This window comes from Condylura cristata, unplaced genomic scaffold, assembly GCF_000260355.1.
Source record: "Condylura cristata isolate star-nosed mole 26May11 unplaced genomic scaffold, ConCri1.0 scaffold00007, whole genome shotgun sequence".
In the NCBI taxonomy this organism is placed as follows: domain Eukaryota; kingdom Metazoa; phylum Chordata; class Mammalia; order Eulipotyphla; family Talpidae; genus Condylura; species Condylura cristata.
In genome coordinates, this window is record NW_004567108.1 from 32,009,511 (window position 1) to 32,081,599 (window position 72,089).

The following is a 72,089-nucleotide window of genomic DNA, read 5'->3' on the forward strand; positions in this document are numbered from 1 at the left end:
AAGTACTCCCCACAATAGATGATTTGGTAAAAAAAGATGTAAATATGTAGTTATTTAAAAAGATGAGTTTGCCATTTGCAGCAAAATGGAAGGAGTCTGAGGGGATTATGCAAAGCAAAATAAATCATAAAGAAAAGGAAACCACTATTGGATTATTTTGCCCATATGTGCAATGTAAGGAAAGGAAACAGATGAATGGACCAAATAAAATAATAAAAATAAGTTCATGGACATCAACAACAGAATTAAGGGTACCAGGATGGGGGCAGGGGTGAACGAGGGGGAGGGTGGAGAACGGAGCAAGAGTAGAGGGTATCTAATAAATGGGTGGGTGTTTAGTCAAAAATTAATTTTAAAAAATTTAAAGGGAGATAAATCAAATCAAAGAAAGCCCACTCAGATTTTTATACTTGCATGTAGAGAAATGGGAGTGCTATGGATAGGAAAGGGTATGCTACCCTAAGATAGATACATGAATGGTGAATAGTGATAGATACGTGAATAGTGCTATATATACATTCTTCTCGCCAACATTGCTTGTTATGCAGTGAAAATTGTCTGGCTCCAGACTTACCTCCAGCAAGCTCAGTTAGGTGGATTGATTTACCAGATCTTCAAAAAGAGGGGACACTGTCAGCCCTTTGGGGATTTGTACAGAAGAAGAGGCAGGCCAGAAAGAGTTCTAATTAATCAAAAGAATCAAATGTAGTGAAAACATTCTAAGATGCTCAAGTACAGGTTACAATTAGAATATTTATGCTATGAAATATTATTCAAAATTAATGATACTGTAGAAGAAATTTAATGAAAGGGGAGCATATAAAATTTTTAATGTTTATGTTTAATTTTACCAGTGATTTAAATTTTGTTTACAATATATTATATATGTATATATGTCTGTATATATAGATGTGTATATACAGATGAAACATAGGAGAGAAAGCATTGAAGAGTTAAGAAGATGTACTTTTCTAATCTCATACTGGGGAAATCTGTACATAGGACATAAATATAGATATATTCTGCAGTATTTTTTGCAATGCTAAAACTGGAGGTAATCGAAGTGTAAACAAAAAAAAATGAACATAGGTAAATAATTAATTATTCAGCTATTATTATGGATAGCAAGAATCATTAAGAAAAATGTATTAAGCCTGAATGCACTGACACAGGAAAGATAGGTAAACTTTATGTAAAGGTAAAAGTTTTGGCTATATAATATACACACCTAATATCCAATAAGTATCTACTAAAAAAGAAATTAGAAAGATGACAGATCAATTACTAGCAATTAACCTTTAAACTTTATTAACCAAGCTAAATTTTAGATGGAAAAAAATAAATTATGGGTATGAGAGAATAGGAAAGGGACTAAAGGGAAATTTTTTAAATTATAAAAAGGAAGACAAGAGACTGGAGTAGATACCAGCTAAAATGACTTGCATGAATTCTCCAAACTATAGTAGAGACTAGCACTAATAGAAATAATAGCCTGGATAAGAACCTCTTCCAAAACTCCTGAAGCCTAATTATCTTTAATGTCTGTGTAATTTCAGAAAAAGGTGTCTATATAATGAAAGCTATTGAATAAATGGACTACTCTAGCCCATTGTAGAAAAAAGAACTTCAATCCAAAAAATTTCACAGGAAGCAAGTTGATGGCCCTTAACACAACACTGAGTCAATGAATAGAGAGCATGAGCTTTCCTCTGTCCTGAGTGTAGGATCAGCTTGGACTTTCTGGGGTGATTGGATTACACTTTTCGAGTGTAAAGACTTACATTCGAAAGCACTGCCCACTGGCTGTCTTTATTTGGCATATTTTCTACGATGGATTTGAGGTGGAATAAATGAAACATATATGTGAAATACAGAAAGATAAAGATAATTTTGAGAATAAGTCTACTACTGAAATGTCACTGTTAGGGACTCAATCTGTTGAATTTATTATGCTCTCGTATACCAAAATACGACGTTTATTTGACAAGCACCAATTTCTTGAGCACCAACCGTAAGACAGACTCTGTAGTAGATATCAGGGACTCAGAAATAAAGTATACATAATCCCTGCCTCAGATTGTCATCAGTTCTGGGGGAGTAGAGTAACATTGGTAACAACGTCATAAGATTTTTTTTAATCTCATTTTTTTCCTAGACAACCAGAAGGACCTGTGACCATTTCCAAGCAGAGATTACTAATGTAAGAAATTAAAGGAGAACCCCAAAAGAGAACAAGAAAGGAAGAAATACAAAGGTAACTTTCCTTCACCACATTGCTCTAAGTCTAGTCCTGACCCTGATGGCAGTAACTGTGGTGGGGAACAAAAGGTTGTTGGTAAAACAGAGATCCACCAGGGACAAGTATTACTTCCCTGAATATTCAGGTTCTTTAATATATTTGCCCTGCATCCTTTCAATGAAAAGAGGTTTCTTCCTCTCTTTTCGATCAATCAGATGAACTCAGAGCATCTGGCATGTGCATCACACAATGTCTCCAATGAAGCAGAGGTAGATGAAAGTAAAGCACTTCCTGTACCTCCTGCCCAGTTAGAAAACAGGCCCAGATTGGGGCCAGATGTGTAAATCATGCCGTATCATATTTTACCCTTCCAGAGCTTTGCTCCTTTGGCACACTTCGAACAGGAGCAGGTAGATGCTAATTGTTAAGGCACTTTTCCCTCGGAAGCAAGGAATTTAGACTCAAGGAGAAAAACCTGAATTTACTGGGGCTGGACATTAGGTCTACCCTTGGCAAAGCATTAAAGAACTGCTTGGAAATAGTCAAAAGGCTTGTTAGACATCAAAAACTCCGAACAATCTTTAATAATTTAAGTGTAAATGAATCTTTGACACATATGGATTAAATTTCCCTTACAAGGCCCATGCCAAAAAAAATGGAGAAAAATGTTTCTGACAAGTCACATGTTCTGTTCACCAAACAAGTAAAAACTATGTGATAGATTATCTTTGAGGCCCAGCACACATGCAGCCCAGAGGTGAATGAATGTCAGGCTGTCACCTCACAAATGGTGTTGGGGAAACTGGGCAGCCACGTGCAAAGGAATGAACCTGGACCTCTACCTTCCCTATACACAAATATACAAAGATCAAACAGAAATGGGTTAAAATTTTTAATGTAAAATTTAACCATACACGTTCTAGAGAGGGCATAGGGGAAATTTCCTTTAACATTGTTCTTGGCAATGATGTTTTGGATTTGACATGGAAAGCACAAACACCAAAGGGAAAAATAAATAAGCAGGACTACATCAAACTTGAACCTGCACAGAAAAAAACAATCTACAAAATGAAGGTACAATCAATGCAGTGAGAAAATATTTGCAGCCACCAATCTGATAAGGAAGAAATGAAACGACTTATTAGCAAAAAGAAAACAGACCAAAAATATATATATATATGGTTAAAGGACCTAAGGAGAGATTTTCCAAAGGAAATATACAAATGGACAAGGTACCCATGGTCGCTAGCCAACAGGAAAATGTAAGTCAAAACCAACAGGAGATTATCAGCTCCCACTTGTCAGGAAGTCTACTATCAAAAAGTTAAAAGATAGCAGGTCTGACAAAGATATGGAGAAAAGGGAATCTTCTACACTCTACACTGTTGGTAGGAATGTAAATTCTTATAAAAATGATACAGTGATTCTTCACAAAACTAAAATAGAGACAAATAATTCAGCAATCTTACTTCTAGGTTTATTCAAAGGGAATAAAGTCACTATCTCTAAGAGAAATCTGCACTTCTATGTTCACTGCAATAGCCAAAAAGTGGAAACAACCTAAACGTCTGTCAACAAGTAAGTGGGTAAAGAAAACGTGATAGATATGGATTAAAAAAGAAATTCTGTTATTAATACAGATGAACTGGAACACATTGTGCTAAGAGAAATAAGATATCCCTTTTCTCTGGAAACAGAAAGACAAATATTGTATGGTTTCACTTAAATGTGAAAGCTAAAAAAGTTAAACTCAACAGAAACAGTAAAATGATAGTTATCACGGGTTGGGGTGAGGGAAATGGGAGACACTGGTCAAAGGGTGTAGGTTTGGTTATAAGATGAATTTGGCTTGGGGACCTCATATACAGCAACATAACTATAGTTTATAATAGTGTATTATGTCCTTGAAATTTGCTAATAGATCCTGGGTTTTCCCACAATCAAAACAATGTAACAATGAGAAGAGATGAGTGTATTAGCATGAATGTGGTAATACATCTTGCAATGTATATCAAATCATAACACTACAATTTAAATATATTCAATTTTATTTGTCAGTTATACCTTAATAAAGTTAAAAAAAGTAAAATAGGCCCTCCCTTTTGGTGCAGCGGGTTAAAGTGCAGCACTAAGAATCGAAAGCCACTTCCCCATGAGTTCGATCCCTGCCTGCCCCGGAGGTGACCACATAGCGCAGCAGACCTCTCCTGACCCGCCCGCTGCTCCCCTCAGCAGTGTACTTCCTCGATCTGCCTTTTCTGCCCCGCCCCCACTCTGTCTCTGGTGAATCCTCTCACTGCCCCTGCAACTCTGGTCTGTACCCCAGTTCTGTATGAATAAATAAATAAATCTTAAAAAAAAAAAAGAAAAGAAAAGAAAACTATAGTATATGACTTGCTAATCCTGCTTTTGGTTCAGTGGGTCCTGACATGATATCCTTGGCATGAGAAAACTCAACATTTTGAAAGCTCATCTGTATAGGTTCAACTTGGGACAAAAACTGAGACTGTCCTATTGAAAAAACATAGATCATCCTAAGCACTGCTACATAAGCTAAAAATTCAAAACTTTTTTTGAGATTGTAATTTGTATAGACAAGAGAACTGTCAGAATTATCTGTACCCAAAAGATCAATGTGGAGCAAAATTATTCTGAGGAAAAATAACTTTTAGGATTGTATTAATCCACCATAATCCATGGTGGAAATGGCAGTCAACCATTTTAGAACATAAGAAACAAAGGATTCCTTTGAAAGTCATAATGAGACTGATACATTCCAACTAAATGCGTGGCTAAATTCTTTAATCTAAATCTAAATCTAAAGCTGAATTAGGTGCAAAAAATGATACAGTAAGGATTATAGGTTATTAAGTAGCTAGAAAAGTTGCAGAATTGTACTGTTAATCTTCAGATTTAAAATCCATGACTCTTCTTAAACCACATATAAAATATGTGATATACAATTCAGCAATGATTACATATTATTTTATTGTCTCATCTTTGGATTCCATCTGGTTGTTAGCTTTGACCTCTTCTATAAAAAGTAACTATGACTAAGCTCTAAGTTTCCTGTAAGAATTTCTATCACAGTTTGTATGAAGGAAAAGGAAGGGGAGAAAGGGTTGGAGGGAGGAAGGGAAAGAAAGGAGAGAGGAAGAAAGAAAGAAGGGATGGAGAGAGGAAGAGAGGGAGTGAAGATGCTACAGGGGAGCCCAGAGTGGACTTGGGCTGCCTGTCTGTGGGGCCTCACCCCCTTGATCAAAATGTAATTTTCTGCAGGCACACACAAAAGGGTGATGGTTTATTTACAAAAAGGGGAAAGGAAAAGAACAACCCAGGGAAAGAGAGATACAAAGTATCTCTGGAATACTTTACCAGATCATCTAACTTGGAGCTCTAGTCACAAACTGTTAGCCCCAGTCACATGGCCTGAGAGCTGTTGCTCCAGAGAGAGAGAACCGTTACCAATCACTGGAATAGTGTCAGGGAGAAGGATGTCCTAAAGGAACTCTGCAGAGTCTTGTGGATCCCACTCCCTACTCCAGCTTTCTGGACTCTATCCCTTACTTCAGTATTAGAAAACTACAACTCCCAGCAGTACCAAGGAGAGAACTGCGAGGACCTAAGGGTGGAGCTAAGCAGGCATTCTGGGACTTAGGGGGATAAATTGTAAGCGGTTTTCCAACTGTCAATTTGGAGAGGTAACCGTTCTCTCTCTCTGGAACAACGGCTTTCAGACTGTGTGACTGGGGCTAGCAGCGTTAGTTTGGGACTAGAGCTCCAAGTTAGCCGGCTGGTAAAGTATTCCAGCTACTTTGTATCCCTCTCTCTTTCCCTGGGTTGCTTCCTTTTCCTTTCTCCTTTTTGTAAATAAACCCATTACCCTTTCTGTGTGTGCCTGCAGAAAATTACATTTTGAACACGGGTGAGGCCCCACAGACAGGCAGCCCAAGTCCACTCTGGGCTATCCTATAACAGAATAGGAGGTAGAATCCAGAAAGCTAGAGTTGGGGTGGAGTCCACCAAACTCTGCAGAGTTCTTTTAGGACATCCTTCCCCTTAACAAAGGAAAGAAGAAAGGAGGGAAGGAAAAGACTGGAAAACATCAGATCTGAGGCACTGGCGTAACTGTTTGCACAGAGTATAGGCCCTAATTGCTAGCCTGTATACTTGAAAATCAAAAGTAAGATGAAACATATAGGGGAAAACTGAGTAAAAGACATATAAAAGGCAAATAATAATGATTTAATTTTGGATATGATTATGCTTATAGAATGAATTGGATGGGAGTTTTAGGTGAAAGAGAGGGTAGGGAGATCCCATCTAATTAATTTTAATTTCACAGTCTCCATGCTAAATTTCAAGCAAATTTTAAACTGCCCACACTTTCCCCAAATTATTTGACTTCATGTTTCACCATCTGGTGAATTTAATCAGTTCCATAAAGGAAGCAATAAATGATAGACAAATGAAAACATAAACTTCCAAATCTTGGGAATCATTAGTGAGGAACTTCTTCCCAGGAAGCCTGCTCAGCTGTGAGCTCTGGTTAGGCTGAAAAACTCTTCTGAACTTACATAACCTTAAGTCAAAGAATGAAAAATGGCTAAGTGGCTAATAGGATAGAGTCAGATTAAAAAGGACAAGCTCTCACTAATTACTCAGCCAAGTTTTAAGTAGGAAACAGCCCTAAGAATTTGTATTTCACACTTGTCCCTGGAATAGGTTTTACCAAATTTTACTAAGACACATGGAAAGATTTCTTTCTGAGCATTAACGTAAATCTCATTCTCAACTCTTATTTTTAGATGCCGAGTCCTGCAGTTGGCATTACAGAAGTGTTTCTGGAGACTGGCCATGTTGCCGATAATTTTTAATGGATGTCAAAGAAGAAAAATCATTCTAACTTGGAAAGAATAATTTGGGCCTGAGAAGAAAGCATAAGGCAGTTACGAATGTTAGACAAATGCAACTACACCAAAACAGTGCTTTAGACTAAAAAAAATATTGTGGTATTGTTAGGCACTACAAGGAATCATATAAGAAGCACTATAGAAACTATACTTTTTTGGTATTAGAGAAAATTAGAGCATTTGCCCCACACACTTTGGCGTGGGTAGTGGCCCATTTCTTGGCCAGAGCATTTTTCTTAGCCTAACTACCATACGTAAGTGAGCAAGATCAGGTATGAGCCGAGGCATTGGATACTTAGCAAGGTGAGCAAGGATGGTGTAAATTAATGGGAATATTACACAAGAAAGTTCATAAACGTGGGATGGGATCAAGTTCCAAGTCTGCCACTTACTAAATATGAACTATAAGGAGGTACCCATTTGATCCTCTTTTGTTTTCATTATGAAAATGGGATGATAATTATTCTCTCAAAGTCCTTAGAAGGGTTGAGTATTATGTCAATTACAAAGTGATAGTAAATTTACATATTAAAAATAAACTCATAAATTGAACCTCTTAAGAAGAACACCTGTTTTCTGGCCTAAAGAGGCAAGATAGAGATTCAGCTTTCCAAGAAACTGTAATGGGAAAAGTGGGAGAAGGAACAGGGAGTACTAGCTAAGATTGAAATTTTAATTTGAATGTTGGTAGAGTTAATGAAGTCTCTCTGTTTCCCAAGGCTGACAGGTAGTGAACTCAGGACCTAGGTACGCTCAGAGACACTTGCAGTCTCTTGTGGACTGACTGTAGGCCATCTTCAGATGATGTAGGAAGTCTTGTTAGATTTTCCCTCAACCTGAGTTTTCTCGGGCTCCATTTTCTTCACTGTCACTTGGTCAAAGCTCTCCAAAAAACTTCAGCTTATCAGACTTCAACAGGGTGTTGAACTTCTTATGTCAGAGCTCTAGAAATACTACACTATTCTTAGCTAGGTTTACTTGAGAAATATTTAGCAGTGGTTGTTAGCTATTCTAGGAATGACACTGATTTTGGATAGGATCAGGTTGTCGCCTCCACTAAAGGAAAGTCTGTCCTAGTGAAGTGTTACATGGGGACTGCAACTTCAGTTTGAATATTTTAAGCTATCATGTGAGTAAACAGAAGTTCCTGAAATCCAATTCCTCAACACAATTCACCCATGGCCTAAATTTTCGCATAAAAGGTGAGAGGGGCTTCCAGTTAGTATAACCCTAATCACGTTAACTGGTTAAATTCACTCCATCTACCATTGGTGAAAGGCAGAAACTTTAGATACAGAAAAGTCACTGAACATCCTCCCAAACTCCCTAAATAGCTTAGCACAATTCCTAGCACCCAAAACTGGTACAGCACATGCCTTTACTTGAACACCACAGGTAGATTAAACCCAATCAAGAAACCAAAACAATCTTGGAAACTAGTTGGTATCTGAAGGCAGAATAACATGGAGACAAGCTACCTACCTGATAAATTTATATAAACTAGCTCTGGACATGAAAAATTATTGATCACATCTATTTTAGGTTTTCATTATGTTCACGATTCATATCCAACCTCTTATATACTCTCTGTTCAGGATGGCAGTGTAAGTCCGTCATATAAGTACTTTCAATCACTAGTCATTATTTTAGATCAACAAGGGAGTAAATGTCTATAAAGCAGTAAATAAAAATCTCTGGCACACAGCTTTATGTGTTTTTTAAATAAAAAAAATGTTTTAATTTAGCAATCCATTTTTAATCTCCTTGGAGTTCTAAAAAAATATAGGTTTTTCAGGTGGTCTGGCAATAGACAAATAACACCACTATATTCATTTTAAATATTTATTGAATATTTAAAATTTAAGTTTACTCAAGATGAATTAAACACTTTAAATTTATTATTCAGTACCTAAGTGTATATGTATATGCAGCAAAACTAATTTGCAAAGAAGTCATCAGTTATGTCTTTATTCATGCAGATGCTCATTATGCCTCCTGCAGGGCACACAGCACACTTCAGTTCCACATCTAACTCAGCACAGACCGGGTGAAGCATCAACTAACTATGGTATTAAGGAGTTGAAGTGGTCAAAAGACAAGCCCACAAAGAAGTTATACCCCACAAAGAGGAAGTTATACAGTGTGCAACCTGCGGACTCAGGGGTCACCACTGCTAAGATCGGTAGGGGCAGAGTTTTATCTCCAGGGTTATCTGCTGGGTGCCTAGAACCCTGGCTGTATTTACTTATTACATGATCTAAAATATCCCTCTTCTTTAAGAATTTTTCTTGAGTCTTGGAAGGTATTACGCTTTTCCACAGCATACTTATCCCATCTAAATTAAAATTCCTCCTGGTAAAGTTGGATATACTATAGGCCAATAACATGTGTGTATGTGTGTGTGTATATGTGTGTATATTTATACACATAACATGTATATACATACATGGTTATATGTATATATTATATACTATATACAAATGCATATTTGTATATTATGTATAAAAAGAGTGCTGCACTAAAATCTAGTCAAATAATCTATCATTACTCTCTTTAGTCCCCTCACATATCTATGGTACCAAGACTAGTATTCATTATGTCCATGAGTTGCTCTGTCAGAAACGCAACTGTGCTTCAGATTTATATTTCCTCTTCATTACTAGGAAACCCAAGAAATGAGAGAGGGGTAGCACATAAATTCTCTTCAGAAATAGGATTTTCTTCATTTCATTGAGCTAAAGGCATCTCTTTTATTCCTCATTCTATGCTGTAAAGACCTTGGAGGAGGCATTTTTTAGACAAGAGAAGGAAGGGCCATAAAACAGGGCTTCAGAGGTGTTTTGCTGAAGTCAGTTTGTATTTCCCAGGCAGGTACTGACTTTCTTTCAGTCACCAGATGAGCCAATTCAAACGTTGCTTTCCCTTATGGAAAATATAGTTCACAGTATCCCTCACACATTCACACAACTACCTCACCCTCACCCCCAACAAAAAAGAAGCCCATTCCTACCAGGCATTTCCCAAGAGCAGTTGCATTCTTTCCCACTAGTATTTCTACCATGTCCCCTATCCCTGTCCTCTTCCCTCAGGCTCAACTACACAAGAAAAGTTCATCATCCTGACTTCCCACTAGGATTGCAGATTCCACAGTATAAATGAACGGATCTTAGATTCATAGAATATCAAACTGTAAAGGTAAATTCACATTAGAAATTCATTAAAAATTATTATTTCAACAGACTGAGCAAGACCTGATCTGATTTTCTCATTAGCACCTACCAGATTATCTGGCATACAGTAGATGTTCAAAATCTTTTTGTTGAATGAATGAAACAAATGAATGAGAGATTACTTGTTCTAAATGTTTACCTTAAGAAGGACAAATAATACAAAGCCTTAACAGTTCATATGTACTTTGTCTTATAGCATTAGCAGTCTTAAATAATATAAACTTAAAGTTTTGCCCAATTTCTTCTGCTTCTAACGCCACTGTTTTAGTATTGCTAACCACTGAAAAATGTGGTGATTAGGAAATCAATTCCAGCAAGAAGTTATTAAATACACTAATAGGACCATGTGAATCTATATGAGCATATAGGCACAAAATTTGAAATCAAAAGTATGTGTACTATGCTAATAAATATGAGTTTTAATGAACAATTACTATAATTTAGCTTACCATACATATTATATAATTTAGATACCATACATATTATAATTATGCTACTCAGGCATTTGCTAATCCCTGACTGCATAATTAATACCACCTTGACAATAATAAGAGAATTTCAAGCTGATGACAGCATTGCTGGTTGTTCAGTGTTTACATATTGATCATTTGCTTCAAATTAACTATGAAAGTGAATGTCTTCTGGGAAAATATATAAGTTATGGGGTTATTAAAAACAGAAAAAAGAAGGCTACCTTGATCTTGGGTGTGGTATGAATGATACATCTGAATAGGTGGAATCCTACCTCTAAATCACACACAGTATTGTCAACCAACATTACCTCAATGTAATTTTTTAAAAACAAAGAAAATATACATTTAACAACAACAAAACAGAAAGAAGGTATTTTTATATCAGAAGGTTTCAAAAGTGAAGATTTGGGTTCTATGTGCACTAAAGGGAAAATTGGAGAATTTAACAACCATCCAGATGATCAAAAGGGGTAAGATATTTTGCTTATTCGACAATAAAGCTAAGGGAAGGTTTTGTTTCCCATGGTCTGGAAAGTAACCTCACTTTTCACCTAAAAAGTGGGTACTTACACATACTGAGTAATCTTTATTCCATATAAAAACTTAGATTTAGTGTGAGTCACTGTCAAGTATGCATTGCATGTATTACAAAATGGGTTACACTTTATTAAATTACTAATTTAAAATAAAAGAGCATACAAAATGATTGCATTGATTGAGAGCAAAGGAAGACATAGTAATGTTTATTAACCCAAAGACTAAAAATATCATTTCCTTGAACCTAAATACAAATAAATGGATCTAATAGATACAAAATGCTTTGAGTATTCCACCATGCACACCTTGAAAGATAAGGCCTACTTCATTCTCTTCTGAATCAAGGGCCAACTGAGGGAAAAGCAACAAATCATTCATTTAGTTTTCTCTGAGTGAAGAAGAAACAGATTCTGTGTGTTAATCCATCTATTTAAAACAGAAATATTTTGAGGATTTTTAAAAGGAAAGTTGGATTCCAAAACCAAATAAATGCAGATTTGTGGGAATAGTTTATAGGAAAAGACTGGGTGTGTCTGTTTTCCTCATTGATGACTGCAAACAATTAAGTAATTTAACAGGCAAACCTTGTTAGCAGGACAGAACTGGAAACAAGTTTATTTATTCTGATAAGTTTTCTATTAGAGATATCAAGGAACAACTGATGTCTCTTGTAAAGAACTAGAGGCAACACCCTCTGTGGCCGTCAGTTATAAGTTCTATTTGATTTGATCATTCCTGGTTTTCCATGACAAACAGAATTTGCTTTAAGATAACTCTCCCTGGTCTGCCTAGCTATTCTCCATGAATCAGATTACCCTGTTTGGTGATGAGTCAGATTTCCTAAGCAAATGAGGATGACATCCTGAGATTTAGAGGGCCTGTTCCCCTGGGGCAGTGAGCATCCTTAGTAGATGGAACACACATAGTAAGTGGGACAAAAGCAAACACAGAAACTCAAAGGAAAGAGAAAACTTGGGTTCTGAAATGGTAGAGTGAGGTAGTAAAGGTTAGTTTTGAGAACATATGGCCTGCTTATGAAGAATGTATCATAGAGAACATGACCATTTTGTCTCATGAACATCTTATAAGGCTACCCAGCAAGGCACCAATGAAGCTGTGAGAATAAGAAAACAGTGCAGGAGCCTAATTAGTTTCTATTTTGACATTCAAACAAAAACTGTGACTGGGAGAAATCCTGACTACAAAGGAGCCATCTGGGATTAATTATTACTGTCAGCCTTACTTAAAACCATCACTCCCATTTTGTATTTAGAGTTTCTCTAACGTAGTTACTCAAGGTTTCCCCTAACCCTACCATGTCTGTATCTCCATCTATCTATTTACATTGTCCCAAAACATTTGCAGAGGTCTATCAAGATAACTATGAGTAGCAGAGTTACAAAATTCTCCAGGAATTTTTTTTAAAACTGGAAGTTACTTTCTAAGACTTCTTCGACTGATAACAGTAATAGTCCCAGAATAAATTAGTCTCTTACATCATTGGGGCATCACATCTGGACACCATGAGTGCAATGCACTATAGTCTCTGCAAGCATATGAGTTCTTTGAATGAAGAAAACATTACAGATCCAGGATAAGATCCTGCCCCTCAGCTCTATCAAAAATCCCGTGGGCACCAAGAGACTATGAAGAGTTTATATCCCAAAGGGATAGAGAGTGGGCCAGATGGAATAAATCTTTTCTCTTGCAGGCTACTGGCTAGAAGTAGATGATTGGGTGGTGGCATTCTTCCCATACAGTTATATGCAAATCTTCCCTTTGGGGAGAATGATTCTAAGGAGGTGTCAGAATTCTCTGAAATCACTCTACTTCATTTTTCAGTTATTAAGTGAAAATTGAATTTAGAAAGGAAGTAGCATGTGTTTTGGTAGAGGACTATCTCTTAAATCATAAGGAAATATAAGATGTCTCACTAAAAGAGTAGCAAGACTCTCATCCTTTTTTACTACAAAATGGTTATCTTTTCTGACATAAGAGTTACAATGAGCATATTGAGAAAAATCCAATAACTATGAGATTTGTGAATAAGTCTTTGGGTTTGACTCTTCCTTCCTGTTTACCATTTCTCTGCCCCAGAGTCCAACTGAGCCAAGTGAAGGAGAGAGAACAAGTTGACTACCTGCAGATTTCTGACAAAAGGTTTAGTAAAGAACAAGTTTCAACTTAATTTCTAAAATAAATTTTTCAGATATTATTGGTACAAACTCAGTCTGTTCCCCATTACCAAAGATACCGGGGATTAAATGTAATTTTGCTTCTATTTTATTCCCTGTAGGGGCAAAACCATACTTTTAATGCCAACACATGCACATTCTAACATTACAGTAAATGTTTTTCTGACTGACGCATTTACAGATTCACAAAAAGAGAGATAAACTAAAACATTTGGCAAAGGCCTCCTTACTTCATTGAGCATCAATAATATTTCAGAAAGAGGTACAATGTAAAAATTACTAAATCCACTATTTTAAAACCCTCAGGTTAGAGTTTGAATTACTAGAAAAAGAAAGAAATGCAAATTGTTTATTATTTTCACATGTACCGTAAATTCAGAAAAATGTACTTCTTTCGCGAACCATATGGAAGAGAGACTCTTTTCATCAGAAGAGGTTTTGCTTGTTGTGCCAAAAGCTAAAAAGATGTTTTTAATAACCAAAGCCAGTTTGTTATACAATCTGTCTAAATCTGCTTGTACGGGAGATGAAGTTCCCTGAGTAGGAAATAGAGAGTGAGAGAGGAGTTGTCTAATATGATAGAAAGTTGTACAAACACTTCAAACCAAAGGAAAGCATCTTTAACTCATGATAGAATTGGCTTTCATATTTCATTGAAAAATCAATGAAAAGTTACTGGGGCTCCTTTCATAAATGTGGCCATATTCTTTATGAGGGGGGATGTAATGATGAAGTGGATACAACTTTGTGCATCCACAGACAAGGCAGACCTCAGAGGATGTGTGTTCTTTAAATATGACTTTAAGGAGGGGAAGGAGTCTGCCTCAGAAACTAGAGGAAAAAGTGCTCTGAGGAGAGGCAGTTATCCTGAAAGGACCGTGAAGATGTTTCAGGAGACTGGTTTTTTTTTGGGGGGGAGGGTTTGTTTTTTTTGGCTTTAGATTGATGTACAAACTTTATTTTTAATTAATTTTATTGATCTATATATGTTTCACATCATTGTTCATTTTTAAACAATGTTTGCTCCCCCCTCCCTGCATCAACTGTAGTCCCCATAGAATTTCCACCCCTAATTCACCTGTCCTCCATCCCTACAGTCCAGACTGTGTTTTTAAAAATAACATATCAGTCTCCCTCGTGGTACAAGGGGTTAAATCTCAGCACTACGAAGCTATCCACAGCCACTGCAGCTGGAGTTCAATCCCAGCCAGCTAGCCAGAGAGCTGACCCACATGGCACAGCAGACCTCTCCTGTCTCTCACATTGCTCCCCTCAGCAGTTCTGCTCCCCAATCTGCCTCTGGTGAATCCTCTCCCTGCCCTGGCTTGCACTCCAGCTCTGGTGTGCATAAATAAAATGAATCTTTTGGGGGAAAAAAACATATCAAAAACTAGTGTCAGACCATGATGAAGTTTTCATGGTCCACCATGAAATAAGAAAATCAAGGAAACTGCATAGTACATGATGTAGAATTAAATATATTTATTGTAAAGGTCAGTCCTTTATTATATAAGATTATGCCCTTTTCAAGTTAAAATATGCTTTAATATATTACACTGAACTATGGGAAATTGCCAATATTCAACTACAAAATTTTTTTGACCTACAAAAATGGCAATTCTTAGAGTTTGGTCTAACATTAAATAATGATGATTGGAGACGGAACCTTAGAATGGCCATATGTGAAAAAACAGACCTGGTCACCATATGTCAGCACTCATTTATTTTTGAAAAATTTCTAGTCTATAAAATCCATATAACTATAAATTGTCCTTAGAAAGTGTCTCAATCAACATGTTTTGAGATTTTGACTGCTATAAAATACAAAGCAAAAAAAAAATTAAGGTGACAATGACAGGCCAAATGGTGAATAGAAAAATCTGGACACCGGAAGTTAGGTTTTCATTCAGCATAGACTGAAACTTCCTTAGTCATGGTACACAAGGAACACCATTAAGGCATATGAAGAGGCAGGGTATGGGCTGACAAAGACTTTTCAGTGTCTACTAAAAAGATAGAGAGATTTATCCTCTACTGGTAAGTGAAGCTAGAGGACTGTTTGCAATTTGGTAGAAAAAAGTCCCAGAAACTCAGGGATGTGAGGGATTAGACATAAAGAGCACAATAAAGTACTGTGGTTGCTACCAAAAATGCCTGCCAGTGCCAAGAAAAGACTGTATTGGCCTTGTCAATCTCCACTAAACATACTTCATCAAACCACAGTGCATCAGTCAGATTCTCTGATTGGTCATTTAATTTACAGAAGGTGAGCTAGAAGATCTTGAGGACTTGAGGTTATCACTGTTGTTTTTGGAAAAGGCATGATGAGGCTATGTGCAAGCAGAGAACTGTGCATAGAAAACCAAAGCAACCATGCAGAACAAATGAGAGATCGTATAGCAAAGAGAAAGTAACACAACAAGGTAGATAGAGCAAGCAGCTCCCTTGGTTCCAGACTGAATTTCATTTCCAGATTCACACACTCAAGAGAACCTAGCTGAGTCTTGAAATCCATGAACACCCCTGGGACTAACTTTCCTTTCTTTACATGGGTACGCAGGAGTTTCTGAGTCTTGTGAACAAAAGATCTCTGTTGAGCTGTAAGTGAGCTATTTAGTGAGAGAAGAAATAGTAATATATCCAGAATGACCTGAGAAAACTAAAAACTCAGCTATGCATTCCTACTTTAAGGTCTCTTCTCATCCACACGGTCATTCTCTGCTTTCTTCCCCCTTACGTGGCAGACATGGACATAAGTTCTAATTTGGTAATGCCTCCAATTTTGATGGCAACTGAGTAAGCTTTGGCTGCATAACGAATCACTCCAAAATATAGCAGTTATTTTAGCTCACAATCCTGCAGGTGGGCAATTAGGTTGACTTTAGCTGAGTAGTTAAGCTCTCATGTAAGCTCAAACATCTGTGGTCAGCTGCTCAGTTAGCTAGGGTCAGGCTAGAGTAGGGTGGCCTCAGCTCAGATGATTTCTCTCTGCTCCATATGGTATCTCATGTTCTAATTGGCTATGGCCTCAGAATTGTGCATGTAGTAACTGAGCAGTATTGCTTTGGTTCAGAAGCAGTTCAGCATCACTTTTGCTGCATTCTATTGGCCAAAGCAAATCACAAGGCTAGTCCAGATTCAAATCCTGAGAAATATACTCCACCTCTTAAGAGAAAAAAAAACTAGAATTGTTGCATCACAAGAGCTATAGAAAGGGGAATTAAAACGGTCATTTTGCAAACAATCTAACACCAGTGGCCTTCTAGCCTCAGGACAGGGTCTGTTAACAAAAGAGATAAGGAACAGTAACTTAGTCCATCAGCACTCCAAGGCCTGAAAGAAGAACTAATTTCGATTTCTCTATTGGCTTCCTCCTGGCATAGAAAGACTCTTAGGAGACAGAGGACCAAGTCTAGGTCATCAGCTCACAAAGCTGAATTGTGGGCTCAGAAGGTTGTAAGCCTCCAGCCTAGAAACGACAAGAAGAGAGGCAGTTGGTTTTAATAGTCTAAGAAAAGACTTCATCCAAAGAATAGCCTGGCAAATACTATCACTATGAGATGAAGCATTTTAGCCATGGAAATGTTAAAGTATCTCTTTTATGTGCTATTTCAACTACCATTCCTTACTAAGCCAGAGAGATGGAAGTGCACTTTCTTTAAATACCTCTCCCATTCTTGTCTGCACTCAGTATCTTTCTAGAGTCACTAATACAAGCTCTACTCACCAGGCTACCAATAGTCCTGAGAAGACCAGCAACACTGACACAAAGTGTGGAGCAATAGTCTTACTAACAACTGCAGAACCTCCAAGTGAGGCTAGTTACTTCAATAGTTGGTAAATCCTAAATATGATCCCGCACACACCTTGGTACTTGATTAAGACAAATCTCTGAGATTTTTTAGGGTTTGCCAATTATAACAGGAAACATGATGGAGACTCAGGGATAATCAATAAGGAGTCAGGAAATGCCCTGCACATAGACTGTCATTTACCTAATATCATTTAAAAAAACTCCTAACTTTGCAGGATTGGCTTACCACAGTAATGGAAATTTTCATTGTGATGCAATCCCCTTAAAACTACTATAAAAACATAAATAAATGTGTTTTAAATATATTTGAAAATATGTCCCTAGGAACTTATCCATAAGATTTGAGCAAAAGAAGATTTTTTTAAGTTGGTAAATGATTAAATCAGATTTATGTCAATGAACATGATTCCAAAAATAAGTAAATTTTTTAAGTTGATGGGACAAAAGGAGTCAGTAAGGACCTCAAGTAGTCAGGTAGACACAGCACTCAGAAAAAGGGACAGAAAGCACAGCTTTGCAATGTGAAACCCACTCTGCTTCCTTCAGAAGTTTGACAGTCTTATAGAAAAGGATGGTGATTGGGGTGGGGAGGAAGAATGCATGATGAAGTAGAATACTCTGCCCAGACCCTTGTCATGTCCATTGGACCCCATTTCACATTGGGGTTTCCTATTATCATTGCAACATTCATAAAAACTTAGGGGCTTAAAACAACACAAATTTATTGTTTTAACTTCTGGAGGTCAAGAAGTCCTAAAATCATGGGGTTGGGAAGGTTGCATTCCTTCTGGAGGTTCTAGAGAGAATTTTTTTCTTCGCTTTTTCCAACTTCTGGAATCACCTACATTCTGTGGCTCATCAACTCTTCCTCATATCACTGCAATCTGGACTTCTGTTGTCACATCCACCTCTTTCTCTGATTCTAGCTTGCCCATCTCTCTCTTATAAGCACCTTTCTGCTTGCATTGAGTCTACCTGTATTGACCAGGATAAACTCCCCAGCTAAGGACTCACAGGATCCTTTCACCATGAAAACTAAGACTAACATAGTCACAGGTTCTAGGAGTTAGGACAGGGACAACTTGGGGGTGTAGGGAGAGGTAGGCACTATTTGGCTTACTAGAACACTGATATTTAACACAAAACCAAGACTCTGGGTATTAAATACACTTTTCCTAAAACCAAACAATAACAAGGAACAAAGACTGAAATCCGATAAGGTTGTTGCAAGGACAATGGCAGAAGGGGATGTTCTAGAATCTGGCAGGTCCCTACTGGTACATTGTAAAGAGGGTCCCTAGGAATGAAAATACACACACACATATAACTGTTCTTATTTTGAGAATCAGCTTTTGACTATGAGCCATCGAGTTATCATGTGACCTGAAAAGTTGAGACTGACACAGTCACTTAGGAACTTCATGCTGAGACCCAGTAAAGAAAAGGTTATTGCAGTAGTTCTAAATTGGGGAAAGTTTGCCCCCATGGGGACATTTCCAGTGCCTGGAGACTTTTGGTTGCCACAACTGCAGGAGACTACTACTAGCACCTAATGGGTAGAGGTGCAGGATACTTTACCTGTGTCTCTAAACATCCTACAATGCATAGCATGGCCAGTCCCCACCTTATTACAAAGAATTATATAACCTCAAATGCCAGAAGTCTGGAAAACCTGGAGCTTTGCAATGATCCTGGTGATCTGCATCATGGGAAAGCTGAATTGCCACTGACCAGTGAAACACAGAGGAATCCTGAGTTGCCACCAAATATTCCCATGTTCTTTATAACTTATTAAGTCAAGAGAAAACTGCAACAACTTAATTTATACAAAGCTGCCAAATAGTCCACAAACTTTGGAAATAAATGTTTCTCTGAACTCCAACTAGAAGACAATTTTAAAAACCACTTAGTGTGACTAATTGCAGAAATAAAAAAAATTGGTAGTTAAGAGTTCTTCCTATACATAAGAAAAATTTATAAAACCAAATGTTTTTCTTTTCTTCTCATTTCCCTACCATCTAAAATTGGGTGTTTGATAGCTGTTAACCTTATATCTTAGTATATAAAATAAAGTATGTGAAAGGGAAAGATAAGTAATATAAGAATAAACATGATACAATATACAAGGGGTTGTCAATTCAACTTTAAGAGAAAGGTGAACATTTTCCATTCATAGACTAGTTATAGTCGACAGAAATTGACTTTGTAATTGTATTGATTGCCAAGGTTTACGGGTTACAGAAAGGTACTTACGTTGCCAAATTGATACTAGGTAGGCTCCTGTGGTTTTACCATATGTAGGGCAATACAGCTAGGTAGAACAATGTTTTCCAGAATTCACCTCCACTTATGTTTCTGGTTAAGGAGACTGTATTTGAGAGACATATTTTCATGACATTTGGAGGGTGGAAATGAGGCAGTGGCTATATAGTTTTCAACTCTTATAAGGTAAAATCAGGTGTGCTTGCAGCTCAAGCAAATTATTATGTACCTGTTGGCTCACTTTGTGGGCAAAGTGCTACCCCAGGTCTATAGTGGCTCCACTTTCTGCTGGATCCTCCTTCAATATCTTCTATTCCTGGGCGATGTCTTTAACTCTGTGGCAAAGGGCAACACTTCATCAAAGTTAGAGGCAATGAAAATTGACGCACATTTCCATGGTCCCAAATCCTCTTTGTGGATTCTAGTTTGTCCTTGTTCTCCCTGATCTTACATGCATCTTTCCTGCCCAACTGCCTGCAATGCAGAGTTCAAGATTTAGCATAAGATATAGTATCTGACTTGAAGATAACAGGCTCCCAGAGACGATTTAACCATCTTTCACAGTGGTGCATGAGGTCACACCTCCATAAAATTTCATATACACACACACAAACTACAAATATATATACCCACACACCAAAGCTATGGAAAACATCTCACATTGTTCTCGCAATTTTTTTTTGTAAAAACAAGCTATTTCAGACATAGTCAACTTTTTAAGTTTTTAATTACTTATGATTTGTTTTCTCTTTCTAAATAGTCACCTTCATGCTTAATTTATATTTGTAATTTTACATTTGTTTTCCTAAAGAAGGTCCTCTAAATATTAGGTGATTCAAAATCTCCATCTGTCTCTGCAGAGGTCTTCCTGCACATAGGGTCAGTTCAAAACTGACTTCCCTGAAAACATACTGGAAAACCCTTTTGCAGCTGCAGGGTGAAACAGATGCAAACTGCAAACAAATGGAAAAAGGTCAGGAAGTTCTGAATTCTGACCACAAGCATTCAAACATGAAGTGAACTCAGCCAAGTTCATCTTCATGTAGCTTACACACCAGGAAAGTATCACTATAGGAAGGAGGGCTATACTGGGCAATAGGCTCTCCTCAGAATAGCCACATATTCAACAAGAAGAAGGATGAAATCAAGAAGAAAAGGGTTGGAATCAAGGACACAGGAGCTGAGGACAGGAGGACAAGACTAAGATGACAACATTTATTCCAATCTCCATAAATATATTCTCCTTGACCTTTGATCCTGCCAAAGAGCAGAAAAATTCATATATGTTTAGATGTCACTGGAATAATTCATATATGTTTAGATGTCACTGGAATAATTTCTTCATGTAGGAATAATAATATACCTTATTTAAGAAGAAGAACTTGAAACTATTGAATAGGTTTCTAAATCCAATGCCTCAGATAAATATAATAAAACTTTTAAGGCCAAAGATCAGTTTTGTTCAAAATGATGCCACTATAGGATAAAAAAAAAAAATCTTGAGAAATTCTTAATCACTTTAATATAATTGGAAATGAAACTTAGCTTCTTAACCAAAAACTAGCACTCTAAAGCTAAATAGATTGCTCAGAACAAAAACATAATTTATTTTCTCCATATCTTTGTTCTGTGATAAATTATAAAGTTAATATGCACCTTCCAGGGCCAAAACATATGTACTTTTAAACATCATGTAATTTTTCTAACAATTTAAATCCATATTTGTCTTATATATGTAACAGGATGGATGGATGGGTGAGAGAGAGTAAAAGTGTTATTTTATATTTTTAACATCCTGTATTTTTAATTATATTATTTTCAATGAGGTGGAACTGTTTTACAACAAATGGGCAGTCCCCACCTTAATACAAAGAATTATATAACCTCAAATGCCAGAAGTGTGGAAAACCTGGAGTTTTCCAATGATCCTGGTGACCTGCACCATGGGAAAGCTGAATTGCCACTGACCAGTGAAACACAGAGGAATCCTAACAATTGCCTCAGATATATATAATAAAACTTTTAAGGCCAAAGATCAGTTGTGTTCAAAATGATGCCACTATAGAATTAAAAAAAAAAAAAAGAACATCTTGAGAAATACTTTATCACTTAGCTTCTTAACCAAAAACTAGCACTCTAAAGCTAAGTAGATTGCTCAGAACAAAAATATAATTTATTTTCTCCATATCTTTGTTCTTCTGTGATAAATTATAAAGTTAATATGCACCTTCCATGGCCAATTTCTAACAATGCGTTAGAGGTATCGGGTTACACTTTTTCAAATGTATACTACCATACCACATTTATCACCAAAGCACCCATATTCCTCCACCACAGTCCACTGACCTGTCTTTCCTCTTTATTTCCCACCACTTTTTCTCCCTTTCTGTAGCCTCATTTTACATATTTCTAGGGTTTTGGTTTAGTTTTGACTGTTCCATTGTTTGTTTCTTTATACTTCACATGAGTGAAATCATCTATTATTTATCTTTCTCTTTCTGACTTATTTCACTTTGCATAAACTCCTCTAGTTCCATCGTGTTACAAATGGTAAGACTTCATCTTTTTTTAGTTGAATAGTTTTCCATGATGTATGTATATGCACCAAATCTTCTTACTCTACTGCAGAAGAATAGAAAATCTGGTGGAAACAAAGAGAAAGCCCTCAGTATGGTGAAAGTTCAAGGTCAAAATAAGTGGGTGTCAGTGAGAAATTCCCTCAGAGAATGAGCATTAAACCATCATTAACAGAGAACTTGTAAGTATTCCCTGCCTATGTTTTAATTATCACATTTCCCTAACTTACAGTAAAAGTCTGTGATGCGAAGCCACAACTTCTGAAAATGAGAGCAAGGGAAGAAGATGAGGTCACCAGAAAGGTGACTGAAAATCAACAAAGGCCAGAAATCTAAGAGAAATGATGAATGTAATCAAACTGCTACTGCTCATATCACCAGTCCACCTTCTGCTGAACTATTCACTATTTTGGGAAATAGACTTATTTCTGCAGTAAGGAGGAGACTTAAGCCACTTTACTAGGAAAGCAACCTAAAGATTGACTCCAGAGGGCCAGACAATTTGGGAACATCCCGGTGGCCAGTATTAGTGTTAAGGTATTGCAAAATAGTAGCTATCATAAAAACTAAAGCTGATTACCTGAATTTGTCCTATTTTTCTTTATAAAATATCAGAAGGTCCAAACCACATTTTAAATTCCATTTATTTGGAACTATAGGTTTTACTCTAATACAATTTGATTCTTATAAATATTGTCAAGTTCAGTAATTAAAGCCACCATATAGTAAACATTGCAATTTCTATTACACAGAGAGACATCTAATATAAAAGCAGATTGTTTCAGACTCACCAAGAAAAACTGGAGTTGTTCATTTTATTAATTAGCTTTCCTACTTGTGTGCAGTGAATGTTTAGAAAGCGCAAGCAGGGATAAGGCAGAAGGGAGGGATAGCTGTTCTTTATTCTCCCCTATGAGATTGTAGCCCTTCCACGTGTCCCCACTGAAAAAGGGCCAATGACTTCTCCTCACCTCCAACCCTCCAAGATGAGTTTGTAACACTTAGGTTTCTCTGAAGACTTTGTCCCACTAATCTTTTTCCCCTCTTAGTATATATATACATTCACACATACATGTATATACACCTATGTCTATACACACACATACATTTAACCATTCTATGTACTCTGGCTCTTCACTCCTAACCTGGGGCTCCCAGATACAGAGGCCATCAATTTGATGGGCTGCCAGGCATATCATTAGCAATGGCTTTTATACTGTTTACATAAATTAGAAAATATTCAAGGGTTGCCCTATCATATCATTCACACATTCCAACATGCATTTTTGAAAGTTTTAGTTTTTCACTTGGGATTATCTATAGTCTGCCGCTACTTATTTCAGTTACCTATGAACCTCAATGCAGCAGGGATCTCACTCAAGGTTTATCATGCTGTAGAGCCCTGAAAACTGCATGCACTGTATAACATTGCATGAGTGTTTCAATGGTGTGTATTACACACATAAACTTAACTGTTCATAATATTGCAGCAGGCAAAAAACAACACAAGTCATAACCTCTAAAGTAGCTGTTTTTAAATCTTCTGATAAATTGATAAATCTAAAACAAAGCAACAAATAAATTTTAATCTGACTAACCTATATAAGCCTGATCCCCAATAGGAGGCATGAAGCTTCAAAACTGGACATTTCAAGGAAGATTTATTTACAAAGGGCCCTTTTGAAGGTCCCAGTAGGGTATGAAAGAGCCACAAGGGTCAGTACAATATCCTGGAACTAACATCCAGTAATATGTTCCCATCTCTGAGCAAAACACTGAAACCCAAAAGGAAAGAGTCATGTGGAAGAGGGCATCTTGAGAATGCCCTTCAGAGAAGTGATAGTAACTACAGGAATAGGTATCCTGAACTCTCCTTTTTCCACAAAGTGTTATGCTCTTCAGTATCATTATATTAGTCAAGTTCAAGTAATAACCTCTTTCTACTTTTTTTCTTACTTGAAATCTCTCCAGCATTTGACATGATTAACTATTCCTTCCATTGTGAAAGCCTTTTCCCCTCTGATTTCTAAGATACTCTTCTTTCCTTGATTTACCTTCTTCCTTCTCTTATTTACTAGCTTCTTTACAGATTTCTTTTTCTCATCCTACTCCACAAATGATGATGTTTCTCAGGGGTTAGCATAAGCCTATTACTTCTCCTTGGGTAATTTTCACTTATGCATCACTACCACCATCTAGTATTCAAATTCTCCCTGTGCCAATTATTGTTCCTTTTAGCTTGAGTTTCCTGACACTAGGTTGAGAATAAGCAGTTTATTCTGAACATGATGTAATTAGGAGAACAGGAAACTAAGACTTTGAAGAGAAGTTAACAAAGTAAACATTATCAAGGAAAATAGCACAATGGGTAAAGGAGCTTAGTCTTATTGGAGGGCCTCAGGAAGTGGTGTAAAACACACTTTAGAATTACGCAGTCAAGGAATAAATGAGCTGGGGGTCTTTATACTCAACTCCTAAGAGTCATCAGGTAAGGGCTACTCCCAGGGGACATTAGTTCTCAGCACTCTCAGCCTTCCATAAACACAGGGGTAGCAGCCCCTGAAAAGAGTTATAAGTAATGGAAAGATAAGCCAGAGTGTACTGAAATGGTAAGATGCAGAGGAAGATGAATGGGACACTGACAGCATCTACTTCATTTTCAAATTTTAATTTCTAGTCCAGTTCTCTCTACTTCACCCCAGATTCATACATCCAACTGCCTATTTAGAACTCTACTACTGAACCTACCTACAGGAATCTCCCATCTCCCCTCCAACCCTATCATCATCTGTGTCTCCCTGATTGCAGAGACTAGCAACACCATTCACCCAGCACCCCAAATAAATACCTGTCATTTGTGACAGGTAGACTTGGTTGCCAAGTCTAACTGAATCTACCTCCCAAACAAACACCTCTTCTAGCTCCATTTGACTGTGCTAATGTAGGTTCTACTTTTTCCTTTGCTGAACTACTGAAATAACTTCCTAACTGGCACTTCAGTCTCTATTCTACTCATACTTGTCAACAATGTAATCATCTTGCTTAAAATCCTCCAAAACCTTCTCAAGGGCATCTCTATTTTCTCAAGTCAAGATTCTAATCCTTTAATTGAGCACAATTATCTGTTACCTGTCTCCATTTTCATCTTTTTCTCTCTTCATTCCTCTAAATATATTGTGTATATCTGCTCACATACCTGAATTCATAGTTTTTCACACATGACAAAGTCCAGTCTTTGCTTATTTCTACCACGTTTGTCCTTCTCCATTTTTCCTACTTGGTCAACTCTTACTCACACCAAACATCACTCTCTGCTGTACCACTGCAGACCTTCCAGGAAGCCAGACATCTTAGTCTCTGCTCTTGCAGCACTAACAATAGCAGGGCAATAATCATTATCTATTGAGTTAATGATAAAGGAATCCATTGGAATAATGTAATTTCCTTAAATGAAGATCAGAACTTACTAGAATGATGCAAAAAGACAGTTATTTGTGACAGTTTCCTGCAACATGGTAGAAGGTAACTCTACTTGTCAACAGGCATTGAGGAAAATGACACCCAATGGCAAGAGAATTATCTCCGGTGAAATTATCACCAGGTCTCTAAGCAGGTCAGGGGCAGTTTCATCTCACAGGGCTTGCTTTTGCAAGCCAAAAACCCTCATGGAATTTGAGGTTTTGACAACCTTATTGTTTACATACTCGTCAAAGTTACCACCCCCATCTTGGTATTTTGCAATCAATGTTCTCGTGTTCATGTAAGAGATCTAGTAGAAGTGTGAATTCCACCAGCAATATAGTTACCAACTGGCATGTTTGTACCTAAGTCTGTTTTCAACTAAGCTAACCCTCTGACAAAATGTAAAAAATTATTATAAATCTGGTTTAAAGATTCCCTGCATCTCTGATCATGCCTTGAGCTGTGCATTTAAAGTCCTATGCTATTAGGATCGGTGGGTTAAAGAACAGCACTGCAAGCTAGCAGGCACTTCAGTGTGAGTTCAATTCCCAGCCCCGGAGGTGATCCACATGGTACAGCAGACCTCTCTTGTCTCACCCTCTGCCCCCATCAGTAGTGTACTTTGTTGCTCTGCCTGTTCTGCTCCCAACTCTGTCTCTGGTGAATCCTCTCACCACCCTTATACCTCTGGCCTGTACACAAGTTCTGTATGCATAAATAAATAAAAAAATTTTTTTGAAGTGCTGAGCTATTAGTATCTTTCTGTAAGCCTTCCACTACCATTCTTAAGAGTCAGCCAACTCTATATAATACCATCCAATCCAAGGTGACTATATTTCCCAGTTTGCCTGGCACCATCCTATTTATATCTATTATCGTAAATTTGTTAACTATACTCCATTTCACTTTCAAAAGTGTCTCAATTTAAATGATAAATTATGTTTATTCTTCATGTACCACAGCTTATCACAACAATCATTTATATCACCAGTGACCACTTAAGGCAACCACAATGAAAATCTGTCTCATTATGAAATAACATGGGCTATCAATCTCCTATTCTCTAATACCAAACAGAGTCCCCACTAATTGAAAGCCACAGTCAGATAAGTAATCTTAGATTCCCATTTCTCGAGGGTTTGTTCCCTGAAACCATCGTTGGTCCTAGTAAGTACAGACTATAGAATCTACTCCAAGTATAAAACAGAAAGAAATTCACTACAGAATATTAAGAGTTTACAGAATTTTGAAAGGGCCAAACCTACAGTCATAGCCAAAATAATGAATTCAAAAGAAATATCCAACATGACACCATTCTATTGAAACATAGTCACAGTCATTTACTACTTGAGTACCATCTGAGATGAAACTAGACTGCAGCCCCAGCACCAAGCTGCCCACAAAATCCAAACTCTCTGGACATGACCATCCCTCCCCACCCCACCCCCGCCCACTCATGTTCCCATCTGCTATCTAGGTTTTGTGTAAGGGTATCTTCTCAGTAGAACAAGGTCATATAAGGAAACTTGGTTAAAGAAATGCAAAGCACTTTTTACTCATAAGTCTCATTGACAAAGAAGACATACTAGAGAAGCTTTAATGAGGAGCTGCCAAAAAAATGAAAAGGATTATAGGGAAATTCACATGGAAGAAAGGGATGGAAAAATTAGTGGTGTTTACATGGGTGATTTGGTGATGGGAAGCCCACGGGGATTACAACTGAGATGGAAAAAAGGCACAAAATGATGTAAAAATAAACTATATTATTTTTTTTTAAAAAAAGCCTAAATATAAAGTACTTAGTAAAACTCATTTTTAACTGAAAAAAAATTAGTGGTGCTTCTAGAATTTCTACCAAATAGGAGTTTCAGGGACACTATCTCATTGGGAGGGGAATTAGCTTAGCTTACACAGCAAGTACACTGCTCTTATTTAGATTAATTGTTATTTCATGAGGTACCTCAGAGAGCTAATGTCAGTCTAACGCAGATAACTGAGTCTAATTTGGGGGCCACATCTAGAAGGGAGATGTAAGATACTGCCTATCTTCACAGACTGAAATGGGCTGCCTCTGAACAGCAAAGTAACAGAAAATCCTTAACTAAAGAGTTGTATCATATTAATAGGAGTCTTCCATTAACAGTTCTATGAAGAAATAATAAAAGACTATTTTTTAAAAAACAAAGCCCAGGCGACCCTCCCTGGTGGCGCAGAGGGTTAAAGCACAACACTGAGAAGCTATGAGTTCGAACCTCACCCGCCCCAGAGGTGACCACATGGCACAGCAGACCTCTCCTGACCCGCCCACTGCTCCCCTCAGCAGTGTACTTCGTCAATCTGCCTGTTCTGCTCCCCACTCTGTGTCTGATGAATCCTCTCACTACCCCTGCATTTCTGGCCTATACCCAGTTCTGTATGCACAAATAAATAAATCTTTAAAAAAAAAAAAAAAAAAAAAAAAAAAAACAAAGCCCAGACAAAAGTAGATGACTGGATTAAAAAGATATGGTACATATATACAATGGAATATTACTCAGCAATCAAAAAGATAAACTCATGCCTTTTGCAGCAACATGGATGGAGCTGGAAGGGATCACGCTTAGTGAAATAAGCCAGAAAGAAAAAGAAAAATACTGGATGGTTTCACTCATAGCAGAAGCATAAAGGACCGGGGGGGGGGGAGGGTGAATAATAATAATGAACAACTATATACTAGAGACCTTTCATGGGGGTGGAGTAGGGAATGGGATCAAAAATGGGTAGAGGGGGTGTGCACGGGACTATGGTGATGGCACACAGGTGATTTGGTGATAGTAAGTCCACGGGGATTACAACAACTGAGATGGAAAAAGGCACAAAATGATGTAAAAATAAATTGTTATAATAAAAAAAAAAAGCTGGGACATAATTTCTGAAAAATGTAAATTATGTCACAAAATTTTTTCAATTCTGAACTTCCAGATAACCTTGGGTTGTTTTTGTTTGTTTGTTTTGGTTTTTTTTTTTTTTTGACACTTACCAAACTAGCACAGGCAAGGCAAGTGAATTTTCTTTCATTCTCTTATATTATAGTTCTGTGTTTGTTAGGTTTCCCTAACATAAAGCATCCCTTTATGTTAGCATTCCCTAACATAAAGCATCCTAAAGCATCTCAAGGTAGCTTTGGGAAAACAACTGTGATTTATCTCTGTAGAATTATTGAAACATCTTTTTTTATTGCCCCACTTCTGAGTAAGCCAGTGGATGCTTCAAAAGCAATTTATCATGTGGTTCCTTTTTTTGTTTTTTTCAATCAAACCTTTGATTAAAATGGCATTTATCACAAGTCAAATGGCACAGAACAGAAGCAGCTCCTTTCAGGACCCATTAGGGACTTACTGTAGGGAAGGGGCCGGTGCTGTTAAACATAAATTTTGCAGATCTGTTGGTTTCTCAGTTCATAGCATTCAACTCCCTGACTCCTCAGCAGCTCCTTCTCTTCTGCTGCATCCTGAGCTTTCAACTGGGGGAAGTGGGCAGGAGAGCCAATGAAGTCATAGTGCCGGTCCAGATAGCGCAGGTAGATAAGCATGTGCAGGGCGTAGGCAAGCACCAGCAGCAGGATCAGGGACATTGCCAGGCCTATCAGGATGGCTGGTGAGAAGGAAGAGGCACAGTCTCGCACCTTGGCAAATTGTCCTCCCTTGATGGTAAAGCCTTGGATCTGGCAGGAAAAAGAAAGTGCTGAAAGAACTGCAGTGACATCGTCATTCTGCCCTGAGAACTTCCCAGTTGGGTTGGGGGTTCTGCATCTCTACTTAGCCAACTATTTTAAGATATGTGGCCATATTTGAACACATAATTTAAACACATGACCTAGCAAATGTGAGTGTGTTTACTGGGACAGTGAAAGTTAATTTTACGTAAGTTTAGCAACCCAGGGATGTACAGTTGTCATAATTAAGGGGCTCATAAATTCAAGTTTGAAATAAAACTTCTTTGAATCTGATCCTTCAGAATATTCCACTCATCTAAAACTACAACTGCTGTAGTATCTCTAGAAGTTAATTTTGTATTCAGTACTCAATTTTATAAGTGTTAGTATAAATTTTACAAAGAAATGTATGTTTAGTTTCTCTGCTTCTGATTCTGTTGACAGGAATAAGACAGAGAGGAAGATATCATGGTTCCCAACAAAATCAAATATAGATAATAATAGCTAACACTTACTAAAGATATTTTTATGTACCAGATACTCTTATTTAATACTCACAAGTGTCTGTGACTTATTATTTTATCATGATCTTATTGATGAAGAAACAAATGCACAGAAAAGCTAAGAAACTTGCCAATTGTCACACAGTTTTAGATGTAGTAAATCTATTAACAAACCCAATCTGAGTCTGCTTCAGAGTCACTTTTCAGCTGAGGGCTCCATAACTCTTCCTGTTCTCATTACTACCTCTTCATCAGTTATACCCTCCAGACTTGGTACTATTTTGGGGAAAGCTATACTAGTCCCTCCTTGATCTTGCCTAGCATATAAAAGAAAAACTTTCTCTCATCAGTGCAAATGAAGTGATTTAATTTACTTGGAATTAGGAGAGCTTCAAATTAACAACTGACCTCAATATCTGAATATTGTCAAAATGAAAGCAGCAGGTCAAACAGCTATTCAAAAAAGAGAATAATCATTAGTGGGATGCAGCCCCTTATGCTGGCTTTTAGGCATAAACCTAGATAGCATCACCTCTCCAGTCACCTAGTTAGTTTTAATCAGAAAATTGAATCATGAGCATTTTACTGAGAACTCATTTTAATGACTTACGTGAGCATTTAAGCATTTTTCCCTGTGAAAATGATTGTAGCCCCCCACCATAGACAGCCCTTAAGGACCTTGTTCACTCAATTGTCTGTGATTTAGAATGAATTCAAATAGCTTCTAAAGGAGACGCCTGGCCTGGCTTCTTGGATTCTTGACCTGGCCCCTCTGTGAAAGGACAAATCATTCTTCTCTTTGCCAAGTGCCTGAGGAGTCAAGCACCTCTTGAGCAAAGATGGCCTCACATGATGCTGCAACTCCAAGCCAAAGAGAACATCTTCATGTTGTTATAGCTTGTAGTAGGACATGATTGAGGACCATTGGCAGAATGCCTGGAAGACATGCTGTCTGCTCTTCTTCTGATGAGTGGTTATAAACACACTATATCTAAACAACAGGGAAGTTTTGTTTGACCCAGTTTTCGAACATCCTGAAAATTTCCAATAGGAATTCAGATTTCTAGCATCTACTGAAAAGTCAGAAGCTCCTGTATCCCTGGGCTTACATTCCTTCAAAGCGAAAACTAGTTTAATAAAAAAATGCTTGTGATGTGGTCACACTTTGCCACAGCCTCCAGATGACCTACTTGAGGCAGTTGAGCATTACTGAAGGTTTCTGAGTTTGCCATACTTGCCATATTTCTCTATACTTTGGTCCCATAAAGAGCCAGATCAGCAGAATGCAGCCTTTGATATATATCCTTCAACTGCTATGACCACCACCTCCACCTCTTCCCTGGAATGGCATTCTGCTGTCTGCTTACATGCAGGGTGTTTTAACAAAACCCATCTCTGACATCTAGTGCTGCATTTCCTGGTGAGGATGCTGGTGAGGTTTTCGGCACGTATTGTCCAGCACCAGGAATGGATATTGTGCTCCACACAAGCACATGTTCAGTTATCCCGTGGGTGAACACATAACTAAATGATTCTTATGCTGGCTGCTCCACACCTTCACAGCCTGAATGTCACTGTACCCCTCTAGCCAAGGCAGATATGATGGTCTCAGAGCTTGTGTAGTGACTGACCTCATTGATGGCTCTGACTGATCTTGTCTTCCTTTGTTTTTCTTCTCTTCTATGTCTTTGTTATATATATTTCTTATTCTAAAGTAGATATAACGTAAAACTTACCAGCTTAACCATTTTATGTGTTCAGTTCAGTAGCATTAAGTACATAATTATACAACTACCTCCATCTCCAAAACTCTGTTCTTCTTGCAAAACTGATGCTCTGTACAGTAAATTTAATTCAACTGGAATTCACATCTCCCTCTCTTCCAGCCCCTAAATACCTCAATTCTACTTTCTATCTCCAAATTTGACATTCTAGCTACCTCACTAAGTGGAATCATATAAACATTTGTCCTTCAGTGCCTGGCTTATTTCACTCAACTTAATATCCTCAAGATCACTCATGTCATTGCCTGTATTTGAATTTCTTTCTCCTTAGATATTAATTCATTCTTCATGAGACATCTGAGTTGTTTCCACATTTTGGCTATTGTGATGAATGCTGCTATGACCATGGGTATACAATTATTTTAGGCATGTAACCAGAAGCAGAATTGCTGAATTACATGGTAATTCTATGTTTAATTTGTTGAATAATCACTATGCCAAGTAGCTGAAAAGTAAAGTCAGATCTACTGGGCTTCTACATGATACCAAACTGCCTCTCAAAAACATCATACCTTGCCAAATTTGGGGGTGGGCTGGGAGAAGTTTTAAATATATATAGTGTATATGTATGTGTGTGTGTATATGTAATTTATATATATGAACTTCTGTTTATATATAGAAAAGGTTGGCAAGTGCCCACAAAAGGGGCATGCAATACCCTTGGAAATGCAAAAGTTTAGCAATGGTAAATCCACTGCTATTCAGTGAGTCAAAAGAACAAATTAAGCTTCTCTCACAGGTAAACACAACAGAGGTACTTGACAGATGTCTCTCAGCCTAAAATTCTGGTGGTGACAAGTAACCTCTTAGGACCCCATGCCTTTCCCCAAATACTTTCAAGAGGATCTTAGGGATATTTTCCACTCCCTGGCTGACAGTTCTTTTCCTACACTAACTGCCAAAGCTGTCAGTCACACTACAGAGGTACATCTTATCTGCCTCATAGGATCACAGCTCTGTTCCCTGAAGGAAATAAAATAATTGTCCAGCAATTCCTCTTCCTGGAACGGCCTCTCATTCGGGAAGTGTCAGTCACTGGGCTTCATGCCACAGCTTTACCCTGGCTTGCATTGAAGCACTCTTCACTGATAATTATTAATGACTAGAAAGACATGGATGTAAAAGCAAGTCCTTGGGAAGGACGGGCTGGGCCTGTGTGGGGACAGCCTCTTCCATTTCATACCTTAGAAGATAAAAATATAACAATATTACTTTGGAAGTTCTCACTCTGTTTTCCTTAAACAACTTTGTTTCCATCTTAGGTGTTCTCAGAGAAACACAGGTTCTTTAGCACCAAATAGGCAGATGCATAGCGTATATGTTTAGTTTTTTACCTGGAAATCAACAAAAGTGACCTCCCACAGGCTTAACATTTCATCCACGTCGCTGGGCAACAAGAAGGCATCGTAGCGCTGCAGGTTGCTGACCCGATGGCAGTGGTAGGAATAACTTGCAGGAGCATATACGCCAGTTGCATTAAAAGTTGCTTGGATGGAATTATTGAAAATAATCTCAACGTGGTTCAAACTAAACCAGCTCTGGATGGTCAGCTTGTTGTAATTGGTAAGGGTGAATCTGAAAATAATTATAAAACCGTATTACCCCCCGCAAGCACTTTTCCATTTGCTGACACAGGACTTACTCTACGGACCTATGAACGGTACAATTGCGCCCTCTTTTGTTGGGTGGTAGAACTAGTGGCAAGAGAGGTTTTCAGTTTTCTGGTTCCTCACAGGAGCCTCCTGTTGCGAAGCTACAAGGCAAGTGAGAGGGCAGCCCCAAAAATAGAGCAAGACTTCTAAGAAAGGAAAAAACGCAAAAAGTTTGGCCTTGTTTTTGGCATTAACACTTTGATTGTTGCAAAAAAAATGAGAAAGTTTTAATTGGGTATCAATATAGAGTTAACTAAATGGTCAGAATGACTAGCTCTTACTATGTATCAAGCATTGATTTATGAGCCTATGTGGATTTTTCTGTTATCTTTACTACAATATCATGAGAAAGATGAGAAATCTAAAGTACAGTGTGGTTACGTAAACAACAAGTGCAGATTCATGTAAAGAGGAAGTGTAAGAGCTGGGCTTCAAAGCCACTCTGACACTCTTAGCCATTCTGGAATGGAATATTCTCAGTCACAAAATCACTACTATATAAATATATTATTTTTTAAGAAACAGGTATAAGTGCATAGAAAAAATCTGGAAGGCTAATCAAAACGCTAATAGTAAGTGCAAATTATGGATGAGATTTATTTCCTCTTTTTTTTAGACCAACTTTTTCTGATTTCAATGAACATATATTATCTTGTAGTTTGGGCTCTTAGCAGAGAATGAGACAAAGATATAAATATAAGGTACATTTTGGAAAGGTAATCCTAAATGTATTTCAGAATTTTCTCATTTTAAGATATGGAAGGGGGAAAGAAGAGAAATGATAGAGGAGAGAAGGAAGTCAGAAAGGGCAAGTGCCCACTGATTCCACCTTAGTGGGGATTTGCGTCATGAGGAACTCATCCCAACCCATGCCGGGGAAGAAAGCTTAACTCTGAGTTCCCTTACATGAGGGACAGGGTGCTGGGCTAATTAGTTATACACTTCTCTCAGTCCCTGGTGGAGGGCTACTAGGGAAGAGATGGGAGGCACTGGGTCCCTCTGGATGAAGAGCATTTTTAGGCAAAGAAACTCTGGCAGTGGAAAGTTAAATGGATGGATAATAGTTATCTCAAATGAAAGCACCAACAGAACATCATCAGGATACTAACAGGATCTGCCATACCCCTTTATCATCAGAAAACACAAAAGTCATTAAACTATTTTTCTTTGTGGGAACAAGCATTATTTAAATTTTAAAAAAATTCCCATTTCTGTATCAAACAGATATATATGTGTATATATATATATATATACATATACATATACATATACATATACATATACATATACATATACATATACATATACATATACATATACATATACATATATATAAGTGCATATATATATATGTTTGGTTATCTTACAGGATTCTGTTTTCATACTAAAACCTTTCTGCAAAATGATGATATGTATTTGTAGAATTATGACAAACTAGTCTCCCATGATATGCAGGAAAGTGTTTTGGGAGAGAGCTTTCCAAGCATATACACTAGGTTAATCCAAGTTACCAAGTGCAGCAAACTTCCTTAAGAGCATCGTCACGGAAAACCTAATATTCAGGTTTACACTGTGACTGTGTGCAGGAGGGTGACGGGTACAGAACCCCTTTTCTTAGGAATCTTATTAATGTTTTCACAGGGCAGAAGTGTTCCAGGGAACACAGCTTAGGAAAAACTGCTCTAGCACACCCTACTGGTTTTCCAAGTTAAGTCAAAGATGCAGCTACCTATCTTCACTAAAAGGTGGGTCCTCTAGGAAGGAAAACATACTTTTAAAAGAAAAAATAATGCAATGCCTTCACATTCCCCCCGATCACAGTAGCTCTTAACTGGCTTGATAAGTCACCATTGGCAGATGTATCATCCCTCCATAACTAGATGTACAAAATACAGGCTTGTGTTGTTTTTTTGCTAGGGAAGTCAGCTAAAAGATATATATTCTCATTTTTATTAGATGCTTAAGTATGATTCATTTTCAGGAATTACACAGAAAATACCTTTAAGTCAGGAGATGCTTTGATAGAAACTAAAGAAGACATTACTATAGGCTCCCATCATAACACTACTGATTTCTCAGGGTCATTAGGTGCATATGGCATCTCGTGAGGCAGTAATTAGCACATGGCAGGTCCGTGACATATACATGCTGCATGACTAAATGACATGGAGCTTATCCCATCTGCTGCTCCCCTGAGACTCCAAAGTGGTCCCCATACGTACCTTAGAGCTAGACCTTTAGCATTTTCAGCATCACCAAACTTCAGAAACAACCTAAGAAAACAGAAACACCACAGTCCATCAAAATAGAGAGCTCAATTACCATAAACTGGCACTACATGGTAGGGGCCTTCTACTCTCAGTGGCTATCTGATGGAGTCAACTAAAGGCCTCCACACTCTCACTTCCAAGGCCTTCTCTAGTGACATTCGTGTTTATGTTTGCTCTGCTGTAGAGCAATGACAATGAGACCTGATTTCAACAAAGCAAATTTATCCATTCAGTGAGAATATTTTAAGTGCCAGGCCCTGGACCATAGTCCACTCTTCCAAGTGCCCTACCCTCCCGTGTTTAGGACAGATTCTGAATTCTTCAGACTGTAATTGTCTAAATTCAAAATATACACAGATATATCCCAGATGCTAGGATTATGCTCTATTTGTAGGGCTTTTGCTATTTAAAAAGACTTCCGTAGCAAATCTGTCTGCCAACAATTTGCCTTTTCCTGAACATTTTTGTTTCCAAACACTAAAACATGGTCATCTTTTTTTAATCTGTGCTTTTGACCTTAAATGGTTATGTCTCTCGGGTTTGTTCTTTCAGTAACTCCCTTCTGGTTCATGAGAACATAAGATTTCCTTGCCAGTTGAACAAAGGCCTCTCAAATCTATGTGATTCACAGGAACCAGTGACACCGTTTTAGCAGCTGGTATTAAATATTTCACAGCTGGGGAGATGCCTGCTCACCACCCTGGGTGGGCTCTCCAGGACCCCCGAGTAGGGCCCCAGGAGGAGGAGGATGCACGTGCAGGATTTGCCTCAAGTAAAATTCTAGGGTGGTACCAAAAAAAAAAAGAGCCAGATTCCAGTGGGCAGCGACTCTTGAACAACTTGGGGGTGAAGATTTCTGACCTCCTGCACAGTGGAAAGCCCATGTCTAATGCTTGACTCCTCCCCAAACTTAACTACTAATAGTCTGCTGCTGACCAGGTCCAATAACATAAACTGTGACTTAATGCAAATTTCACATGTTATTTGTATTATGTACCATATCCTTACAATAAAGTAAATCAGAAAAAAGATAATCTTAAGTGGGTCATAATAAAGGTCTTCATCCCATCTTCATGATGATTGAAGAAGAAAAAGGGTTGAAAAAAGCCTCCTATGTATGAAGCCTAACATTTCAAATCCATTTGATCAATTTGGCCAATTCTATTGTAAAAACCAAAGCTAAAGACCTCTCCAGCAAGCAACAACACAGCATTTTCTTCTATCACTGGAATGCAAGATTAGTTAGGAAGATAGCACTTGATACGTTCTCAAAGTTTTTTTTTTTTTTATTTTAAAGATTTATTTATTTTATGCATAAAAGCTGGGTGCAGGCCAGAGATGGGGGTGGGCAAGAGGATCCACCAGAAACAGACCAGGGAGCAGAACAGGCAAATCTACTGAAGTACAGTCCTGAGGTGAGAGAGGAGAGGTCTGCCATTCCATGTGGGCCACCTCTCTGGCTCGGCATCAAACTTATGCTGCAGTGGTTTTAGATAGCTTCATAGTGCTGCATTTTAACTGCCTATAGCACCAGGGAAGTCCCAGTTCTCAAATTTTTTTATGCATACATTTACATTTTTCTCTTTGCTTTTCACTATGTTATGAGATTGGGACAAGAGAGAGTGGTAAAAAGACACTGTAGACCCTGGCTCAAATAACACACAAGTTCAATGGCCTTGGCAAGTTTCCGATACTCTAAGTGGTAGCTCTTAGATCTTTCTTTACCTGAAACATAGATGATAACAATATACCTACAACTCAGGGACTTACTATTGTTTTGTGAGGAATGATAGTACTATGCTTGTGAAGTACTCACACACTACCTGGTCTGGTAAATGCTCAAGGCTTATTAGTTAGTTAACAGATAAAGTCATTTTTATCTCACAGGCGATGGTCTTACAGACCATGTTTGTAAAGTCACTGAACTAGAAGCCAAGTGTTTGCTACTCCTGTCCCTAAGTCCTCAGTGATCATTAAAGTTTCTAAAACCCAGCAAAAAGAGGTGATATCCTGATCTTCCACATAAAAACCCTAAAGCAAGTCTAAATGGAATCAAGGAGGGTCAGTCAGCCATTGATATGCCAGATTATCCCCAGGCGACCACAAATAAAGAACCCTGTAGGAAATTAATTAGCATGAGGGCTAAGCCCTCAGCAGTACTGGAGTCTGCTGGTCCTGCTGTAAAAAAATAAACAAGCAAGGGAGGACTCTGGATGCTTATACTTATCATTCCCTAATCCCACAATAAGAGCTAGACATACTGAATGCAAGATACTTAGTTAGACTTGTAACCTTATATTAGCATGACACACCTTTACCTATCATCAAGAATTCTTAAAGGAGAAGTTAAGTTCAGGAATAAAAAAGTGTTTCCGATGTATATAAAATATAAAAAGAATACATACACATAAACACTTAGTATGGTTATGATTTATACAAACATTCTGCCCATCTAAAGCAGGTCAGAATAATGCAGAATATCTTTCCAAAGTCTCCATAACACCAGCAAATGTTGAAAACAAGAAACTTTGGAGAAAGCAAGTGGGACATGCCAGACTTCTTCCCTCTGGACCAAAACAAAAACAAGCAAAAAATGTTTGCTTCGATGACTGAAATAGAGAAAAGCACTGGAAATGGATTTTCTCGACAAAGGGTTATTTGTTTATTTTGCTTATCTCAAATCAAAAGTAATTATATCTAATCATTTTGAAACCTACTAAACAATTCTCTGAAATGTGTCCACTGAAAGCACCCTTACACATTTACAAACAGCCAATGTATCATCACTATAGGCCTTGGAATCAAACATGAGCCATGGCCAGAGTCAGCATGCTCTTGTATTCTGTGAGTTATGGATGAGTCTGTTCAGTGAATCTCCTCTCTGTGGGACAAGGTAGTCTGACACCTCACATTTGAAGTTCATTCCAAGCCTGGGATTCTTTTCTCTCTTTTAGAATGAGTCTGGTAGCCTTCATTTTTCAGAACTCTGATTTTTCCATAAGCATTTTAACAATAATAATATAACAGTTAAAGTATTCAAAATAAAACTGCTGGGAAAAAAACACATATTTTTAAAAATTACTTTCTGACTCATTCTTTCATGTTAGAGATTAAGTATTTCCTCATAGGTGTGTATCAGGGTCATGCTTTTTTTTTCTAAACCCACTGAAAACCAGACCTCCACTACGTTACCTTTCCTCCAGTTGAATAGTCAACTTACGTGGCACTTTCTTCACTGCACTTGGAGTTGCCAGCATCCACTATGGCCTTCTGGCCAAAAGCTTCTTCTGTAAGGTCCAGCTGGGTCTGATTCTTAAATTTAATTGTTATTCTTTTGGCCCAGAAGAGAATGCAGGGAATTCCATCAATGGAGACATTAACTGGGTTTTGATGGCTGAATGTATTCCAAGATTCTTTGTCTAAATGTCTTTGTTTGTTCAGACTATAGTTGAAGACCTAATTAATCAAATAACAGAAATTTACAATATGAATTTGTTTTCATGGTCTAACAGCTTTCTAGCAAGTAAAGGATGTCACTTCAAACCCCACCTACAACTCTTATCTGTCTAGTTCCATAATTCATGCTATTGTGGGACAAAGAAGATGTGTGGACCAGATCGCAACAGGCTTAAAATGACAGGAAGGTACATGACCCAGTTTCACACCAAAAATGAAAAAGATCAAATTATAAAAAAACAAATAAAAATAAAAACTTCAGAAATAACATTAGTAACATAGATTTTTTTAAAAAGCCACCTCTCTGAAAAAAGGGGTATGAATAGGTAGAACATAGCAGATTTTTAGGGACATGAAACTATCATTCTATATGATACTATAATGGTGGGTATATATCATATCATATATATATATTTGTTAAAACCCTTAAAATTTACATCACAAAGAATGAGCCCTAATAAACTCTGGACTTTAGTTATTAGTAAGCAACCAACACTGGCTCATAAATTATAACAAATATATCATTCCTTATGAAAGATTTTAAACAGGGGAAACTAGAAAAAAAGAGGTCTTAAGAAGGTATATGGGAACTTTCTATACTATTTTGCTCAAGTTTTTCTATAAAGTTAAACAAGTCAAGCTAAATAAACAAAACCTATTTTTAAAATTTACTGTACCATGAAACTATTGGCAGTCATCTTTTTAGATGATAATAATATAAGGAACTCAAATAAGGTAGGGTCTTAAATAAAACTAACATAAAACAAAGAAAACATGAAGTTTCTAAAAACCAAGTGCAAATTTTCCAGACCATTAATGTCCAATAGAACATTAATACTGAATATGTTTTGCACTGCCCAATGCAATAGCAATTGACTACATGTGGCTATACACTGGAAGTTCCTCAGAGCCTAGTTTTTAATTTTACTTAACATAATTTCACTAGAATTTAAATGTAAATAGCCACATGTGACTAATGGTTAAGTCACTTAATAAACATAAATTAGCATGGTAGTTTATGTAACATTGCTTTATATCTTATGAGTATTTGCAACATCAAGGAAGCCTAAGACAATGTACTTCAGAATTTGTCTTCTGAAGTCACAAAGACATGGATGTATCTGGAAGATCTACTTAGCTAGATTAAATCATTTTAGTGTAAATTCAGATAAAAGAAAAACCAAATGGTAGCAACAACCCAAGTTCACCAGTAACCGAAGATAAACTACAGTGAACCTGCCTGGAAAGCAACGAGATTAAAAATGAATATGGTAGGAAAAATACCATAAAATTGAATATTTTGACTTTTTCTCAACTATAACCCTAGCACAATATATTTCCCACCCAAAATTCAAGCAAGAATATTAATTATTAGTAAGAATTCTTACTTACATTTTCACAGTGCTTTTGATATGACATATTATATGACATTTCTATTTTCATACATTATTTCTGGTATAGTTTATAGACTCTTTAAAATTTCCTTATATTTAATCTAGTGTTCTTGGAATAAGCACAAGTTTTTTTTTTTTTTTTTTTTTTTTTTTTTAAGATTTATTTATTTATTTGTGCATACAGAACTGGGGTACAGGCCAGAGGCTCAGGGGCGGTGAGAGGCTTCACCAGAGACAGAGTGGGGAGCAGAACAGGCAGATCTACGAAGTACACTGCTGAGGGGAGCAGCGGGCGGGCCAGGAGAGGTCTGGCTCGCCATGTGGTCTCCTCCGGGGCAGGCTGCAGGCGGGAATCGAACTCATGCGGAAGTGGCTTCAGATTCTCAGTACTGTGCTTTAACCCGCTGCGCCACCAGGGAGGGCCGGAATAAGCACAAGTTTTACTCTTAGCCAGTATATATTATCTTTTGCCCCACCTTGCTTAACTGTCATGGCTAAAATAGCAACCTCACATGGAACAGCAGTTAACATCATTTCCTTATTCTAGATCTGTTAAAATTCAGTAGTTGATAATAATTACGATACTTACGGTAGGTACCACAGATACACTTTCCTAGATTACATGAGATCCTTTTTTTAAAAAAAGTTAAAAAAATTTTAGATGAGATCTAGTTTCATTAACAAATCCATACCTGTGTGACCTGTGTGATAGGTATCATCGTAGAATTCTGGGTTGGTTTCATATCACCGTTATTCTCTTGATCTGTAAGGTATATAATTATGTTAATAAATGCTATTGCTTTATTAATATAATTGAATGACAGTGATGGTAAGCAGAGTGAAATATAACAGGCTTGAGCCTCTTTAGATGCATTATCTAGAATACATAGTGTCAGACATTTTCATGCGACATCACCAGTGTAAGTACCAGAGCTCAGGGAAGCCCACGGCTGACAAACTCTTTAAACGCCTGCCCCTTCCCAACCCAAAGGTAGCATGAGGGCAATCATAAGGCTTACCACTGTTTATTACCACTTCTTTATTTGAAGATTTTCGAGAGATAAAACTAGGAGAAAAAATAGAAAGAAAAGTAAAAAAGATGTTGAACATATCTACTATTCAGATTTTATATGAAGTTAAGGAGGATATTTCAATATATTACATGTTAGTAGAGGAGCAGAAGCTTAGTTTTTAAAGACTATATGTTTTTATAGTGAATTTCTGATATTAAAAGTAATATGTTTTCTTCAAGAAATTAAGGAATGCAAAATTTAATCAACCCTAATCTTTATTCATTGAATAATATTATTGAAAGTCCATGTGCAAATCAGTTGCTAGACACTGAGGTTTAATAACAAAAAATTATTTCTGGTAATTAAAAGACTAAATTATGATATATTTTTCAAGTATTTCATGTTATACACATACACAAACACATACGCAAACATGCATACATAGATGATTTACTCTTGTCAATTTAAAGGCAGATTTTTGCAATCATCTCAGGGTGAAGATCACATTCTCTCCATTGCCTACAAGACTTTGAGATAGTTTGGTATACTAATTGCTCTTGTTTCAGCTCTTCTCCTCTGCTCCAGAACGAACCTTCTTCTGATCCCTGAATGGTTCACTTTTTTTCTTCTCTCATGACTTTTATCGCCTGCAATTTCTTCCACCTGCAATGTTCTCCTTCTTTCCTTACCTCCTACTTACTTCCCACATATCCTCTAGTTCACAGCTAAAATATCACTAGTCTAACTTCTCAGACTAGTTCAGGTGCCCTTCTTAAATGCACTCATAGACTCCCCTTCTTTTCTTTGTAGCACTTTTCAAAGTTTATTTATAATGATATCTATCACTTGTTTCATCAGCACCTTCCTCACTAGACTTAAAACTCCATGGCAACATGAACTATGACTGATTTGCTGACCAGTGCAGATCCAGCCCCTAGCACAGTGCCTAGTTATTTACAACAACCTTTTTTTTTTTTTTAACCTTATTTGCATGAACAAACTAATAAAGAACAAGTTCTGAAAGGGAAAATATCTCCTTTTGTTTAAATTGAGGAAGAAAATATTGAGGAAGAAATATGTAAAAGTGGCTACCCTGACTCTTTCTGAACTTAGAAATCATACCAAACTTAAAATAAAATCATCTCTTCTAGAGATATAAGAACCTAAATTAGCACGGGATTATGGTGATGGGAAACCCACAGGGACTACAATTGAGATGGGGAAAAAAATGTAAAAATGTAAAATAAACTGTTATAAAAAAAAAAGGAACCTAAATTATCCCACAGAGCAGAAAAATATTTTTAGATCCGTGATTTGAAAGAATATTCTCCAAACACCAATGTAACTTTCTTCATAAAGAAATGATATGTCATATTACTAAATTCAAATGAGCATTGATTCATGTGGTGTCTAGGGTCCCTTCTAAAGCTAAGATTATTTAAACCCATTAACCTTGCTTCAAAATCAGTAATGGGATTTTTATAGTTCTTGATGTACAAAGCAATCATTTCTGTATAAACAGGAGGAAGTTTAGATCACTTATTATTTGGAAGTGAACCAGAAGAAAATGACTGATTTGGAAACAATGGGGTGGGGTGTGGGGTGGGGGTGGATAATTATAGTTTTATCACCCAGTTTTTATAGACTCTTGAACACAAGCTTCTGCCCACCACCCTACTTGCCTCTATCCTTTGTGCTCCCACTAAATCTCGGATGCATTTGCTGAGATGGCACATCAGGAGAAACTGGGGGAGTTGACATCAATTCATTGCTATTCAGATTCTGATTATTCTTCACAGGTAAATGTCTGTAGGTTATCTTAGATGTAATCGAAATAAGCCAAAAGAACAAAGGAAATACAAACAGTAATTTTGTTGATGTTAAATAGGAAATGTACCACACTATTTCTATTTTCTGTCAGTGAAAATGATTTCACACATTTTCTTAGGGGGCATGTTATATATGTCTGAGGTTTTAAAATCATTCATTATTCTCTTCTCACAATAACAGCAGGAGAAACTGTAAAAACAACATTACTTGTAAGGATAGATATTTTAAAAAAAAACCCTGCATACTGATTTTAGGAATCATTTTCTCATTAATATACTTTCATGAATAATACAAAGGTTTCTTGTGTACTTTGAACAAATACCTGTTTCCTTTTATGATACAGATTATATTTTTGTCTCTTGTTTATAAATTTTAGTTCAATTAATTTAGTAGCTAAGGAATAATCTATTGTATCCATTTTGAATTGTCAACAAAATGTAGCTACATAACAATATGAAGAAATTACAGAATCACTCAATTTCATACTTGTACTTATATTCATGAATACATTGCTTTAAAAGATGTGAAATTACTCACCTTAAATTCTTCCTGGCAAGCATCTGGTCCAAAGTTAATGAAAATCCCATGCATAAAAATATAAGTGAAAAACTAAACAAGATTTTTCTTCCCATCAAGAAATGAATCTGTTTCTTCAAGCCAAGCACATCTGTTAATTCATAAATGCAAACATTACAGACGCAGTACCTTTTCATGCCTTGTGAGTGACAGCACATTCCTCCAATAAAAGGCCAGTTTCACCAGGATGATTCCATGTGAGGGAGGGTGGAGACAGGGTTTTACTTTACAGCTTCATTTAGAATACAGAGTGATACCCATGAGTCTACTAGAATGTTTATTCACTTCAATGAAAAATTATTAGAGAACAGATCCTCGGAGAAAGTATCTCTATGCCGATTTCTTAGAAATATGTATTATTTTGAGACTATCACATAACTCTTTGAAGTAACAGTGGTTCACAGCATTGTATGCGATTGAGAGGCAGGGTCAGAAACACAGGGTCATGTCTCTTCAGATGTGTGTCAGCTCACCATCCACCAACAAAGCCCCCATAGTTCACCACAGTCCACTAGGCCCCTCTAAACTTTCTCTCCATATTCCACCCTCCCCTCTGGTAGCCTCAATTTTATAGTCAGATTTCTAGGGCTTGTTTGTGATTTGTTTCTGTCTGACCTATGTTTTATGTCTTTACTTTTCACATATGAGTAAAAACACCCAGTATTTGTCTTTCTCCTTCTGGTTTAATATGCACAGCCTAATCCTCTATAGAAAATGAGAGGTTAAGGTGGAATAACTAGGGGCAGGAGGGAATACAGAAATGAGGAAGAAAGTTGCCAATAAAAATTATAAATCAGGCCCTCCCTGGTGGCGCAGCGGGTTAAAGCACAGCAGTGAGAATCTGAAGCCACTTCCGCATGAGTTCGATTCCCGCCTGCCGCCTGCCCCGGAGGAGACCACATGGCGAGCCAGACCTCTCCTGACCCGCCCGCTGCTTCCCTCAGCAGTGTACTTCGTCAATCTGCCTGTTCTGCTCCCCACTCTGTCTCTGGTGAAGCCTCTCACCGCCCCTGAGCCTCTGGCCTGTACCCCAGTTCTGTATGCACAAATAAATAAATAAATAAATCTTTAAAAAAAAATTATAAATCAGAAATGCTCACAGCCATTAAAGTCACCTTTTCATGCCCTTATTACTACTTCCTTTAATTCCTTTTCTTTCCTTTCTTCCACTACTCTTGACCTCTCCTTTTACCTTTCTGTCCTTTTCCTGATTCTGTGGAATTTCGAAAGCAAGACAGGTCTGGACAAGAGGTGCTTGATAGTATGCAGTTTTCTAAAAACAGAAATACAGGACACCCAGTTAAATTAGAAATTCAGATAAACTACAAATAATTTTAATATATGTAGGTCTTATGTAATATTTGGGACAGTGATAATAAACAAATCATCTATTGTTTACCTAAATTTAACTGGGCATTTAGTATTTATGTTTGCTTGATCTGGCATTATTAGCATACAGATTCTCTGTTACTCAAATTTTAACATGCACACAAATTACCTGGGTTTTCATTAAAATACAAATCCTGATTTGGTAATTCTGGGTGAAGCATGAGATTCTTTGTTTCGAACACGCTTCCAGATGATGCTGACGTGGCTCACCTGGGGAAAGTCTGTTGCAGTGCAAAGATCTAGAACAGATGGTTCAATAAAAGCATAAGGACAGCTCCATAGACATAATTTAAACTTGTCTAGTAGCACAAAAGAAAAATGTTTTAAATAATGTAATTTTGCTAATATATTTATTGACATAGTATTTCAAACAATAGTTTAAACAATTACTAAAATATGTTACTCCCTTTTGTCCTAATTCTAAAACCTGGTGTATAATATACCCTGACAGTGCACATCAATTCAGACTAGGCAAAGTTTCGAGTTCTCAGAAGGCTCATGTGACTAGTAGCCACCGTACAGAACAGTGCCAACGCAGAACACCTCCTCCAGCTGACAGAGCAATACTTCACAGTCAATACTTCATAGCAGCAGTAGCAGGGTCAGATCATATTGCTGCTCAGATCCCTGGCCAGGAGATGGGGCGCCAAGCCCATGGCAATCCTGTACTGTGATAATGATTCTGTGAACACTCAGAACACATAGTGCCAGTCCCTGTTGCTTACCATGTAACAATCTTTCATTGAAACAGGCTTCAGTTATGTTTTCAGGCACATATATATACACACAATGATTTATTTTAAATTGAATATCATTTTAGTATTTTTTATAATTTGATGATGCTAAAATTTAATATAACTTTTTTTTGCTGCAATTTTTCCCCATTTGGTTAAGAATACTTAAGGGAAAATAATTAGCTGCTAGTAGGTTTCACACGTGTATTTTAGAATAGAAGTCACACTTAAGGTGTGATTGTCTGAGAATAGCTCATCCTGTGACTTTGGAGGAGAAAAGCAGTGGGAAAAAAAATGTTAATATGAGAGCATGTAGGCTGTGAAGAACTAGGTATCACCTCCCTGGCACTGTACCTGCCTGCTCAGAAGGCTGAGGCATCTATCCAGAACTGTGAAGGTCCTCAGACTAGCAAACTAACAGGTTAAACTGCCAGTTTCATGCAGACAGGATACACAAGTTTCCTGGATCAGAGGCCAAGGAATTTCTTACTCACCATAGAATAACCAGCATGAGCACTGGTTTTTGTGTCAGTTCCCCTTGCCCAAAGAACCCTGCAGGAGGATGCATCACATGGATAATGAATGCTTTACAGAGTTACATTTGAGAGAAACTTTGACTTCCCAAGACTATAAGCTAACCTGCCCGGAAGAAACACTTTCTACCTCTCACAGCTGTTTGCTCTACAAACACTCTGAAGATAGTCCAGGAAGAGAAGTCAGTAACTCACTCATTTGCATCTGCTGTGGAAATGCAAAGGCACACAGGTTTGCCTTCAGTGATGCCCCTTACACAGGAAATTATTCATCCATGCTGGCTTTTCAAATGAACGTACCTTGGGTTTGCTTAATTTTCTGATATACAATAAATTACTAAATGAAATGTTACTGCAAATACCAAACATCAACCCATTATCATATTTGATCCTATAGAATTGTGCTTTTATGGGTGTGGTCAGCCAGTTATTAGTCATTCGATCTCAGAACTCTGGCTTGTATCCCAGTTCTGTATGCATAAATAAATAAATAAATCTTTTTTTTTTTTTAAAGAAAATACACTGGGCCCTCCCTGGTGGCACAGTGGGTTAAAGCGCTGCACTGAGAGGCTTAAGCCGCTTCCGCATGAGTTCGATTCCTGCCTGTCCTGGAGGAGATCCACATGGAGAGGCAGACCTCTCCTAACCCGCCCGCTGCTCCCCTCAGCAGTGTACTTGGTCGATCTGCCTGTTCTGCTCCCCTCTCTGTCTCTGGTGAATCTGCTCACCCTCCACATCTCTGGCCTGTACCCCAGTTCTACATGAATAAATAAATCTTAAAAAAAAAAAAAAGGAAGAAAATACAAGTAAAGAAAACTTAAGCCCCTTCATTTATTAGCAAAATAATGTATCTAAAGTAGTGCTCCTTATGAAGGGAGGAGTGTAACTCTGTAATGGTTAGTGTGCATCAACTTGACTGGGCCATGAGATGCTCAGATGTCTGTCTAAACATTGCCCTGGATGAGTCTCTGAGGGTGTTTCTGAATGAGATTTATCTATGAACTAGTTGGATGGGCAAAGATCAGCTCCCTCCCTCCCTATGTGGGTAGGCCTTATCCAATCACTGAAGATCTGAACAGAATAAAAAGTTCTAATAAAGGAAAGAATTCTCCTTCTGATATGAGTATCTGAGAGCAGGGACTGAGGTTTTCTCCTGCCTTAGACTTTAGCTAAGACTACAACTATCCTGTTGGCTTTCCTGAGTCTCAAGCTTGCTGACTGCAACTCTTGGGACTTCTCAGCTATCCTAACTGCATGAATCAATTTCATATAGGAAATCCTCATTATATAGATATAGGTGTTATAAATATGGGTGTGGAGAGAGAAAGAAAGGTTATCTCTGAAGAATTCAAACTAATACAGACCCTATCAAGTTCAGAATCTAATTGCTGCCATGATTTCTACCAATTTTCATCAACTTCTTAGCTGATTAGAATCAGGTTAGTAAATGAAATACTTCTAAGTGCTTTTGATTTAAATGTTAATGTTTCTTCCTTTAGATTTCCCCTTGACTTCCCCTTGACTTCTTAGAACGTGGCTAATGTGCCAAATTAGTATTGTGTGTGTGTACTTTCGTGCGTGTGTGTGGCTTAAACGGAGACAAGTGGCTTGCTCTTTCAAAAACTTTCCATTAGATAAACATTTGCATGAATACAAGATGCCAAGAATATAAGTTAATGACATAGTACATAGTCCAAGGAGCTCCCAGCCCAGTGATGTGCAGAAATGAGAAGATATAATTGCTAAGTACCTTTGGGATGTTTTACCTAGCAAATCAGTGACCTTTGCTGAGACTGGTCTCACTTCCATTCCAGGCAATAACTGAATAAATGAAGGCTAAAATGAGGTAGGTATATAATAGCTAAAGAGACAAATCATAAATAACTCTTTTGAAGAATTCAAGTAGTCTTACAGTTCCTGATTTTACTCTTTCATGAGGCCAGTATGCATCTCATGCTGTTGGGTCTGTGAATTACCCCAGTATCCTTTTGGTAAGTTGGCTCTTATTCTTAATAAAGTATCAATTAGCTTCAGTAAAGAACCTTTACATAGATAATAAATTTAGTATAATAATGGAGGCATTTTGATTGGTAAGGGAGGTTTCTGGGCTAGGAAGAGCATATCAAACTCTGGATAAGGCTTCCATCACACTCAAAAGTGCTCTCTGCACTTATCTGCAAGGTCCCCACATCAATAGAGAGATAAGAATCAGAGTTTTAACTCACTAAAGTAAAACATGCTAAATGATGTTGTTTTTAATGATGACATCTATACCTTTTACTTTTCACCACTGTTTAAAATAAGAGCAAACTGGGATGACTCACGATGGCCATGAAGAGTCCCTAGGATTAAGTTCTCTCTTGTATTTGGTAAATAAGGGAGAAATGCAGCAAACTCCAGCCAAGACTCAGATGTTTTGAACAGGTTTGGTGACCCAGGGGGAGCAGGAGGAAGGTGAAAGCAACAGAAAAAGAGAACAAGTGGGCAATATCGACCAGTACCAGATCTCCTCTCCCACCTTCACACCCCTGACACCTAGGCCAAGGAAAGAAAAGGAGGAGGAAAATACCTGAAAGCAACTGGGAAAAACTGAAACATCTGAAAACCCCAAGGGAAAAACAAAGGTCAGCAGGTCAATTTGCATGGAGGCTAGCAAGACTACTAAAGATCTTTGGAGATGAGACCTGCAGGAAGGATAAGACTCAGCCTTCTTGCCACTACTGAGGGTAAGGCAGAGTCCCCTGGTCCCCTGACACAGCCAGAGCCAGAGCAGAAGCACTCCTGCCTTGAGTAGTGACTCTCTGGTAGTGGAGGCCAGGCAGGGAGTAGCAGCCACTGTACAATACCCACAATTAACCTTGGCCAGGGTGCGCATCTGCTGCTGAAACAGGCAGGACTCTGCCCTGAATTGGGAGCCCTGTGCTTTGGCTCCCTGGGGCCTTGGGTGCCCGGCAGGGTGTGACAATCTGAACTCAACTCCCTGCCATTAGCTGGAAGAGTAGCAGGGCATGGCTACAACTCACTGGAACAGACAAGGATACCCTGCAGTAATGGGCAGCACACAGCACCTAGTCATAACTAGAAGTTGAGCAGTATCAGAGCCGCACTACTAGTGCATTGTACCTTATCTGAATTGGAAACCAAGCCAGGGGTAGGGCCACTGACAACAGGAGCAGAGTGTCCCCCTAATGAAATTAGGCAACTGAGGTGACTACTACCACGAAGAACATGCATCCCCCAATCACAATCACAAACTAGGAATCTCACCAACGCGCTCCCACCTTAGTGGAAACACAGAGGGAAGAAGTCACCAGATACATCACTCAAACTGACTACCATAATCACAACACCATCACCCTTGTGAAGGATTGGTGCGTTAATCCTTGACTTAGTCTGGTCATTAGTCCTTGGCCACCCAGAGGGAGCACCCAGAAGAAATGCTGGCCAGTACTAGCAACACTGTCTCAATTCGTAGAAAGCATTAGGAAATAATGAAGAGAAGAAAAAAATGCAAATACCTAAGCAAGCTCACAGAGGAAAGTTTCACTACAAAAAGATTAGTCACCAGAAATCAACAAAGATATAGAAGAACCACTCAGCCTGTCAGAGATTTTAGAATCATCATGATTAACAAACATAAAGAAGATGAAAAGGAAAAAAAAATTATATGAGACAAATAATCAATTAACTGAGTAATGAAATCAAGACCTTAAAAGGAAATAAAAGGAATGTAGGAGATTAAAAGACTGCTGGGGAAGATAAAGAATTCTGGGAAAAGCAGTGAAAACAGAAGAGATGAAATGGAAGAATGAATCTTCACCCTCCAAAGACACAGAAATAAGAGACAGAAAGGAAAGAGAAGTAAAAAGGAATAGGAATAAAGAAACTCATCTGACACCACAAGGAAAGGAAATGTCAGAGTTATAGGTCTCCCAGAAGATGAGGAGAAAGGCCAAGGAATCAAGAAAATATTCACAGAGATAATTATAGAGAACTTCTCAAGTATAAAGGAGGAGATGAAAATAGACATACAAAAAGCAAGAAAGCACCAAACTACCATAATGAAAGGGGAAATAAAGCAAGAGACATAATAGTAAAGCTACAAAGAATTCAAGACAAGGAAAAAGTAATAAGATTGACAAGAGGGAGGAAATAAATAACCTATAAAGGAAAACCAATCAGGCTGATGTCAGACTTCTCCAAAGAAACACTTCAGGCAAGAAAAAAGTGGAAGGGCATATTCAACAAACTCCAAGACAGCAAATGCCAACCAAGAATACTTTATCCCAAGAAGCTCTCCTTCCTCTATAAAGAAAGAGTAAGGACATTGTCAGACAAACAGAAACTCCACAATTTTGTCACAACAAAACGTCCACTCCAAAAAATACTACAAGCCGTCCTTAAGCCAAAACCAACAAAGGTATGAACAAGAACAGATCAAAACAAGGACTAAAAGCATGAAAAGACAAACAAAATGGCAAATATAGGTGCCAATGTATCAATAATAACTCTAAATGTAAATGGTTTAAACTCATCAATAAAAAGACACAGAGTTGCAGGCTGGATTAAAAAAACAGAACTCAATCTTTTGCTATCTCCAGGAAACAGATCTAGCTACAAAGGATAAAGAATAAATTGAAAATAAAAAGATGGAAAGCAATCCTACACAGAAATGGACCAAAAAAAGGCAGGAACAACTATTCTTATATCAGATCAAATAGACATCAAACTAAAAAAGATTAAAAGAAACACGGATGGCCACCACATTATGGGGGCAATACATCAAGAAGACATGACACTCATCAACATATACACACCAAATAAAGGAGCACCAAAATATTTCAGGACACTACTGTCATCTATGAAAACTTAGAGAAAATACATACATAGTAGGAGACTTTAATACTATACTCTACAAAGGACAGATCAACAAGATAAAAAATAAGTAAGGATACTAAAGCTCTAAACAAGGCCCTAGACCTTATGGGTCTAACAGACATCTATAGAACACAGAGTTTCAATAATAGTAACAAAATTTTAAAAATCAGAACTGCATATTAGAAAGATTATATATCAATAAACATGTTTCTTTAGTTCCACCTTGGAATTGATGTGAGAAGAAATAATCACTGCACCAAAAAGTAGCTAGAATTCATTTTGGGTAAAGGAAAAAAAAAACCTGCTTAATAATTTAATCAGGTAAAACGAAGCACTCAACATTCATCAATAGTAGTTATACAAAGTATGCAATCATCAGTCTTAACTACTTCTGCATCCTTACTTATTCTAACTTGTCACATTCCCATAGCAACTGCTGCTTCAAGTTCTATAGCTAGCACACTAGAAATCATTTCTAACTATTCAGAATGTTCTGATATCGATTGTAAACCTTGTAAAAAGCCTTGGCTGTCTTCCCAAAAAGACAACTTTTCCCCAAAATGGTATAAAAAGTCAGTATAGCCCTTTACCTAATCTTCTCTTCAGCTGGTCTAGTTCATGAAAACCAATCTTTCTTCAGTAGAGCTTTGAGAGAAGTCAAATAATAACACCTTTCTGGCCTACATATGGACTAAGTCAACTTAGGTACAATATCATCTTATTACTGCAAAAGATTAGGATAATGGCCAAAACTCAGTGCAAAAATAAAATAGACTGGAACTGAACCCCTCCTCACCACCAGCAGAAGACAGACATGGTAGCCTCTTAGGGAAGCCCTGGTCTCTAGATAGGGAAAAAGAGGCTAGCCCAGAAGAAACAGGAAAGCACATGCATCGTGGGTTCCAAAAAGGAGAGCTGAATATACCCAGACTAATTTTTCTAAATTTACCATAGATGTTACACTTCCTCACTTGGCACAGAATGAGTAAACTGACAGAGATATCAGGAGTTATACTAATTGAATTTTACATGAAAGGAAATACTAGAGAATAGGGTCACTCTTCCTCTGATCACAAATGTTGAGATGGCATCTATGCGATGGTTGAAAGGTGTTTCCTAAGTTTTCAATTGATTTTGTCTAGATCGATTAGAGGAATCACTATCTATGATAGCTATTGTCACCTAGAATGACTCTGTAAATAATAACACCTAAAAGTCATTACTACTTGATCCCTGGGCTGCAAAACAGATGTTACACGAATAGGTGTTAATACCATGTAAATCTCTTGGCATATCTCCATTAGAACTCTTGAGTGACCAGATTCACTGTAAATGGACAGTCATATTTTGAAGGTTTTTTGCTGAATAAATGTTCTTTAAAATGGATTTAAATATTCACCATAAATCGCATTGGACACACATGTGCTATAATAATCTAAGCTTTGTTATTCCATTTATAGAACAAAGCCACAATAGACTTAGCACATTCCTAAGAATGACAAATGAACTGGCTTCAACTTTGTCCCCAGTTGCATTAGCTACTAATAAGAGATTCAGCCTATTTTCTGAAGTCTGAAAGCTGGATTGACTTCTCATCTCTAGTAATGAAAGTCCTAAATTATATCTTATTCCAATAGAAGGATGTTTGAGCTACACTGACTATCTGTTGTTAGTATAGCCAACTATTAATTATCTTAGATCTGGATAACTTGTTGCAGCCTCTTCATCATCACTTGCTGATGTTTTCTTCTAGAGATGGCTTCTTTGCTTAACATTCATGAACAAACCTCTGCTAGCTTCAAACTATTCTTCTGCAGGTTCCTTACCTCTCAGACTTCACATAACTGATGAAAGTGAGAACCTCGCCTAGATTAAGTTTTGGCTTAATCTAAGGCATTCCCTTAAGGAATCAGCAATAACGTTGTTTTTCTTTCTTATCATTTGGATGATCACTTTTCATTTCCTTCAAGAACTTTTCTTTTGCATTCACAAATAGGCTAGTACAAGAAGCTTTCAACCTGTCTCAGATTATCTGCCTTCCTCACCCAATGTAAATCATTTCTAGCTACAGATTGAAGAGAGACATGCCACTTTTCCCTTTCCTTGAACACTTACAGGCCCTTGTAAGGTTATAAACTGGCCTAATTTCACTACTGTTATGTCTCAAAGACAGAAGTCCAAGGAGAGAGAGAGAGACTGGGAATGGCTAGCTGTGCAGCAGTCAGTGTGTGACACTCCAAAACAATTACAACAGTAACATCAAAGGTCTCCTAACAGATCTAATAATAGTAAAAAGCTTGATAGTTGTGCCAATTTCCTAAATGTGACACATGATACACAGTGAACACACACAAGGAAAACTAATATCAAAAACATGGGCTGTCACAAATTTCAATCTGTAAAAAGCACACCTACAAAGTGCAATAAACCAAAATACAATAAAGCAAGCTACATTATTACAAAGCTACAAATTACATTATGTCCACACAATTGGCAACTGAAATAAAATGGAAAAAGACAAACATAACAAAAGTTCACTCAAGAAGAAATAATCTGTGTAGCACTATATTTACTAAAAAATTTGAATTCAAAGTTAGAAACTTTCCAACAACAATATACGCACACACATGCACATAATTGCATATCATAACAGCTTTCAACAATTTTGAAAACTTAACTGAAATAGACAAACTTTTAGAAAATGACTCACCAGATCTGACTTAAAAAGAAATCCCAGGTCTATACGTGGCCCTATTAAAGAAATCTCGGCTGTGGTTAATAATCTTCCCAACAAGAAACCACGAGATCCAAATCATTTTACAAAACTTTCAAGGAATAAATCATCCCATCGTTACATGAACACTTCCTGTGGGCATGAACTCAATTTGTCACTTTTTTTTTTTTTTTTTTTGCTTTCTTTCAGGTCTTTGTTAAACACAAGTTCTTAAATTAGCTAAATTTATTTTGTTTTCTTTTTATCTTGTTTAGAAATATTTTCCATTTTCTATTAAGATGTTTAAAATATCATTGCCATTTAGACCTGCATTGATGGTGGTGTCTTTTTTTTTTATTATTAAATGGTGGTGTCTTTTTTTATTATTATTAGTTTCTTCCTTATGCCTTGATTTGCGATCTAATTCTGTTATTTAATAATACTCTATATTCATGAGTCTCTTGCTGGGTTCTCCATTCTAATTCACTAGTTAATTTATCTACTTTAACTAATACTTCATAACTTACATTTATAGGATTTCATATAGATTGCAGAGCAGCATTCAGACCTTCTCTATTCCTGGTCTTTACTCCTCCATTTTCACTATCATAATTCAATGTAATCCTTTCTTTGCAATCATTTAACTCCCTGTGTTTTCACACTCAACACTGCTAAAACCCAGGTCTCCACCTACTCAATTGCTACACTAAATAAATCTCAATGATTTTACAAAACCAGTTTAACTAATGTCTCCTTAGGACTAGTTACAAATGACTCCTCAGAACTTTCAACAATTTCACATCATCTTGTCAACTTTTTCCTACATTTCTAGATTAGAAGGCAAAACTCACGTTGACATGTAATCCCCCAATATGAGGGTTTTAATAAGTGGGACTTTAGTAGGAGGTGATGAGGTCATGAGAGTAGAATCCTAATAAATGGAATTAGTGTCCTTACAGAGAGACATATGTTAAATACATATCAATAAAACTGGGGGGGGGGCAATAAATAAGAGAGCCATTTGAGATTATAGCCAAAAAAAAAAAAAGCTATCCATGAACCAGGAAGTTGGCTCTCACCAGACACCAAATCTGTCAGCACCTTGATCTTGAACTTTCCAATCACCAAAACTATAGGAAATAAATTTCTGTTGGTTATAACTCACCCATTCTGCAGCACTTTATTATAGCAGCCTGAATGGACTAAGACTACAACTCAGTAAAAAGAGGTCAATAAAAGTATTTATATTTTAGTGTTATGAATTATTAAATGTTAATTACCTGAAATTGAATCTGGCATAGAGTAAGTACTATTTAATGTGTGTGTTCCTATCATTATTTCATTCGACTCACTTTCCTCAAGCTGATGTTCCTTGCCCTTTGTCTTTACTGATGTTCTTGCTACTTACTACATTGAGAAAAATAAGTCAAAAGTTCCACATTTTTCTGTCAACAAATATTCCAATTCACGTGCAGCTCTATACCTCTCTATATTCTACCTTCCTTAATACCACAAATAAATTATTTTTATTGCAAAAGTCATTTCCTCCACTTGGGCATCATTCTAGTCTACAGAAGAACTTTCCTGTGTAATTATCCTCTTTCCCTCATAAAGGATACACTTTTTGTTCAATATTAGAACATCTGCATCAGCAAAAGAAGTCAGAACACCTGTCATCTAAAACCAACCCATCCTGACACTACAAAAGCCTTTCAGAGCTAGTCCTTTACTCATTAGTATATAGAAATTCCTTGTGAAAATTATCTGTAGTAACTGTTCATGATTCCTTCTCTCCCAAATTCTCATTGTTCCAATCCAGACTTACATCTGTACCCTCCAAGGGATCCCCATTAAACAAAAACACCAATAATGTCCACATCACCAAATCCAAAAGACAATACAGTCTTCATCTTACCCTCCTTCCACATTTTACTCAACACCACATTCTTCACTGGGTTGAGGTCAAAGTAGAACACTAACAGCCCAAGCCATCATCTCTCAACTGGACTATTAGACTACAATCCCAACTGGCCTGATGGATTCATTTTACAGTTTTTGGCCTTTACAACAAGAGCCAGAGTTGTCCTAGAAAAACTAAAACCCTATCTTGTTACTTTCCTGCAACAAAACTTCCAATAGCATTAAATCATCTGGAGAGTACTTTGTTTTTACCATGGATTGATTGTAGGTTCAATTTGTCACTATGCACCTCTGAGATCTCATCTTAGTACCAAACAGTTCTTCACTCCCTGAGCGCCTCTTCCTGGCCTTACACTTCCTGAAGAGCAACAGTCCATTCTGAGAATTTCTCTTCCTGAAGGCTGAACGTCATGCTTGTCTGTCTCTTTACAATCTTTAGGATCTCGCCAGGACGTGTTCTTAAACCACCCTATTCAGAGTAGCCAAGCTCACCCCCTAACCACTATCACCTAACTAATCATATTTTCTCTGAAGCACTTATCAGTGTATAAAATTGTATTTTTATTCACACTGTACTGTCTCCTCACATCTAGACTATTACATAATCTGTAAGAGAACCCTTCACTTTCTTGTTATTATCTCCAATGCCTAGAACAGGTGCTCTGCACAGAGATGTTTTTATAGAATATTCGTGGAATGAAGGTCCAGAAAACCTTCACATCTACTTCATGTTACGTGACACACAGGTTTCTAGAGTTACGTGAAAGTAGCCCAAGGTCACACAACCAGTAAATAGCAGCTCTTAAGTTTAAGGGCTGGCATAAAGTTCTTCATTGCTACACCACATTTGCCTGCCTAAAATCTCTTCACGTTACTAGGTAGCTTGTGAGGGTGAATTAAAGCGCAGAGGTCTCACTCCCCACACTCATCAGAAGGAACCCAAGCGGCGCGCGCACACAGCCGCGAACGCCCGTTCCGGGTTCCGCCAGCCAAGCCCCGCCCCTATGGGTGTGCCCAGAGCGCCTGAGAGAGGGTCTCGAGCAAAGAGTTCTGGGAGCGGTAGTTCGTGTTCCCTCTCTTTCCGGCATTCACATGAAAAGAAATAAAAATGTAAAGTAGATACCATCGAATTCCATGAAGATTAAATAAAATGCTGATTCTGGTTTATGTCGTCTGGTAAGTGGTGCAAACGGGTAGTATTTAAACCGGAGGTGCTATCTCTGGTCAGGCATTGCGCAGACAGCCATGCGGGGTCCTTGACTGGGCGGGGCTTGCCGCGGTGCCTTGTGGCTCCTTCTGTGCAGATTCTCTCTTTTGCGTAGGCCCTTAGTGCCGGCAGGATGGGTGAGTCGGCTCGGGAGGCTATGAGGGGGCGCCGAAGGGAGGACGCAGTGATCTCAGGGACCGGGATGGGGGTCGAGGCATATCGTTGACTTGGACGAGGGGTGGAGATCCAGTAGGGGTCGGTGAGGAGCGGCGCTCCCGTAAGCACATGGCCGGTGCAGGAAGGACCCGTGCAGCGTAGAGGCCTCCGGGCTCCGTACTGAAGGGACCTGAGTGGCAGTCGCTGCTCCTCACCCCGCCGTGGGGCCGCATTCCTTCGGCAAATGTACCCGAGAAACACCTTTTAAAGGTGTCTCGATGGAAATTTTGGCATCGGGCAGCTGTTTGGCCTTCAGGCCAAGATGTAATGCCTGCCAATTGGTAGCCCAAGGGAGCTACTTTCCTAGAAGACGTGGAAAATAGGGTCGGCGCATATTTGCGGCGGAAATAGAGCGGTTCTTTTGACTTTTTCAGGCAAGTGCCGCGGTCTTCGTACGGCCAGGAAGCTCAGAAGCCACCGACGAGATCAAAAGTGGCATGATAAGCAGTACAAAAAAGCTCATTTAGGAACTGCCCTGAAGGCCAATCCTTTTGGAGGCGCTTCCCATGCAAAGGGAATTGTGCTGGAAAAAGTGTAAGTGAAAGGTCCATCTCTCCCAAGGTTGGGGGAGAGAGGTATAAATATCAGGGTTTTGTATCAGGGCTTTGTATCCTCATACATGAGAGGTGTGGCAGGGTTTTAATATATGCCTGGAAAATAGAGGTGGTATTGAAAGGAAGTAAAGTAACAATGAAATTATGGACGTTCTGAGAGCTTTCATGGTGTGGGATCTGTTCGAAACAGATGGTATTACTCATAGACCACTTACAATCACAATTTTCTATGAGAGAATTCTATTAAAGAAATTTCTTGCCTAGGTTAGCCAAGATTGAGCCTCATGGATTTGCCTGAATGCCTTCGTTTTGATTTTACTAAATGGTCTAGTCATAGTAATGAAACTGAGGGGATGCTTCTTAAAATCCCAGGGGGTTAGTAATTATGATTAACTTAGAAAGGTAAAGACAGAATTTCATAACTTCCATCAGTGCTTAATGAACTAGATGAATGCTGTATCAGAACGCCAGCTCACTTAGCTCTTCTGTTCATAACAGGGGAGTTGAAGCTAAACAGCCAAATTCTGCCATCCGGAAGTGTGTCCGAGTCCAGTTGATCAAAAACGGGAAAAAAATCACAGCCTTTGTACCCAACGATGGTTGTTTGAATTTTATCGAGGTGAGTGCTTAAGTCTGTTAGAGCTCCTGTTCTTGGGATAATTTTCCCCAGTTTGGTAATCTGGTCAGTGGGTATTTTTTAATGATTACCGCTGCTAGCAGGAATAAATTGTTGATTTTATTCCAGGAAAATGATGAAGTTCTGGTGGCTGGATTTGGTCGCAAAGGTCATGCTGTTGGTGACATTCCTGGAGTCCGTTTTAAGGTCGTCAAAGTAGCCAATGTCTCTCTTTTGGCCTTATACAAAGGCAAGAAGGAAAGACCAAGATCATAAGTTTCAATGGTGAAAAGACAGTAGCAATAAATTTTCACATCAGAAATGTGTGTTTGGTGTCTCTTTCCTCATTACAAAGATGAGTTATATGCTTTATGGCAGTTTGGGAGAACAGAGTTAATTCAGAATTTTCTGAAGTAAATTGGATATTAACCTAGAAAACAAGTTTCCCCTCCACCATGGAATAAAAAGAGTGCAGTAAGTAAGTGCATAATACCTGTATGGAGGACTGAAATTTAACCTGTAGTTAAATTTCAGTATGATAAATACTTCTCTCCACTTGTGTTTTCAAGTTATCCCAAGGTCAGAATTGATGTTGTATTTTGTTTATGTGTTACTGTGTTTATAAATAGTAAGATGCAGCCACTGGGAGCTGATGGAACCTTATGCAGGCAGGTGCGGGCAGAAGAAAGATTGTTAGCAGTTGGGAAATGAAGTACAGAGAGATTGCTATCTATATTTCAACATTGAGTTTTTCTCTCAAGGCACACAGTAATGTGAGGGTAGGAACTGACGGTATTTTGGTAATTACTGAGGCTAACTATTGTCATCATTACACAAGTTTTTATTTCTATTTTTTTTCCCACTAAAATGTTAAAAGACTTTGGCTTTCTAGTTCATAATCTGACCTGAGGAGCGATATTGGGCTGTATTCAAAAAAGTTAATGTTTCAGATCTTTGGGAATGGCTTCGGTTTCTGATTTCCCATAGAATCACACCAGATTCCTTAACCCTGGCACAGAAAACCTGTGTCCCATCTGGTTTCTGCCTGCTCTCCAGCAGCACTTCAGCTTTCCCCATCCAGTTTCCACACCTCCCTCTGTATTTGCTCACCTCGCTTGTCACCTACAGCTCTTCCCAATAGACTTCACAGGTCCCAAACTCACAGCAGGAACTGTGCTTATATTTAACGACTAGGCTGTGTTCATGAACTTGGATATACACGCTTGCTTCCCATTATGGTGCCCTCCTGAGTGCAGTTGCACATATAGCATTAATCAAACCATTCTCAGAGCTAATGTCTTAACTGATTAAACCTAGACATTACAGAAGGGCCTGGAGGGTCAAACTGTACCTCCTAGGCAGACAGCCTAAGGGTTATTGGGATAGGGGCAGAGTCCTCAGGCAACCTTAAGTGGGCTCTTAAGCCAGGCTGGCAAGAGTGGGGCGGGTCTTCATCTGGAGGGGCTGGGGGGTGGGGGGGGGTGACGCCAACACCTGAGCCCCACTGAGGGTTAACCAACCCATGAAGACCAGCACTCCTGGAAGAAATTTTAATATTCCTAGTGATACTAGCCCACACTTTAGTCCTCTAGGTGTACCCTGAATGCCTGATTTACTAGGTAACTGATAGATTGACTGCAAAATCCATCTAAGGAGCCTGAAACCCAAAAGTTTGAAACCTATCTGGGTGTCCTGCCACCTGTTTTCCTTCTATTCCACCACACCCACTTCCCTACCACGTTATTCTTAGGTTGTCATTATTGGTGACAGGAGTGAAGCACTAAGCAAAATCCCAACAGGTTTTTTTTTTCTTTTTGGGGGGTAAAAGTAATTTAATTCTAAGATTTATTTTGAAAGGCAAAGAACTAGAAGAGCTAAAACAATATTGAAAGTAAAGCATGAAGATGGAGGGATTCCAAAGCCTGGTTTAAAGACTTAAGGGTTGCAGTAATGAAGAGTGTGGTATTGAAGGAGGGACAGACCCAGAACAACAGCAAAAATAAGAGCACATAAACTGACATGTAGGCAGGACCACTGACTTTTGACAGACAATTTAATTTTAATGAAGTATAGAATTTTTTTTTCATTAAGAAAATCTAAATCTCATAACTTACTAATATTTAAATATTAGCTCAAAATAGAAAATACATCTGAATGCAAAATATAAAGGTATAAGACTTGTAAATTTTACATTTCTAATGACTTAGGGCTAGGTGAAGAATTCTTAGACATCACACCAAAAGCAATTTTCACAAAAAGGAAAGAATGAATTGGACTTTGAAAATTTAAAACTTTTGCTCGGTAGATGTTAAAAAGATGAAAAGACAGATATAGAGTAAGAAAGAATATTTACAAATGACATCAAAGGGGCATGTGTTCAAAAGATAGCAAAGTACATTCTAAATTCAAAAGTGTGAAAACCCTCTTACCAAATGGGCAAATGAACAGTCACTTAATGATGACAAGTATATGAACAGATCTTCAATATATTAGCCTTCAAGAAAAAGATTGAAAGGAGATACCATTACTCACCAATCAGAATGGCTAAATTTAAAAATACTGACAATACCAGAACTAACAAGATGGTAGAGAAATTAGATCTCACGCAACCTGAAAAAGGGTTTCTTGAAAACTGATCCAGTGATTAAATATTCTAGGTAATTTTAATATAGAAATAAAAATGAAGGCTCATACAAAATCCTGTACTTTCATGTTCATGGCAATGATGCTTTTGATAACCTAGAATTGGAAACCATTTGTCCTTCAGTGGACAAACTTGATACATCCATTTATGAAAGACTGTCATAAAAAAAAAGAAGAAGAAAAACTACTGTTATATGCAACAACTTCAATGAATCTGTGGTGTTATGCTCAGTACAAAAAAAAAAAAAAAAAACCCTCAAAAGGTTACAGAGATTCTGTATGATTGCATTTATGTAAGGAAAAGAGATCACTGCTTGCCTGGATGAGGTTAGTATTTAGCTATAAAAGGAGAACCCCAGGCAGTTTCTTTGAGATGATGGAAGAGTTCTGAATCCTGATTATAGGAGTGTTTATACAAATCAATACTCGTGATGGAATTTCATATGCCTATAGACCTAAAAATAGGGAAGAAGTTCAAGTAAGGTCTGTAGTTCAGTTAATAGTGTTGTAACAATGTCAACTTTATGATTCTGAAAATATACTCTGGTCATGAAAAATGTTATCATTTGGGGATGCTGGGTCAACTACTATTTTTGCAATTTCTTGTGAGTCTAGCATTGTTTCTAAATTACAACGTAAATAAACATGAATGGGTTATTTTAGTTTGTTGTTTAATATGTGTTAGTGCTTCTATTTGCCTAGCAAAGCCCAAACAAATCAGAAATTGTTGAAGCAGAAAGAAACTGGAGATCACTTAGTTGTATGGTCCCCAAGATCAGGGAATAACAGAATTCTCTGAGGCATTTTGTTAGCTTACAAATACTCCCTATCTTCTGGGAAACAGTCTTTAGGGTATTTCAGAACAAATCTGTGTGACAAGCTCCCAGGTAGATCTTAAAGTCAATCCCTTTCCTCATTTTTTTTTTTTTAAAGATTTATTTATTTGTGCATACAGAACTGGGGTGCAGGCCAGAAGTTCAGGGGCGGTGAGAGGCTTCACCAGAGACAGAGTGGGGAACAGAACAGGCAGATCTACGAACTACACTGCTGAGGGGAGCAGCGGGCGGGTCAGGAGAGGTCTGCCACGCCATGTGGTCACCTCCAGGTTAGGCGGGAATTGAACTAATGCGGAAGCAGCTTTTAGATTCTCAGTGCTGTGCTTTAACCCGCTGCGCCACCAGGGAGGGCCTTTCCTCATTTTTTTTTTAAAGATTTATTTTTTTTGTACATACAGAACTGGGGTACAGACCAGAGGCTCAGGGGCAGCGAGAGGCTCCACCAGAGACAGAGTGGGGAGCAGAACAGGCAGATCGAGGAAGTACACTGCTGAGGGGAGCAGCGGGCAGGTCAGGAGAGGTCTGCCATGCCATGTGGTCACCTCCGGGTCAGGCAGGAATCGAACTCATGAGGAAGTGGCTTTAGCTTCTTAGTTCTGTGCTTTAACCCGCTCGCCACCAGGGAGGGCCCTTTCCTCATTTTTAAGAAGTACTCACCATTTAGACCTTCATCTTAAAAACAGAAACTCCAGAACTATCTCTCAAATTTTTTAGAATTGGCCCAAATAATCATCACAACTGAAATCAGAACAGAACAGTGGTCTGTCCTCTAAATGAAACCATTCCTCTCAGAAATGCACACCATTACAAGACAAGGAACACTTTCATACAAGTAGCTACTTAGTCACCTTACATTTGAGCTGGGTATTTAGTAATATTTTGTTGTTCATTTTGTGCCTTCTAAAGGACAGAGGGGTACTATAACATGGTAGTAAATGTTATGTGTTTATATGGAAATACTGAAATGCTCCAGTTAATGATTTCCTGGAAAAAATAATGTAACTCTGTTAGGAAACACAATGTCTAAAAATACACAAATCACTCTCAGAACAAAGACAGTTCTACTTTAACAGTTTTATATATGCTTATATTTGCATATATGAATTTCCTGTATTTCATTTTAGAAAAATGTCCAGCTGCAGGGTTTGGTCATGATGTTCACACAGTGGCTAGAATTCCTAGAGCTTCATGCTTGTTAAAGTTGTTTATGCTTCTTTACTAGCTTTGCACAAAGTCGAAGGAAGAGACCAAGATCATAAATTTCCATACTACAATAAATTTTTCACTGCTGCTCATATCATCTTCATTTTTAACTTATAAAATCTCTTTGAATTGGGTCATTCAAGTATTAACCCATGTTTCTTATGACATTGTAGCTGGGAGATGTCTTTGCTAGTTGTAATGGATATTCTTAGTTTTTAACACAAATTCTGTCCACATTATTTCATAAACTATTGTTATGTTTGTTAGAAGTGAGTGGATTTTTAAAGTTTATTGTCATAGTAATATCACTGCAATTGTTCTACAACAAAATACTAAAACATTTAACAGTTGGATGTTTCTAAGCATGAATTGCATCATAGAATATCATTTTGAGTTTGACACATTTGAAGGGACTCATGAGTGACAGCGAACCAATATTTCCAAATATGCACATACACATAGTCACTACCTCATTCAGGTTGTCACGTATGCCTTTCATATGTATTTTCCCCAATGATGGAAACCGCCACCCCCCCAACATATCCCTCAAAATTTCAGCCAGGCACGCGGAAGCCATCCAAATCCCTTCCCATCTTGCTTCTTAGATTCCTGAAGCTTTTTTTTTTTTTGAGATTCCTGAAGCTTTTAAAGAGCAAATCTGATGTGAAGGAGTTTTCCCTCAGCAGGGAGAGGAAGAAACTATGGTCCCTCCTCACGCTTCTGGTCTTTTGGCTTGAATAACAGCTATTTCCGAGGTCCTTTTCTGTAACCTGCTAGATTGTATGTGGTAATAAGTTATTGACATGAATTCTGTTCTTTCCTTCACTCACAGTGTGAATGCTTTCGTTTAACTCAGGCTTTCTAAAACTGCTTCACTGTAGTTAATAAGAAAGAGAACAGGGATCCTGTAACTAGACTGGTTTAAAAATACAGGACACACTGTGCACACCAACATTTTCAATTAAATTTATACCGAACAGATATATTTTAATGCTTCTTTAACTCTTCACCAACCAGATTGTGTTTAAATCTGTGCAATAGTGAGCAGAACTGACCAGTTTTATTTTATTTTTATTTCAATCACAGCTGATGGCAGTTGAAAAAATGTTACTTGTTGGAACATGTTACCTACTAACACCTATTTAGAAATAATGACATGAAGTAGATTGTTTTGCTGTATCTCTTTTTTCTAATGATTTTGTGAATTTATTCTGTCTATAATAACATAGTTTTCTATATAGCTAGACAGTTAGGTGCTCTGCTGTGTATTTAAGGTAAACTGGGCCACTTTCTCCTTATGTCCATTCCCAATAGATTCCAAGTATTTTTTAGGGTCTTAATTCCGTATTAAGCAGATGGTTTTGTTCATTCTGTATTTTATGTTGATAATGAACTAGTTTTTTTCCACAATCACCAAATCTCTCTTCCTCATGCCCACAACATAATATAGTTGTGTGCATGTATGTGTCATATTAGAAAGCAACTGTACACAGGAATTATTGATGACTATTCTTGATTCAGAATTTAAACTAGATTTTTAGATGGTTTAGGAACCTCCTGAAACTATATGCATAAATTTCTGATATAGATGTAAATTTGTTATGTATATACATACACACATACATACATACATACATATATATGTAATACATATAACACGTGTGTATATATAAAACAATAGTTATGTGTTTATACATTCACATACATATAAATACACACATATACTTTTTATAAAATGGTTTCCATATATTGTTTAGATTTTCAAAGGGGGTCCTTCCCAAGAAACAAGGGACTATTTCAATCTGTACAACAGTGAGCAGATTTAGTGATATAATATCTATTTTTCCTTTGATTATAGCTAAAAAACTTGCTACAAGTCACTGTGATTTGACATGGTTAATGTTGATGTAGTGAGACCTGAGTGGATGAGCCAGGCTGCAGAACCGATAAAATGTACCTCATATCCTGCTTTCATGACACCTGCTGACCTAACTAAAGTCGCCAGCTGTCGACTTTAGAGAAAAGCCCCAATGTCACTGGCAAATGCAGAATCAGAAAGGTGATAAGTAAATGTTCAGAAGTAAAAACAGAGGACAAAAAAACCCCAAAACATTTTCTTTTTATATCTAAGACTGGAGTAACTGACAGATTGAAAAAAAAAAAAGTTCACTATGCACCTGTAGAAACAAATGACATAATGTCTACCTTTTGCTTTGAAATATATGAGCAAAAATAAGGAAAGGCTAAATGAAGTAAATATGACAAAAATCTTAGTAACTGCTAATTATGATGTATAAGTATGTGAGGGCTCATTGTACAACTTGCTTTACCTTTAAGGATGTATGCAGTTCTCCCCATAATAAAGCTTTAATTACATACACAACCTAATTGTTTAACTGCCATGCACCCACCCACACTCAAGCTGTATGTGGACAACCATCTGCACAGAGGAACAGAACGGAGATGCAGGTCAATGGAGTGGACAGTGGAGGCACTGAATAAACCAGATCTAACAGTGCTGAGAAATAGATGACCTATCAGGAAGAAATGCAGCTGAGACTCTTGCATATTTTAGCACAACAGAGAAAAATGTTCAATTCAACATTACAGCAAACTAAAATAAAATTATTTTCAAAGAATTTAGGAAATAGTCAAACACTGCTGCAGGGAATGTAAATTAGTATCACCTTAGTAGTGAACAATTTAGCAACATGAATCTTAAGCCATAAGAACATCCTGTAGCCTTTGATCTGTTAATTCCCTTAGTACCAGGGTAACCAAAAGAAACAAATGCCAGTAACTGCTTCTACACACATTTTCACTACACTACATTTTGCAAGCTATTCAAGGGAGGGATTTCCTTTGCACTTCTGATTGCCTTCCGAAGCACAGACCCTGATCTTTGAAGCAAGGGCTCAGTAAATGTATGCTAAATGAACATAGACTTTGAAGCATCTTGTAAATCTGATGATAGGAGAATTACTTGGTACATTTTGATACAATAGATACCCTATTCATTTTAAGTTTTTTTTTTCTAAGTAAATAATGTAGGAAAATATTCAAAATAAAAGGAGGTAAAACCATGTATATATATTTATTAAGACATATATATATATATATACACATATCCTAGTAAATATGTTTAGCTACTATAAAAATATACATACACTGTTAACTGCAATTCATAAAAGATTACCTATAGTTGTCTAGGTGATATAGCTATGAGATTAAAATGATTTCTTTAATGAATTTTTAGTTTCACATTGTAAGGACAGAAAAATGTAGCATTATGAAGAATCAGTCTTCTTTACCCAAAAATAGATGACTGGTTTAAAAAGATGTGGTACATATATACAATTGTATATTACTCAGCAATAAAAAAGATAAACTGATGCCTTTTGCACTAACATGGATGGAGCTGGAAGGGATCATGCTTAGTGAAATAAACCAGCAAGAAAAAGAAAAATATGAGATGGTTTCATCATAGCAGAAGCATAAGGGGTCAGGGGGGCGGGGGGAAGAGCAATTGTAAAGTGTTTTATGTTTTTTTTTTTATTTTTTTTTAAAGATTTATTTATTTATTCATACAGAACTGGGGTACAGGCCAGAGGCTCAGGGGCGGTGAGAGGCTTCACCAGAGACAGAGTGGGGAGCAGAACAGGCAGATCGACGAAGTACACTGCTGAGGGGAGCAGCGGGCGGGTCAGGAGAGATCTGGCTCGCCATGTGGTCTCCTCCGGGGCAGGCGGCAGGCGGGAATCGAACTCATACAGAAGTGGCTTCAGATTCTCAGTGCTGTGCTTTAACCCGCTGCGCCACCTGGGAGGGCCTGTTTTATGTTTTTAACACCTATAGTGTACATGTACTGCAGAACATAGTGTTTAGTGAAAGGCATAGCTAGCTTTCGTTTCCTGCCTAACTCAACAACTCATGAGCCCTGCCTATTTTGCGCTATAGATATTGAATTTATTCCCCTTAACTACTGTATAGGACCATGTTTTATTTATCTACTTCCCTATTAACACTTGGAAAGGCTTCTCTGAACATATCCCCTTTGTTGTTGATGTCAGAGAAAAAAAACCTTCTGGAAAGGCTTCTTTTATATAAGAAAATAATTGGTAGGCAATTCCCAAAAGGGGATGGTAGTCCCAACCCCTGCTGCCTGCAGAAAAGAGACCAGGGGAGCCATCGGCTGGACTTCGGTGTCACCCACATACTCCAACATCCACAGAGATTCATAGTGCTACCAAGTGCCATCAAGTTAAAGTCTGAGATCTAACTTGTATGTGTAAATAATAATGCATAAAGGGTCAAGAAGTCTGCAATATGGTAGATTGTTAACCTAATACGACATACTTTGTTACATTTTTGTTACATTTCTGCCTCATAGTTACAATAGAGATTTTTTGGTTATTTGAAGAGCTTCAAAGTAATTCCAGAAATTACCATGCAGCCATTGGATTTATTTATTTATTCTCATCTAAAGCTTATTTGAATGTAAAACTACATTAAGATTTCAGCTTGTTTTTAATAATTTACGAAATAGAACTTCATAATCCCTAAAATCAGTTCCTCTCTAATAGTCTAAATACAAGGTACTGCAATAAGGCTTCTTTACCACTAGGTGCCGCTATTGACAGCACAAAAGTTAAAGCAAAGGCTTTCTATTACAGCATTGCTTGAAAGAACCACCATATTTAAGAATAAAATTGTTACGGCACTTTTGTAGACAAGCCCTATAAAAATACAAAAGGGCTACTGCAGGGACCTATGCGCACATTAAATTAGCTTAGTGTTATGGAAAGAAATAATAAACTACTTCCGATGTTCGTGTAGAACAACCTTTAGCAAAATATTGTTCAGCAGCAAACAAAAGGAAGTAGAGGGTCACAGAATTGGAAGAGAGTTCACTTATCCTTACTCTTCAAGCTTCTGACTCTTCCTTGGAATTAGAAATACATTTACATCATAATCTAAGACACATCCTTTGATAAATTACTCATCTATATATGTATGTGTGTAAAGTATATATTTATTTGTGCAAGGTCTTTCTTCATTCTTGAACTGGCTAACACCTGAGTTTTCTTGTGCAAAGGGATGCAACCCTTCCTGGCGCGTGCCTTCCACACCTCTGCCAAGAGGAGCATCCTCCAGCCCCACTCTCTCCTGTTAGTTTCTCTACTACGCTGCTGCGTTCCTGCAGCAGGGTCACTTCTGGGCTCATCACCTAACCTTGCCTTCAGTACATGACATAACTCGGTATCCACAGAAGAGAATATTTGCATATTCTTACCCCCAAATTCTAATCCTAAAATAACCCTCAACTATTGAAATATCAGTTCTCTGAATTATATAAGAGCTGGTTCTGACAATGCAGATCTCTATGTCCTAATAACCTGAGGATGAATAAAAATGCTATCTCAGGATAATGGATACAAAAGACCAGTTTTGACTCTTTTTTTCCCCTCTTTAATACATTTTTGTCGGGGGTGGAGGGCTGATAGTTTTGACATTCAACCTCCAGCTCCTTGACTAGCAACCAGGGATCCACACAGCTTCTGCTCCTTGTGGTGGTGGCTCAAAGCACTAGCCCACCCACTGAATTCCCCAGACTGAAGTCTTGCCTGGATAGATTACAAGGGGCAGATAGCAACTCTTCTCTGTACGCCACCTTACTATGCTATAAAACAGTACCAGGGCCTTCCTGGTGGCACATGGGTCCAAGTCTTCATGCTAGCAAGCTTTCACCAGTCCCTGAGGCCTGAGTTGATCCCCTGCCTGGGAGCTGACCCACATGGCGCAGTAGGCTTCTCCTAGCTCACCTGCTGCTCCCCTCAGCAGTGTATTTCAGTAGATCTGCCTGTTCTGCTCCCCACTCTGAGTCTGGTGAATCCACTTACCCCCCTATACCCTATAAATAAGTAAATATATCTTTTAAAAATACACATCATCCCCAAAAGTGGGTCATCACTTTAAGTACATACTATCCATTATTAAGGAGGAGAAGAAATCAAAACATAAGAATCAAATACTAATATGACTAAGCACATGAGAAACGAAAGGGGGAGGTTGACTAATTAGCCACTGGTGGTCAGAGGTGGCTTTGTGACAAAGCGAACACTGGGCTAGGTGGAAAGCTGGGTAGAGGCACCGGGAAGGGCATTTCTAGCGACAATCAGATAAGGATGGAGGCAGAGAAACCTGCTTGGTCTCCTTTTGCGTCCGGGAACAGCTGACCATGAAAGGATGTCCAGACAGGAGCAGGCTCTTGTCCACAATCTGGATTCCATGGGTGTTGAGTTGGTGCTGCAGTACCCTCCGATGCGCTGACCACCGTGATCTTCTGTGCACCTCTGAGCAGGGCAGGCATTGTGTGCTTCTTACTCATACAATGGTAACAGATAAAAGGACTTGAAGAGAATTAGCCCAACCAGTGGTGCAGCTTTTAGCTCCATCTTTGGTACAGTCCATATTCCAAAGGTCCAAGGATTGAAGTGGGCTTCACAAGTTACAACTGAATTTTTTTATTTTGTAAATGATGAAATTGAGGACCAACAAGGTGAAATAATTTTTCCAAGGTCATACAAAAGTAGAACTCAGGAGACTGGCTGGTAGGAGCTTTAACCAGCCTTATTTCTGACTACAGGGGCTTTGTGTTACATTAACTGGATGGAAAACATAGAGGCACAGACCTTCCAATTGCAGAGAAAGAGCTGTTATTTTGACCAAACAAAATATTTTTTTTAATATTTTATAACTGTTGGGATAATAGTCTGGTGTATAAGTGCATTCTCAAAACTGGGAATACTTCTCACATTTTAATTAATAATTCTGATTTTTTTAAAGGAAAAAAAAAAACATTCTGAAAAGAAATAGAGCAAGTGGAGAGAGGGTTCTCCCCGGGGGGGGGGGGGGTGTCTCTACAGCCTACAGGGGCAATCTGAACTCTTGTCTGGTCTTCATCAACCAAAGGAAAAAAATTAACTTTAAAAAACAACTACACGCTAACCCCAAACTAACAGACCATCATCTCAAAATCTGTTACCAGATGATAATTAATATTTCCAGATGAGTATATCAACTGGATGACACATTATTAATTTTTTTAGCAGCAGATAAGACATGGCTTGAGGAAGGACTTGCTGAGAAATCTGTGTTTACATTAGAGAGAAGGGGAGGGGAGAAATCCCTTGCAGAAGTTGAAAAGATGTTAAGTGGTAAATACCAAAATGCCCAGCAAGCATGTAAGCAGGCTCTCATCCCGGCATGAATATATGCAGCTCAGCATTTTAAAATTTACTTTTAGCTTTTCGAGCAGTTTGAATTAACTCTTTCTTCACTACTTCTCTGTGAGAGTCCAGCCCTTAACCAACCGGCTGGAAGCGCCAGCAGACAATCCCTCAGACTAACAGCCTGCCTCTCCAGGGCTAGCCTTCCTTCCTCTGCAGGATCTCAGGGTGACCAAGTTAGTCCAGTTTTCTAGAGTTGCACACAGAATTGGAAAACATGGCTATATGGATCTAAATCGCACAAAGAACCCCCATAGTAAGACCAGAGACCTCCCAGGGGCTTGTGCTTCAGTCACCACAGAGAGGCTGCGTGTGGAGATGGTTCTCAGCATTTGCGGTTGTGAGAGATCCTCAGGTAATTCCAAAGTACATCCTTCACTGACAGACACTAATCTAGATTCGCTGAAGAGCCAATTACATTTTTCTCATACATTTTCAGCCCCTAGCAAGTTAAAATGAAAAACTAAATAAGCAACCCCAAGCAAAAAATCTCTTCCAGATCAGGTTCATCTTACTACCTTGCTGCTACACTTTGCTTATAAAAATACATTATCTCACTTTTTATTTTTATACACTATCTCACTGTACCTGTTTTCTTTATTCTCTACCTAGCTATCTATCCACAAACACACTTTTAGATTAAAAAGGAATGAATAATCTATCATCCTCAAGTCTGATTAAGGGAGAATAATGTAAGATAGATCATGTTTATGACATTAGTTTTTAGAACATGTAAATATTATATTTTATTATACTTTAATTTCCACACATCTTACATTAAAATAAGCACAGATGTCTATTTTTCCATCAGTCTTCATATCAAAAAAAAGGGAATATTTTGTTTGGTCCAGAAAAGAATGACTGGTAGTATTCGTGGGTGTCAGTAGTTCTATTATTGAGTTAGATTCAAAATTTTTTTTTTTTTTGCCATTTATACAGATTTGTATCTCTCAGACATTTCCTCTCATGATATACATAATATGTCAGTTGCTATCAAGGGATTTAAAAAAAAAAAAATTCCTTGCCAAAATCTTGGTGTGCTGACATATCCCAGGGTTTGTTACTAAACCAGGGTCTCCAGGTAAACTCAGTTTTCTTCTTGTTATCTCTACCTTCAATGGACTCAACAGGAGAATCTAAACAAAAGGCGAGAGAATATAAGAAGGTTAAAAGAGCAGTAAAAACTTATTCAGAAATATCAGTTCTAAAATAAAACTATCCAGTTCAGTAGTTGGGTAACTGTTGTTACTGTAATAAAGTTAAATGCTTCCTAAATTATTGGCCACTGGTTGGTTGGAAAACTAAAGAGGCAAGTCAGTGTTCAGTCTGTAAAAGATGAAAGCTAGCTTGATAGCTGGTGGGGCAGTAAGGACGACGTGTCCACAAGCACCAGAAACATCACTGTGATCTTTGCAACAGCAAAAGTGTCAAGTTTTCCTGTACCTGGTCAGTCAATGCTTCTTTCATCTTGAGCAGCTGCTTTTG

At 37.8% G+C, this 72,089-nt stretch overlaps 3 protein-coding genes across 3 annotated transcripts in view; 1 reads left to right on the forward strand and 2 right to left on the reverse strand.

The window, feature by feature from the left end:
• Window positions 1–28,628: 28,628 nt before the first annotated feature.
• Window positions 28,629–56,452, reverse strand: ATP6AP1L (ATPase, H+ transporting, lysosomal accessory protein 1-like). Its single transcript, XM_012721760.1, has 9 exons — window positions 56,394–56,452; window positions 46,491–46,548; window positions 44,989–45,146; window positions 41,474–41,520; window positions 41,147–41,217; window positions 38,825–39,060; window positions 35,557–35,607; window positions 33,017–33,257; window positions 28,629–29,404 (listed from the first exon to the last, which is right to left on the reverse strand). The coding sequence occupies exons 1-9, from the start codon at window positions 56,450–56,452 to the stop codon at window positions 29,102–29,104; spliced, it is 1,224 nt and encodes a 407-aa protein (XP_012577214.1). The 3' UTR covers window positions 28,629–29,101.
• An 849-nt stretch (window positions 56,453–57,301) lies between these two features.
• Window positions 57,302–58,959, forward strand: RPS23 (ribosomal protein S23). Its single transcript, XM_004678158.2, has 4 exons — window positions 57,302–57,384; window positions 57,838–57,997; window positions 58,516–58,636; window positions 58,763–58,959. Exons 1-4 carry the CDS (start codon window positions 57,381–57,383, stop codon window positions 58,907–58,909), a joined length of 432 nt encoding a protein of 143 aa, XP_004678215.1. The 5' UTR covers window positions 57,302–57,380; the 3' UTR covers window positions 58,910–58,959.
• A 10,265-nt stretch (window positions 58,960–69,224) lies between these two features.
• ATG10 (autophagy related 10) overlaps window positions 69,225–72,089 on the reverse strand; it is a 186,485-nt gene continuing 183,620 nt past the window's right edge. The window contains exons 7-8 of the mRNA XM_004678431.2: window positions 72,048–72,089; window positions 69,225–71,740 (exon numbers count right to left, since the gene is read on the reverse strand). The exon at window positions 72,048–72,089 is cut by the window's right edge and continues 74 nt beyond it. Coding sequence (XP_004678488.1) covers window positions 72,052–72,089 — 38 coding nt within the window. The 3' untranslated portion in view covers window positions 69,225–71,740; window positions 72,048–72,051. The remainder of the gene's footprint in view (window positions 71,741–72,047) is intronic.

What these genes read in the sequence shown, in the direction of transcription:
- ATP6AP1L (XM_012721760.1), bottom strand. Translation starts at nt 56,452, where the DNA reads ATGACGTTCAGCCTTCAGGAAGAGAAATTCTCAGAATGGACTGTTGCT. An exon ending in AGTAATAAGGGCATGAAAAG is followed by an intron (nt 41,521 to 44,988) that starts GTGACTTTAATG and finishes TTTTTCTCCTAG; the next exon opens with TTTTATCTCTCGAAAATCTT. An exon ending in GCTAAAGGTCTAGCTCTAAG is followed by an intron (nt 33,258 to 35,556) that starts GTACGTATGGGG and finishes AATTATTTTCAG; the next exon opens with ATTCACCCTTACCAATTACA.
- RPS23 (XM_004678158.2), top strand. An exon ending in GGAATTGTGCTGGAAAAAGT is followed by an intron (nt 57,998 to 58,515) that starts GTAAGTGAAAGG and finishes TGTTCATAACAG; the next exon opens with GGGAGTTGAAGCTAAACAGC. An exon ending in GTTGTTTGAATTTTATCGAG is followed by an intron (nt 58,637 to 58,762) that starts GTGAGTGCTTAA and finishes ATTTTATTCCAG; the next exon opens with GAAAATGATGAAGTTCTGGT.